Source organism: Ranitomeya imitator, chromosome 1 (genome assembly GCF_032444005.1).
Source record: "Ranitomeya imitator isolate aRanImi1 chromosome 1, aRanImi1.pri, whole genome shotgun sequence".
Taxonomy (NCBI): domain Eukaryota; kingdom Metazoa; phylum Chordata; class Amphibia; order Anura; family Dendrobatidae; genus Ranitomeya; species Ranitomeya imitator.
This window is the reverse complement of record NC_091282.1, coordinates 651,237,424-651,309,512: the sequence shown is the minus strand read 5'-3', so window position 1 is coordinate 651,309,512 and position 72,089 is coordinate 651,237,424. Positions and strand designations below refer to the sequence as shown.

The 72,089-nt window shown below is 43.6% G+C and overlaps 1 protein-coding gene across 1 annotated transcript; it reads left to right on the top strand.

The window, feature by feature from the left end:
- Window positions 1-18,422: 18,422 nt before the first annotated feature.
- Window positions 18,423-62,459, top strand: PLEKHO1 (pleckstrin homology domain containing O1). Its single transcript, XM_069728608.1, has 6 exons — window positions 18,423-18,679; window positions 24,928-25,074; window positions 50,385-50,525; window positions 52,248-52,352; window positions 52,586-52,687; window positions 53,592-62,459. The coding sequence occupies exons 1-6, from the start codon at window positions 18,653-18,655 to the stop codon at window positions 54,288-54,290; spliced, it is 1,221 nt and encodes a 406-aa protein (XP_069584709.1). The 5' UTR covers window positions 18,423-18,652; the 3' UTR covers window positions 54,291-62,459.
- The last annotated feature ends 9,630 nt before the right edge of the window (window positions 62,460-72,089 follow it).

Genomic DNA, 72,089 nt, shown 5'->3' with positions numbered 1-72,089 from the left:
GGAAGGCACATACACAGTATGAAAACAGATTCAGCAAAATGAGGCCCTCTAAAACTAGATAGCAGAGGATACAAAAGTAAACTGCGCGGTCAGCAAAAAACCCTTCAAAAAACCATCCTGTAATTACTTGAACTCATGTTCCAACTCATGGAACATGAGGAGCAATTACAGCCCGCTAGAGCAACCAGCAGCAAAGAAACACGTCAATGCAAGCTGGACAAGACAAAAATAAAGCAAACGAGGAACAAGAAAATCAAAAACTTAGCTTGTCCTGAAGATTACTGAGGCCAGAAGCTGAGGTAACAAAACACTCTGATAACCTTGATAGCCGGCCAGGAAATGACAAGAAGGCCCGGTTAAATAGGAAGCTCCCAAATCCTAATAGAACAGGTGGACACCAGAGACAGCAGAACACAAATCACCCAGTACCATCAGTAACCACCAGAGGGAGCCCAAAAACAGAACTCACAACAGTACCCCCCCCTTGAGGAGGGGTCACCGAACCCTCACGAGAACCACCAGGGCGACCAGGATGAGCCCTATGAAAAGCGCGGACCAAATCATCAGCATGAACATCAGAGGCAACCACCCAAGAATTATCCTCCTGACCATAACCCTTCCACTTGACCAAATATTGGAGTTTCCGTCTGGAAACACGAGAATCCAAGATCTTCTCCACAACATACTCCAATTCTCCCTCCACCAGCACCGGAGCAGGAGGCTCAAGCGAAGGAACAACAGGTACCTCATACCTCCGCAACAACGACCGATGGAACACATTATGAATAGCAAACGATGCCGGGAGATCCAAACGAAACGACACAGGGTTAAGAATTTCCAAGATCCTATAAGGACCGATGAACCGAGGCTTGAACTTAGGAGAAGAGACCTTCATAGGAACAAAACGAGAAGACAACCACACCAAGTCCCCAACACGAAGTCGAGGACCCATGCGGCGACGGCGATTAGCAAACTGCTGAGCCTTCTCCTGGGACAACTTCAAATTGTCCACCACATGACTCCAAATCTGATGCAACCTATCCACCACCATGTCCACTCCAGGACAATCAGAAGGCTCCACCTGACCAGAGGAAAAACGAGGATGAAACCCCGAATTACAAAAGAAAGGAGAAACCAAGGTAGCAGAACTAGCCCGATTATTAAGGGCAAACTCGGCCAGCGGCAAAAAGGTAACCCAGTCATCCTGATCAGCAGAAACAAAACACCTCAAATAAGTTTCCAAGGTCTGATTAGTTCGCTCCGTCTGGCCATTCGTCTGAGGGTGGAATGCAGACGAAAAGGACAAATCAATGCCCATCTTAGCACAGAACGTCCGCCAAAATCTAGACACAAACTGGGATCCCCTGTCAGAAACGATGTTCTCCGGAATCCCATGCAAACGAACCACGTTCTGAAAAAACAGAGGGACCAACTCAGAGGAGGAAGGCAACTTAGGCAAGGGTACAAGATGAACCATTTTAGAAAAGCGGTCACACACAACCCAGATGACGGACATTTTTTGAGAGACAGGGAGATCCGAAATAAAGTCCATGGAAATGTGCATCCAAGGCCTCTTCGGGATAGGCAAAGGTGACAACAATCCACTGGCTCGAGAACAGCAAGGCTTAGCCCGAGCACAAACCTCACAAGACTGCACAAAAGAACGCACATCCCTCGACAAGGAAGGCCACCAAAAAGACCTGGCCACCAAGTCTCTAGTACCAAATATTCCAGGATGACCTGCCAACGCAGAAGAATGGACCTCGGAGATGACTCTACTGGTCCAACTATCCGGAACAAACAGTCTCTCAGGCGGACAACGATCAGGTTTACCCGCCTGAAACTCCTGCAAAGCACGTCGCAAGTCTGGGAAGACAGCCGACAAAATCACCCCATCCCTAAGGATACCAGTGGGCTCAGAATTTCCAGGGGAGTCAGGCACAAAACTCCTAGAAAGAGCATCCGCCTTCACATTCTTTGAACCTGGCAGGTATGAAACCACAAAATTGAAACGAGAGAAAAACAGTGACCAACGAGCCTGTCTAGGATTCAGACGCCTGGCAGACTCAAGGTAAATCAGACTTTTGTGATCAGTCAAGACCACCACACGATGTCTAGCACCCTCCAGCCAATGACGCCACTCCTCAAATGCCCACTTCGTGGCCAAAAGTTCCCGATTACCCACATCATAATTCCGGTCAGCGGGCGAAAATTTTCTAGAGAAGAACGCACATGGCTTCATCACCGAGCAATCGGAGCTTCTCTGTGACAAAACCGCCCCCGCTCCAATCTCGGAAGCATCAACCTCAACTTGGAAAGGAAGCGAAACATCAGGCTGACGCAATACAGGAGCAGAAGAAAACCGGCGTTTAAGTTCCTGAAAGGCCTCCACAGCCGCAGGAGACCAATCAGCAACATCAGCACCCTTCTTAGTCAAATCCGTCAAAGGCTTAACAACACTAGAAAAATTAGTTATAAAACGACGATAGAAATTAGCAAAGCCCAAGACTCTGTAGACTCTTAAGAGATGTAGGCTGCGTCCAGTCACAAATAGCCTGAACCTTGACGGGATCCATCTCAATAGTAGAAGGGGAAAAAATATACCCCAAGAAAGAAATCTTCTGGACTCCAAAGAGACACTTTGAGCCCTTTACAAACAAGGAATTAGCCCGCAGGACCTGAAACACCTTCCTGACCTGCTGAACATGAGACTCCCAGTCATCAGAAAAAAAACAAAATATCATCCAAATACACAATCATAAATTTATCAAGATATTCACGGAAAATATCGTGCATAAAGGACTGGAAGACTGAAGGAGCATTAGAAAGTCCGAAAGGCATTACCAAATACTCAAAATGGCCCTCAGGCGTATTAAATGCGGTTTTCCACTCATCACCTTGCTTTATTCATATAAGATTATACGCACCCCGAAGATCAATCTTAGTGAACCATTTAGCCCCCTTAATGCGAGCAAACAAATCAGTCAACAAAGGCAAAGGATACTGATATTTTACGGTAATCTTATTCAAAAGACGATAATCTATACAAGGCCTCAAGGACCCATCTTTTTTGGCCACGAAAAAAAAACCTGCTCCCAAAGGGGACGAAGATGGACGGATATGTCCCTTTTCCAAGGACTCCTTAACAATCCCGCATAGCAGTATGCTCTGGCACTGACAGATTGAACAAACGACCTTTAGGAAATTTACTACCAGGAATTAAATCTATAGCACAATCGCAATCCCTGTGAGGAGGAAGCGAACTGAGCTTAGGCTCCTCAAAAACATCCTGATAATCAGACAAAAATACAGGAACCTCAGAAGGAGTAGATGAAGCGATAGAAATCGGAGGTGCATCATCATGAACCCCCTGACATCCCCAGCTTAACACAGACATTGTTTTCCAGTCAAGGACTGGATTATGAGTTTGTAACCATGGCAGACCAAGTACTAGAACATCATGTAAATTATACAATACCAGGAAGCGAATCACCTCCTGATGAATGGGAGTCATACGCATGGTCACTTGTGTCCAGTACTGAGGTTTATTCATAGCTAAAGGTATAGAGTCAATTCCCTTCAAAGGAATAGGGACTTCCAGAGGCTCAAGACTAAACCCACATCGCTTGGCAAATGACCAATCCATAAGACTCAGGGCAGCGCCTGAATCTACATAGGCATCAACGGAAATGGATGATAATGAACAAATCAGAGTCACAGACAGAATGAACTTAGACTGTAACGTACTAATGGCAACAGACTTATCAACCTTTTTTGTGCGTTTAGAGCATGCTGATATAACATGAGCTGAATCACCACAATAAAAGCACAACCCATTTTTCCGCCTATAGTTTTGCCGTTCACTTCTAGACTGAACTCTATCACATTGCATTGTCTCAAGTGCCTGTTCAGAAGACACCGCCAAATGGTGCACAGGTTTGCGCTCCCGTAAACGCCGATCAATCTGAATAGCCATAGTCATAGACTCATTCAGACCTGTAGGCGCAGGGAACCCCACCATAACATCTTTAATGGCCTCAGAAAGGCCATCTCTAAACTTTGCAGCCAGGGCGCACTCATTCCACTGAGTAAGCACTGACCATTTCCGAAATTTTTGACAATATATTTCTGCTTCATCTTGCCCCTGAGAGAGAGCTAATAAAGCTTTTTCAGCCTGAATCTCTTGGTTAGGTTCCTCATAGAGCAAACCCAATGCCAGAAAAAACGCATCCACATTAAGCAACGCAGGATCCCCTGGTGCCAATGCAAATGCCCAATTTTGAGGGTCACCCCGCAGGAAAGATATAATAATCTTAACCTGCTGAGCAGGGTCTCCAGAAGAGCGAGATTTCAAAGAAAGGAACAACTTGCAATTATTCCTAAAATTCAGAATACTAGATCTATCTCCAGCAAAGAACTCTGGAATAGGAATTCTAGGTTCAGACATAGGAGCATGTACAACAAATCTTGTATATTTTGAACCTTAGCAGCAAGATTATTCAGGGTGGAAGCTAAACTCTGGACGTCCATGACAAACAGCTAAGGTCAGAGCCATTCAAGGATTAAGAGGAGGGAAAAAAAAATCAGCCAGGCTGCAATTAAGGCTAGGCAGCAACCTCAGAGGAGAAAAAAAAAAAAAAAACTTCCTCAGACTACTTTTCCTCCTACTTCAGCCCAAACTTTGTGGCCGGCTATACTGTCATGATTCCAATGGCAGGGAATCACAAAAGGACAAGCACCAACGAGCTCTAGGGTGATGGAACCTGAGCTGACCGCGACCCTAAACCTGAACACACAAATAACAATAGCCGGGGAACGTGCCTACGTTGATCCTAGACGTCTCGCACCAGCCGAAGATCTAACTTCCCCTATTAGAAGAAACACAAACCTCTCTTGCCTCCAGAGAAACTCCCCACAGAAATAGCAGCCCCCCACATATAATGACGGTGAAATGAGAGGAAGGCACATACACAGTATGAAAACAGATTCAGCAAAATAAGGCCCGCTAAAACTAGATCGCAGAGGATACAAAAGTAAACTGCGCGGTCAGCAAAAAACCCTTCAAAAAACCATCCTGTAATTACTTGAACTCATGTTCCAACTCATGGAACATGAAGAGCAATTACAGCCCGCTAGAGCAACCAGCAGCAAAGAAACACGTCAATGCAAGCTGGACAAGACAAAAATAAAGCAAACGAGGAACAAGAAAATCAAAAACTTAGCTTGTCCTGAAGATTACTGAGGCCAGAAGCTGAGGTAACAAAACACTCTGATAACCTTGATAGCCGGCCAGGAAATGACAAGAAGGCCCGGTTAAATAGGAAACTCCCAAATCCTAATAGAACAGGTGGACACCAGAGACAGCAGAACACAAATCACCCAGTACCATCAGTAACCACCAGAGGGAGCCCAAAAACAGAACTCACAACAATCTCAGTCTCCTGACCTCAATATCATTGAGCCACTCTGGGGAGATCTCAAGCTCGCAGCTCATGCTAGACAGCCCAGGAATTTACAGGAACTGGAGGTTTTTTGCCAAGAAGAGTGGACAACTTTACCATCTGAGAAAATAAAGAACCTCATCCACAACTACCACAGAAGACTTCAAGCTGTCATTGATGTTAGAGGGGGCAATACACGGTATTAAGAAATGGGGTATGTGAACTTTTGATCAGGGTCATTTGGCTGTTTTGGGTTGTCATTATGATTTAAAAAGAGAAAACATGGTAGTTTGACAATAAATGGCTTCACCCAACCACTAACCATGAGTGAAGAAAAAGGTTTGGTGTTATCATTCATAACTGTACAACTAATGTTGCTGTGAATCTAGCACTGGTGAGAAAAGACAGTTACTAGTTACTAAACAACACCTACATTGATGATATTATACAGCCATACTGACCAGTGCATCTATGAATCCCTCTGTATGGTGAGATAAAACATTTGCTGGAAATCAGCAACATGGAGGTTATAACATAGCAGTACTGAGCAGTGCAGCTGTGAATACAGCAATAGGTAAGAGCAGCAAAAAATGTCTGCCTGTTACACTTTGCTCCTCTCTGACACTGTATTTACTGATATAAAGGAACCGAATAATGCAGTCATATTATGCAGTACACACAAACCGAATCCAGGGGTTTGTTCACACGTCCTGGAGGCTATCTGAAAGTACCACATTAGTGGTGATTATGCACTTGGCACTTTGTGTCACAGAGCTTTGTGCTGCAGTTTTCACCTTCAAGGCTTGTGCGGAATAAATATATTAAAACAATGTGTTCAACTTTTATGGTAGTTGGATCTGTTGCCTATAGCCTGAATTATATGAAGGCACACAGTGGGTATTTATCATGCACTTGTGCATAAGTTATTGGTCTTGTATTTGTGGCCACTTTCTACTTTATCCCCTGTGACTGAGTATCTTCTGAAGACATATCCACAGACAGCAAAGAAACACAACCCTCCCAGCCATTGTTTCCTAAGAAAACTTAGCATTGTGTTGCCGCCAGATTCCCAGGGTCTATTATCTTGGAAAACAGCAGGGCTGGTGTGGGGAGAGGCAACGTGCGAAACTCCCTCCTATTCCAATAATTAGTTAAAGGGACAGCCCCATCAAGAACATTGCCTTTTAGTGTTGACTTATCGTTATCTGTAGGTGTAGGTCATGTGAGGGGTATTCTGATTCTTCTTCGCATGTTTAGCTCATTGCTTTTCTTAACTTTTTTCTTATTATTGACATAAGTGTATGAGGCTTTGTTTTATGCAGGTGTCATTTATTATTTTTCTACTGTTTGGCGATGCACATACATATACAGTAGTATCATGGCAATGCATGTATGATGGTCTGTGGGGGTAATTAGAGAGGAGCGCATCGATTTACAGGACTCTCGTCCAGCGCCAATGTCAGTATTTTGGCTGTAATGTGAACTGCCTACTAAATGTTGGTATTCCCATCTCCTCTTTTTATTAGCTGGCCTTGCGTGACTTGTTACAGCATAGATCATCAATTGTGGAACCAGTGAAGCGGCCATTTCCCTAAAGTGTCCCAGAAGCTGTTTTTCCACATGATAACTCCAGGTCGCATGTTGCTGGTTCTACTATGAGCAGCCTGTGTGGCCTAAACCCGCTACCATGGCCTGCAGCCTCTCCAGACTTGTCTCCCATTGACCGGCAATTGTAGCGGCAGCTGCCAGCAGGGGATCTTGATGATTTGCCTAAATGCAGGACCTGCAGCTTATCCATCATAAAATCATTGAATGTTAGAGTTGGAAGGGACCTCAAGGGTCATCGTGTCCAACCCCCTGCTCAATGCAGGATTCACTAAACCATCTCAAGACAGATGTCTGTCCACCCTCTGAAGACTTCCATTGAAGGAGAACTCACCACCTCTCGTGGCAGCCTGCTCCACTCATTGATCACCCACACTGCCAAAATAGAATAAGCTATTTTGTACCTATGAAAAGGGCCATTTCAGACAAAGTGGGGACCTGGGCAAAAATTTAAAGTGGGGACCCAAATGCTCACATATTGCACCATCACACAGAAACATTTCGGTTGTATTTACATGCGCTGATCTCAGGCCGTTAAATGAGCGTGATCGACAATATTGAAGTCGTTTGATGCTTGTTTCCGAGTTTCTTTACACCGACTGAGGAAGAATGATGGGGACAGAGAGCCCTCGATACAGTATAATGCAGGTCCCATATAGTACATATAGTATAATGAAAACCCCATGGTACTTGATAGAGTATAATGCAGTCCTCATAGAGTATAATGCAGACCCACATACAGAGTATAATGCAGCCCCCCTCAGAGTATACTGCAGTCCCCCACACATAGTATAATGCAGCCCCATCAGAGTATACTTCAGCCCCCTCAGAGTATACTGCGCCCCCCTCAGAGTATAATGCGGCCTCAGTTAGAGTATAATACAGTCCTCCTCAAAGTATAATGCAGCCCACACACATAATATAATGCAAAGACACACAGACTATAATGAAGCCCCCTCAGACACACACTGCAAACCCCCCGCACACACAGGATAATGCAGCCGATCTACACAGCATAGTGCAGCCCCCCACAGTATTATGCAGCTCCACCTCTCACAGTATAATTCAGCCCCCCACACACCTAGTTTAATGCAGAGACACACATGCACACAGTCTATAATGCAGCCCACACACTATAATGCAGTCCACACACATAATATAATGCAGAGACACACAGACTATAATGCAGACACAAACACACACCGTGTAGTGCAGCCCACACAATACACACATATGCAGATGCACTCACACAATACTCACCTCCTTGTTCCCCCTGCTGCTGCAGGCTCTGCTCCAGTCTCAGCAGCTCCACTGCTGGCACAGTGTGGCGCATGATGATGTGACATAATCGTGCGCCTACTGAGTCACCAGCAGAGGGGGAGTGATGGGAGAGGGAGTGTCATGTGATACTCTCTCCTCCATCAGTACTTTCAACTGTATCAGCATCTATGATGCTGATAAGTTGAATGAGCAATGGGGGGGCGGTGCAGGGCCCCTCTTATGGGCCCCATAGGCTGGGGGCTGTTGTGAATTCTGTGGTCACAAGTGGTATTGCAGTCTCTGGGCGTCCTCCCTCAGGTGTTTTGGTGAGCTCGTTGGCTGCCTTGCTATTTAGCTCCACCTGAGTCTGTCTTCCTTGCTCCTTGTCAATGTTCCAGTGTTGGATCTGAGCTACTGCATCTTTCCTTGGGCCTGCTGCTCTGCTAGATAAGTGCTTCTAGTTTGTTTTCTGTTTTTTCTGTCCAGCTTGTTATTATCTTTTGCTGGAAGCTCTGAGAAGCAAAGGGGTGCACCGCCGTGCTGTTAGTTCGGCACGGTGGGTCTTTTTTGCCCCTTTGCGTGGTTTTCGTTTTAGGGTTTTTGTAGACTGCATAGTTCTCTTTGCTATCCTCGCTCTGTCTAGAATATCGGGCCTCACTTTGCTGAATCTATTTCATTCCTACGTTTGTCTTTTCATCTTGCTAACAGTCATTATATGTGGGGGCTGCCTATTCCTTTGGGGTATTTCTCTGAGGTAAGTCAGGCTTGTATTTCTATCTTCAGGCTAGTCAGCTCCTCAGGCAGTGCCGAGTTGCATAGGTAGTGATAGGCGCAATCCACTGCTGCTTCCAGTTGTGTGAGGACAGTTCAGGTACTGCAGTCTACAGAGATTCCACGTCTCAGAGCTCGTCCTATTGTTTTGGGTTTTTGCCAGATCTCTGTATGTGCGCTGATTACTGCACGCTGTGTTGCCTGATTGCCAGCCATAACAGTACAAGGAGCCAATTCAATGATTTCCAATAGAGGGAAAAAAGAAATCCTGACATCATTTTTTTTTCTTAGCTCTGTCTTCAGTCTTTTTTTTCCCCTAGACATTAGAGTGCTTCAGGACACAGCTGTGGACATGGATATTCAGGCTCTGTGCTCCTCAATGGATAATCTCGTTGTAAATGTACAAAAGATTCAAGATACTATTGATCAGAAATCGATGCTAGAACCAAGAATTCCGATTCCTGATTTGTTTTTTGGTGACAGAACTAAGTTCCTGAGCTTCAGAAATAATTGTAAGCTATTTTTGGCCTTGAAACCTCATTCTTCTGGTAATCCTATTCAACAGGTTTTGATTATTATTTCTTTTTTGCGCGGCGACCCACAGGACTGGGCGTTTTCTCTTGCACCAGGAGATTCTGCATTGAGTAATATTGATGCATTTTTCCAGGCGCTGGGATTGCTTTACGATGAGCCTAATTCAGTGGATCAAGCTGAGAAAAATCTGCTGGCTTTATGCCAGGGTCAGGATGATGTAGAACTATATTGTCAGAAATTTAGAAAATGGTCAATACTCACTCTGTGGAATGAATCTGCACTAGCGGCTTTGTTCAGAAAGGGTCTCTCTGAAGCTCTTAAGGATGTAATGGTGGGATTTCCTATACCTGCTGGTTTGAATGAGTCTATGTCCTTGGCCATTCAGATCGGTCGTCGCTTGCGCGAGCGTAAATCTGTGCACCATCTGGCGGTATTGTCTGAGAGTAAGCCTGAGCCTATGCAGTGCAACAGGACTATGACTAAAGTAGAACGGCACGAACACAGACGTCTGAACAGACTGTGTTTCTATTGTGGTGATTCTACTCATGCTATTTCTAATTGTCCTAAACGCACTAGGCGGTTCGATAGCTCTGCCGTTATTGGTACTGTACAGTCCAAATTCCTTTTGTCCATTACCTTAATGTGCTCTTTGTCATCATATTCTGTCATGGCGTTTGTGGATTCAGGCGCTGCCCTGAATCTGATGGATTTGGATTATGCTAAACGTTGTGGATTTTTCTTGGAGCCTTTGCGGTGTCCTATTCCGTTGAGAGGAATTGATGCTACACCTCTGGCCAAGAATAAGCCTCAGTACTGGGCCCAGCTGACCATGTGCATGGCTCCTGCACATCAGGAAGTTATTCGCTTTTTGGTACTGCATAATTTGCATGATGTGGTCGTGTTGGGGTTGCCATGGCTACAAACCCATAATCCAGTATTGGATTGGAACTCTATGTCGGTAACCAGCTGGGGTTGTCAGGGAGTACATGGTGATGTTCCATTTTTGTCTATTTCGTCATCCATTCCTTCTGACATCCCAGAGTTCTTGTCGGACTTTCAGGATGTATTTGAAGAGTCCAAGTCTGATGCCCTTCCTCCGCATAGGAATTGTGATTGTGCTATCGATTTGATTCCTGGTAGTAAATTCCCTAAGGGTCGTTTATTTAATTTGTCCGTACCTGAACACACCGCTATGCGCAGTTATGTGAAGGAGTCCCTGGAGAAGGGACATATTCGCCCATCGTCGTCACCATTGGGAGCAGGGTTCTTTTTTGTAGCCAAGAAGGATGGTTCGCTAAGACCGTGTATTGATTACCGCCTTCTTAATAAGATCACTGTTAAGTTTCAGTATCCCTTGCCATTGATTTCTGACTTGTTTGCTCGGATTAAGGGGGCTAGTTGGTTTACTAAGATTGATCTTCGTGGTGCGTATAATCTGGTGAGAATCAGGCAGGGAGATGAATGGAAAACGGCATTTAATACGCCCGAGGGTCATTTTGAGTATCTGGTGATGCCGTTCGGACTTGCCAATGCTCCATCTGTTTTTCAGTCTTTTATGCATGACATTTTTCGTGAGTATCTGGATAAATTCTTGATTGTTTACTTGGATGACATTTTGATCTTCTCAGATGATTGGGAGTCTCATGTAAAGCAAGTCAGAATGGTTTTCCAGGTACTGCGTGCTAATTCCTTGTTTGTGAAGGGATCAAAGTGTCTCTTCGGTGTGCAGAAAGTTTCATTTTTGGGGTTCATCTTTTCCCCTTCTACTATCGAGATGGATCCGGTTAAGGTTCAGGCCATCCAGGATTGGACTCAGCCGACATCTCTAAAAAGTTTGCAGAAATTCCTGGGCTTTGCTAATTTTTATCGTCGCTTCATCTGTAATTTTTCTAGCATTGCCAGACCATTGACCGATTTGACCAAGAAGGGTGCTGATTTGGTTAATTGGTCTTCTGCTGCCGTGGAAGCTTTTCAGGAGTTGAAGCGTCGTTTTTGCTGTGCCCCTGTGTTGTGTCAACCTGATGTTTCTCTTCCGTTCCAGGTCGAGGTTGATGCTTCTGAGATTGGTGCAGGGGCGGTTTTGTCACAGAGAGGTTCTGGTTGCTCAGTGTTCAAACCATGTGCTTTCTTTTCCAGGAAATTTTCTGCTGCTGAGCGTAATTATGATGTGGGCAACCGAGAGTTGCTGGCCATGAAGTGGACATTCGAGGAGTGGCGTCATTGGCTTGAGGGTGCTAAGCATCGCGTGGTGGTTTTGACTGATCATAAGAACCTTACTTATCTTGAGTCTGCCAAGCGCTTGAATCCTAGACAGGCCCGTTGGTCGTTATTTTTTGCTCGTTTTGATTTTGTGATTTCATACCTTCCGGGCTCTAAAAATGTGAAGGCGGATGCTCTGTCTAGGAGTTTTGTGCCCGACTCTCCGGGGTTATCTGAGCCGGCGAGTATCCTCAAGGAAGGAGTCATTGTGTCTGCCATCTCCCCTGATTTGCGGAGAGTGTTGCAGAAATTTCAGGCTAATAAACCTGATCGTTGTCCGGCCGAGAAACTGTTCGTCCCTGATAGGTGGACTAGTAAAGTTATCTCTGAACTTCATTGTTCGGTGCTGGCCGGTCATCCAGGAATCTTTGGTACCAGGGAGTTGGTTGCTAGATCCTTTTGGTGGCCGTCTCTGTCGCGGGATGTGCGTGCTTTTGTGCAGTCCTGTGGAATTTGTGCTAGGGCTAAGCCCTGCTGTTCACGTGCCAGTGGGTTGCTTTTGCCCTTGCCGGTCCCGAAGAGGCCTTGGACACATATTTCGATGGATTTCATTTCTGACCTTCCCGTTTCTCAAAAGATGTCTGTCATTTGGGTGGTCTGTGATCGCTTTTCTAAAATGGTCCATCTGGTGCCCTTGGTTAAATTGCCTTCCTCCTCTGATTTGGTGCCTTTGTTCTTCCAGCATGTGGTTCGTTTGCATGGCATTCCTGAGAATATTGTTTCTGACAGAGGTTCCCAGTTTGTCTCAAGGTTCTGGCGAGCCTTTTGTGGTAGGATGGGCATTGACCTATCTTTTTCCTCGGCCTTCCATCCTCAGACTAATGGCCAGACCGAACGAACCAATCAGACCTTGGAAACATATCTGAGATGTTTTGTTTCCGCTGACCAGGATGATTGGGTGTCATTTTTGCCGTTGGCTGAGTTCGCCCTTAATAATCGGGCCAGCTCGGCTACCTTGGTCTCTCCATTTTTCTGCAATTCTGGGTTCCATCCTCGTTTCTCTTCAGGACAGGTTGAGTCTTCGGACTGTCCTGGTGTGGATTATGTGGTGGACAGGTTGCAGCAGATCTGGACTCAGGTAGTGGACAATTTGACCTTGTCCCAGGAGAAGGCTCAGCTTTTCGCTAATCGCAGACGCCGTGTGGGACCCCGACTTCGTGTTGGGGATCTGGTTTGGTTATCTTCTCGTCATATACCTATGAAGGTTTCCTCTCCTAAATTTAAACCTCGTTTTATTGGTCCGTATAGGATTTCTGAGATTCTCAATCCGGTGTCTTTTCGTCTGACCCTCCCAGACTCCTTTTCCATACATAATGTATTCCATAGGTCGTTGTTGAGGAGATACGTGGCACCTATGGTTCCATCTGTGGAGCCTCCTGCCCCTGTTTTGGTGGAGGGGGAATTGGAGTATATTGTGGAGAAGATTTTGGATTCTCGTGTCTCTAGACGGAAACTCCAGTATCTGGTCAAATGGAAGGGTTATGCTCAGGAAGATAATTCCTGGGTTTTTGCCTCTGATGTCCATGCCCCAGATCTTGTTCGTGCCTTTCATGTGGCTCATCCTGGTCGGCCTGGGGGTTCTGGTGAGGGTTCGGTGACCCCTCCTCAAGGGGGGGGTACTGTTGTGAATTCTGTGGTCACAAGTGGTATTGCAGTCTCTGGGCGTCCTCCCTCAGGTGTTTTGGTGAGCTCGTTGGCTGCCTTGCTATTTAGCTCCACCTGAGTCTGTCTTCCTTGCTCCTTGTCAATGTTCCAGTGTTGGATCTGAGCTACTGCATCTTTCCTTGGGCCTGCTGCTCTGCTAGATAAGTGCTTCTAGTTTGTTTTCTGTTTTTTCTGTCCAGCTTGTTATTATCTTTTGCTGGAAGCTCTGAGAAGCAAAGGGGTGCACCGCCGTGCTGTTAGTTCGGCACGGTGGGTCTTTTTTGCCCCTTTGCGTGGTTTTCGTTTTAGGGTTTTTGTAGACTGCATAGTTCTCTTTGCTATCCTCGCTCTGTCTAGAATATCGGGCCTCACTTTGCTGAATCTATTTCATTCCTACGTTTGTCTTTTCATCTTGCTAACAGTCATTATATGTGGGGGCTGCCTATTCCTTTGGGGTATTTCTCTGAGGTAAGTCAGGCTTGTATTTCTATCTTCAGGCTAGTCAGCTCCTCAGGCAGTGCCGAGTTGCATAGGTAGTGATAGGCGCAATCCACTGCTGCTTCCAGTTGTGTGAGGACAGTTCAGGTACTGCAGTCTACAGAGATTCCACGTCTCAGAGCTCGTCCTATTGTTTTGGGTTTTTGCCAGATCTCTGTATGTGCGCTGATTACTGCACGCTGTGTTGCCTGATTGCCAGCCATAACAGGGGGCCCCTGAAGGAGCGGAGGCCCTAGGCAGCTAACGCTAGCCCTGTGTACCCTTGAAGGGGTCCATTCTTGAGGAAATGCACGTACCCATGAAGGGGTCAATTGTTGAAGACCTGCACGTACCTATGAAGGGGTCCATTCTCGAGGACCTGTACATACCTAGGAAGGGGTCAATTCTCGAAGACATGCATGTAGCTATGAAGAGGTCCATTCTTGAAGACCAGCATGTACCTATGAAAGGGTCTGTTCTCAAGGACCTGCTCATACCTACGAAGGTGTCCATTTTGAGGACTTGCACGAACCTATAAAGGGTCCATTCTCACGGACCTGCATGTACCTATGCAGAGTTCCATTCTCGAGGACCTGCACGTATCAATGAAGGGTCCATTCTCAAGGACTTGCTCATACCTATGAAGGTGTCCATTCTTGAGGACCTGCAAACACCTATGAAGGTGTCCATTATCGAGGACGTGCATGTGTCAATGAAGGGGTCCATTATCAAGGAACTGCACTTACTTATCAAAGGGTTCCATTAATGAGGAACTGCACGTACCTATGAAAGAGGCCTTTCTCAAGGAGCTGCACGTACCTATGAAGGGGTAAATTCTCGAAGACCTGCACCTACCTATGAAGGGGTCCATTCTCGTGGACGTTCAAGTACCTATGAAAAGGTCCATTCTCAAGGACCTGCACGTACCTATGAAGAAGTCTATTCTTGAGAACCTACATGTATCAATGAAGGGGTCCATTCTCAAGGAGCTGCATGTACCTATGAAGGGGTCCATTCTCGAGGACCTGTACATACCTAGGAAGGGGTCAATTCTCGAAGACATGCATGTAGCTATGAAGAGGTCCATTCTTGAAGACCAGCATGTACCTATGAAAGGGTCTGTTCTCAAGGACCTGCTCATACCTACGAAGGTGTCCATTTTGAGGACTTGCACGAACCTATAAAGGGTCCATTCTCACGGACCTGCATGTACCTATGCAGAGTTCCATTCTCGAGGACCTGCACGTATCAATGAAGGGTCCATTCTCAAGGACTTGCTCATACCTATGAAGGTGTCCATTCTTGAGGACCTGCAAACACCTATGAAGGTGTCCATTATCGAGGACGTGCATGTGTCAATGAAGGGGTCCATTATCAAGGAACTGCACGTACTTATCAAAGGGTTCCATTAATGAGGAACTGCACGTACCTATGAAAGAGGCCTTTCTCAAGGAGCTGCACGTACCTATGAAGGGGTAAATTCTCGAAGACCTGCACCTACCTATGAAGGGGTCCATTCTCGTGGACGTTCAAGTACCTATGAAAAGGTCCATTCTCAAGGACCTGCACGTACCTATGAAGAAGTCTATTCTTGAGAACCTACATGTATCAATGAAGGGGTCCATTCTCAAGGAGCTGCATGTACCTATGAAGGGGTCCATTCTCTAAGACCTGCCTGTACCAATGAAGAGGTCAATTCTGGAGAAGCTGCATGTACCTATGAAGGTGTCCATTCTCAAAGACCTGCACATAACTATGAAGGGGTCAATTCTTGATGACCTAGATGTAGCTATAAGGGGGTCCACTCTTGAGGACCTGCATGTACCTATGAAGTGGTCCGTTCTCAAGGACCTGCTCATACCTATGAAGGGGCCCATTCTCAAGGACCTGCATGTACCTAAGAAGAGTTCCATTCTCGAGGAACTGCATGTATCAATAAAGGGGCCCATTCTTGATGACCTGCATGTACCAATGAAAGGGTCCATTCTCGAGGACCTGCACGTACCTATAAAGGGGTCCATTCTCAAGGACCTGCACACACCTATGAAGGTGTTCATTATCGAGGACCTGCACGTAGTTACCAAAGGGTCCATTCTTGAGGACCCGCACGTACCTATAAAGGGGTCCATTATCGAGGAACTGCACGTACTATGAAGGGGTCCATTCTGGAGGACCTGCACATACCTATGAAAGGGGTCATTCTCAAGGAGCTGCACGTACCTATGAAAGAGTCCATTCTCGAAGACCTGCCCGTACCAATGTTGGTGTCCATTCTGGAGGAGCTGCATGTACCTATGAAGGTGTCCGTTCTCGAGGACCTGCATGTACTTATGAAGGGGTCAATTCTTGAAGACCTACACGTACCTATGAAGTGGTCAATTCTTGAGGACCTGCACGTAGCTATGAAGGGGTCCATTCTTGAAGACCTGCATGTATCTATGAAGGGGTCCGTTCTCAAGGACATGCTCATACCTATGAAGGGGTCCATTCTCGAGGACCTGCACATACCTATGAAGGGGTCCACTCTTGAGCACATGCATGTACTTATGCAAGGGAATATTCTCGAGGAGCTGCACCGACCTATGAAGGGGTCAATTCTTGAGGACCTGCACGTAGCTATGAAGGCTTCCATTCTCAAGGACCTGCACTTACCTATGAAGGGGTCCATTCGCGGGGACCTGCATGTACCTAAGAAGGGTTCCATTCTCAAGGACCTGCACGTACCTATAAAGGGGTCCATTCTCAAGGACCTGCACACACCTATGAAGGTGTTCATTATCGAGGACCTGCACGTACTTACCAAAGGGTCCAATCTTGAGGACCCGCACGTACCTACAAAGAGGTCCATTATCGAGGAACTGCACGTACTATGAAGGGGTCCATTCTGGAGGACCTGCACATACCTATGAAAGGGGTCATTCTCAAGGAGCTGCACGTACCTATGAAAGAGTCCATTCTCGAAGACCTGCCCGTACCAATGTTGGTGTCCATTCTGGAGGAGCTGCATGTACCTATGAAGGTGTCCGTTCTCGAGGACCTGCATGTACTTATGAAGGGGTCAATTCTTGAAGACCTGCACGTACCTATGAAGTGGTCAATTCTTGAGGACCTGCACGTAGCTATGAAGGGGTCCATTCTTGAAGACCTGCATGTATCTATGAAGGGGTCCGTTCTCAAGGACATGCTCATACCTATGAAGGGGTCCATTCTCGAGGACCTGCACATACCTATGAAGGGGTCCACTCTTGAGCACCTGCACGTACTTATGCAAGGGAATATTCTTGAGGAGCTGCACGGACCTATGAAGGGGTCAATTCTTGAGGACCTGCACGTAGCTATGAAGGGTTCCATTCTTGAGGACCTGCTTGTACCTATGAAGGCTTCCATTCTCAAGGACCTGCACTTACCTATGAAGGGGTCCATTCGCGGGGACCTGCATGTAGCTAAGAAGGGTTCCATTCTCAAGGACCTGCACACACCTATGAAGAGGTCCATTCTTGAGGACGTACATGTATCAATGAAGGGGTCCATTCTCAAGGACCTACACATACCTATGAAAGGGGCAATTCTCAAGGAGATGCAGGTACTTATGAAGTGGTCCATTCTCGAAGAGCTGCCCATACCAATAAATGGGTCCATTCTGGAGGAGCTGCACGTACCTATGAAGGTGTCCATTCTCGAGGACCTGCACGTATCTATGAAGTGGTCCATTCTTGAGGACCTGCTCGTACCTATTAAGGTGTCCATTCCCGAGCACCTGCACATACCTATGAAAGAGCCTATTCTCGAGGATCTGCACATACCTATGAAGGGGTCCATTCTCAAGGACTTGCACCTACATATGAAGGGGTCCATTCTCAAGGCTCCGCATGTATCCATGAAGGGGTCCTTTCTCGAGGAAGAACAATTGCATTTTCGATTATACTAATCCGAAATGTAAGGGATAAAGAGCTGATTGCTGGCATTATTTTGAGCAGTCTGAATATTTTGACCCTCAACCTGAGGTTATTTGGGGTATTCTTTCTCCCTAGTGTATTAGCTGGTCTTTGTCTAGGGTCAGGGTCGTATGTCTGTCAAGCAGGGAATTATTTGTTTGTCGTGATCACAGTGTCTTGGTGATCGATACATACATGCTAGCCACCTTAGGGAGAGACCCAAGTTGGGCTAAATGTAGCGGGACGAAAGAGACCGAAAAGCCCTGTACTTAAAGGAAATACATAGTGGATGCTTTCCTGAAACGGTGATCGATGGCATTCGTGGATGCTGAAGGGTTTCACGGGACAGGTTGGGGAGGGGGTTTCTTCTTGTGGTGGGGATGACTGAGAGTCTGAAGGCATGAGGGGGCCTCAGGATTACACAATCCCCCTCCAGTGTAAAGGGGAGGTTAAAATGAGAAACAAAGGAGGAAGCCTCCTCACTCTCTCACGTGTTGTAATGTGATGTGACATCAGAGCTACCTTCCATAGATGGAGCTACTGCAAAGCGGAGCAGAGAGGGGGCTGTGTGCTGGGGACAGCTCTGGATGCTGGAGAGGCTTGGCTGCACTCACTGAAACCAGATCCTCTGTCTGATCTGCACAATACCAGGAGCCAGGCTGCATTACACCCACTCTGCAGGAGCTCCTCACACCCTGCCCGCAGCCTGGCACTGAGAGCAGCAGCATGAAGAAGAACATCTCTGCAAAGAGGGTAAGAGGGGCGCACTGCTTCTAGGGGATGCACCATATTGTAGGGGGCTCTCTGGCCTGGCACCAAGAACTGAATACCTGCACCCAGTTGTGTATATTATGTAGCAGCAATGGAATCTATGTATCTGTGATCACTGCAAACAGCTGCACTGGGGAAGTCTGCAAATGATTGTGTGTAGGACTGGAGGAGCAGATTTACAGGGGTCTCTGGAGGAGCAGATCCGTGTACTATGGGGGTGTCTGTGTCTCTGGAGAAGCAGATCTTTGTATTATGGGGTCCCTATGTCTCTGGAGGAGTAGATCGTTATATTAAAGGGGTCTCTGGAGGAGCAGATGCTTGTATTATAGGGGTATCTGTGTCTCTAGAGGAGCAGATCCTTGTATTATGGGGTCCCCATGTCTCTGGAGGAGCAGATCCTTGTATTATGGGGTCCACATGTCTCTGGAGGAGCAGATCGTGATGTTACAGGGGTCTCTGGAGGCGCAGATGCTTGTATTATAGGGGTAACTGTGTCTCTGGAGGAGCAGATCCTTGTATTATAGGGGTCTCTGTGTCTCTGGAGAAGCAGATCTTTGTATTATGGGGTCCACATGTCTCTGGAGGAGCAGATCGTGATGTTACAGGGGTCTCTGGAGGCGCAGATGCTTGTATTATAGGGGTAACTGTGTCTCTGGAGGAGCAGATCCTTGTATTATAGGGGTCTCTGTGTCTCTGGAGAAGCAGATCTTTGTATTATGGGGTCCCTATGTCTCTGGAGGAGTAGATCGTTATATTAAAGGGGTCTCTGGAGGAGCAGATGCTTGTATTATAGGGGTATCTGTGTCTCTGGAGGAGCAGATCCTTGTATTATGGGGTCCCTATGTCTCTGGAGGAGCAGATTTTTGCATTACAGGGGTCTATGGAGAAGCAGATCCTTGTATTATAGGGGTATCTGTGTCTCTGGAGCAGCAGATCCTTGTATTATGGGGTCCCCATGTCTCTGGAGGAGCAGATCGTGATATTAAAGGGATTTCTGGAGGAGCAGATTCTTGTATTATAAGGGTACCTGTGTCTCTGGAGTAGAAGATTTACAGGGGTCTCTGAAGGAGCAGATCCTTGTATTATAGGGGTCTTTGCATCTCTGGAGAAGCAGATCCTTGTATTATGAGGTTCCCGTGTCTCTGGAGGAGCAGACACTTGCATTATGGGAGTCTCTGGAGGAGCAGGTGCTTGTATTATGGGGGTCCTGTGTTTCGGGATAGCAGATCATTGCATTATGGAAGTCTATATGTCTATGGAGTAGCAGATCCTTGTATTATAGGGGTACCTGTATCTCTGGAGGAGCCAATCCTTGTATTATACAGTCTGCTGTAGGAATATATTCTTGAATTAGGGGGTCCCTGTACCTCTGGAGGAACAGATCCTTGTATTATTGGGGTCCCCATATCTATGGAGGAGCAGATCCTGGTACTATGGGGCCCTGTGTCAATGGAAAAGCAGAGCCTTGTATTATAGGGGTCCTGTGTATGCGGAGGAGTATATCTTTGTATTATGGGGGTCCTGTGTCTCTGGAGGATCAGATCCTTATATTATGGGGATTATTGCTTTTCTAGAGGACAAGATCCTTATATCATGGGGGGTCTCTGGAAGAGCAAACCCGTATATGAGGGTCCTGATCTATGGAGCAGATTCTTGTATTATAGGTGTCCACCATCTCTGGAGGAACAGATCCTGGTATTATGTGGTCCCCTGCATCTCTGGTGGAGCATATGACTGCATTATGGGGGTCTTGTATCTCTGGAGGAGCCAATCCTTGTATTATACAGTCTGCTGTCTCTGGAGGAATATATTCTTGATTTAGGGGGTCCCTGTACCTCTGGAGGAACAGATCCTTGTATTATGGGGGTCCCTATATCTCTGGAGGAGCAGATCCTGGTACTATGGGGCCCTGTGTCAATGGAAAAGCGGAGCCTTGTATTATAGGGGTCCTGTGTATGCGGAGAAGTAGATCCCTGTATAATGGGGGTCCTGTGTCTCTGGAGGATCAGATCCTTATATTATGGGGATTATTGTTTTTCTAGAGGACAAGATCCTTCTATCATGGGAGGTCTCTGGAAGAGCTAACCCGTATATGAGGGTCCTCATCTATGGAGAGCAGATTCTTGTATTATAGGGGTCCACCATCTCTGGAGGAACAGATCCTGGTATTATGTGTTCCCCTGCATCTCTGGTGGAGCAAATGACTGCATTATGGGGGTCTTGTATCTCTGGAGGAGCGGATCCTTGCATTAGTAGGGCCCTGAGTCTCTGGAGGAGCAGATCCTTGTATTTTCGGGATCCACTGTGTCTGGATGAACAGATTCTTGCATTATGGGGATCCTGTGTCTTTGGAGAAGATCTTTGTATTAAAGGGGTCACTGGATCTCTCAAAGAACAGATTCTTGATTATGGAGGTTCCTGTGTCTCTGGAGGAGCAGATCCTTGTATTATGGGGTGCCTGTGTCTCTGGAGAAGCAGCTTCCTGTATTATGGGGGTCCCTGTGTCTCTGGAGTAGCAGAGCATTGTATTTATTTTGTGGGTCCTGTGTCTCTAGAGGAGCAGATCCATGTACTATGGGGTTTTTGTGTCTTGGGAGAGCAGAGCCTTATATTTTGTGGGTTCTTTGTCTTTGGAGGAGCAGACCCCTGTAATATAGGGATCCTGTGTCTCTGCAAGAGGAGAACATTGTATTTTGTGGGTCCTCTGTCTGTGGAGGAGCAGATTTCTGTATTATGGAGGTCTCTGGAGCAGCAGAGCCTTGTATTATGGGGTTCATGTGTCTCTGGAGGAGGCAATCATTGAAGTATGGGGTCACTGTGTCTCTAGAGGGGCAGATATCTGTATTATGGGGGTCCTGTGTCTGTGGAGAAAGAGAGAGTTGTATTTTGTGGGTCCTGTGGAAGAGCAGTTTTCTGTATTTTGGGGGTCTCTGGAGCAGCAGAGCCTGTATTATGGGGGTCCTGTGTCTCTTGAGGAGGAGAGTGTTGTGCTTTGTGGATCCTGTGGCTCAAGAGGAGCAAATCCTTGTACCTGTATTATGGGGTTCGATGTCTCTGGAGGAACAGATCACTATATTAAAGGGTCCCTGTGTCTCTGAAGGAACAAAACCTTGTATTCTGGGGGTCCTTTGTTTCTGGAGGCGCAGATCGTTGTATAATGGGGGTCCTGTGCCTCCTGAGGAGCTGATATTTGTATTATGTGTGTCCTGTGTCTCTGGAGGAGCAGATTCTTGTATTATGGTGGTCCTGTGCCTCCTGAGGAGCAGATACTTGTATTATGTGGGTCCTCTATCTCTGGACAAGCAGATCCTTGTACTATGGTGGTCCCTGTGTCTCTGGAGGAGCAAATCTTTGTATTATGGCGGTCTCTACCGGTGGAGGAGTAGATCCCTGTATTAAGGGGGTTCTTTGTCTCTAGAGGAGCAGATCCTTGTATTACTATTATTTATTATTATACAGTTATATAGCGCCATTTATTCCATGGCGCTTTACATGTGAGAAGGGGCAAATATAGATAAGCACAATAAACATGAGCAACACAAGGCACACACAAGTACAGAAGGAGAGAGAACCCTGCCCACAAGGGCTCACAGTCTACAGGGGATGGGTGAGGATACACTAGGAGAGGCTCCTGTGTCTCTGGAGGAGCAGCTGATTGTATTATGTTGGTCCTGTGTCTATAGAGAAAGAGAGAGTTGTATTTTGTGGGTCCTGTGTGGAGCAGATCCTTTTATAATGAGAGTCATGTGTCTCTGGAGAAGCAGAACCTTGTATTATGGAGGTCCCTGTGTCTCTGGAGGACCGGATCCTTGTACTATAAATATTCTGTGCCTTTGGACGAGCAGATCCTTGTACTATGGGTGTTTTGTGTCTCTGGAAGAGCAGATCACTGTATTAAAGGGTCCCTGTGTTTCTGAAGGAGCAGAACCTTGTACTATGGAGGTTCCTGTGTATTTGGAGGAGCAGATCCTTGTATTCTGGGGGTTCTGTGTTTTTGGAGGAGCAGATGACTGTATTAAGAGGGTCTCTGTGTCACTAGAGGAGCAGATTGTTATTTTATGGGGTCCTGTGTCCCTGGAGGAACAGATCCTTTTACAATGGAGGTCCCTGTGGGTTTAGAGGAGCAGATTCTTGTATTGTGGGGGTTCTGTGGTCTCTGTATCTCTGGAGCAGTAAATCACTGTATTATAGGGGGTTTTCTGATTCTAGATGAGCAGATCCTTGTATTTTCGATGTCCCTATGTCTCTGGAGAAGCAGATCCTTGTACTATGGAGGTCTCTGTGTGTTTGGAGGAGTAGATTCTTGTATTTTGGGGGTTCTGCGTCTTTGGAGGAGCAGATGACTGTATCAAGAGGGTCCCTGTGTCTCTAGAGGAGCAGATCCTTGTATTATGGGGATCATGTGTCTCTGCAGGAGCAGATCCTTGTACTATGGGGGGCCTGTGTCTTTGCAGAAGCAGATCCTTGTACTATGGATGTCTTGTGTTTCTGGGGGAGCTGATCACTTTATTAAAGGGTCCCTGTGTCTGAATGAGCAGATCCTTGTACAGTGATGGTCCTGTGTCCTCCAGAGATAATACACTTGTATTATGGGGTCCCTGTGTCTCTGGAGGAGCAGATTCTTGTATTATGGTGGTCCTGTGTCTCTGGAAGAGCAGATCCTTATATTATTGAGGTCTTTATCTCTGCCTGAGTAGATCCCTGTGTTATGGAGGTTCTATGTCTCTGGAGGACCAGATACTTGTATTATCAGTGTCATGCGTCTCTGAAGGAGCAGATCTTTGTACTCTTGGGGTCCTGTGTCTTTGGAGGAGCAGATCTTTGTTCTATGGGTGTCTTTTGTCTCTAGAGGATCGGATTCTTTACTGTAAGAGCAGTGAGACTATGGAACTCTCTGCCGTATGATGTTGTAATGAGTGATTCATAAGAAGGGACTGGATGCCTTTCTTGAAAAGTATAATGTTACAGGTTATATATACTAGATTCCTTGATAGAGCGTTGATCCAGGGAACTGATCTGATTGCCGTATGTGGAGTCGGGAAGGAATTTTTTTCCCGAATGTGGAGCTTAGTGTTTGCCGCATGGTCTTCTTTTGCCTTCCTCTGCCTTCCTCAGGATCAACATGTTAGGCTAGGGGTTGAACTAGATGGACTTAAAGTCTTCCTTCATGTTACTATGTACAGTAGATCACTGTATTAAAGGGTCCCAGTGTCTCTGGTGGAGCAGATCCTTGTATTATGGTGGTCATGTGTCTGGAGGAGCAGATCCTTGTATTATGGGGATCTTTGGGTCTCTGGAGAAGTATATCAATGTGGTATGGGGGTACTGGGTCTCTGTAGGAGGAGGTCCTTGTATAATAGGGGTCAGTGTCTCTGGAAGGCCAGGTCTTGCATTATGGGAGATTCTATGTCTCTGAATGAGCACATCCTTGTGTTATTGAGTTTTTTTGTCTCTGGAGGAGCAGATCCTTGTATGGGGGTCCTGTTTCTATGGAGGTAGATATTTGTATTATGGAAGTCCCTGTGTCTCTAGAGGAGCAAATGCTTTTATTACGGGTGCCTTTGTTTCTCTTGCGGAGTAGAACATTGTATAATGGGTGTCTCTGTGTTTCTGGAGAAGTAGATTATTGTATAATAGGGGTTCTGTGCCTCTTGCGCAGTAGATCCCTGTATTGTGGTATTGTGTCTCCTCTTCTTATTATGTGGGTCCTGCGTCTCTGGAAGAGCATGTCTTTGTATTATGTTGATCCTGTGTCTCAGAAGTAGAAGGTCTTGTTCTCTTGGGTCCTGTGTGTTCTGGAGGAGCAGATCCTTGTATTATGGGGATCATGTGTCTCTGGATGAGAAAATCCTTGTTCTATGGGGATTACGTGTCTGGAGGAACAGATTCTTGTGCTATTGGGGTCCTGTGTCTTTGGATGAGTAGATACTTGTATTTTGGGGGTCCTGTTTCTCTGGAGGAGCAGTCCCTTGTATTATGGAAATCCTGAGTCTCTGGAGGAGAAGGGCCTGTTATTATGGGGTTCTGGGCAAATCCTTGTAGTATGAGGGTATTGTGTCTCGACAGTAACAAAGCCTTGTATAAGTATATATAAGTATTAGGATCCTGGCCTAACGTCTTCATTATCTATCTGTCTATACACTTCTTCTCCCGTGTTATAATCTCATTTTGTCTCTCATTTTTGTATTAATAATCTCATTATGTCATCATTTTCTCTCTTCTATGTGTAGGGCCCTCTGGATGGGAATCAGGCCCCCAGCCAGCCGGAGAAAGTGGGCTGGATTCGGAAATATTGCGGGAAAGGTATCTTCAGGGAGATCTGGAAGAACAGATATGTGGTGATAAAGGGAGATCAGCTCTACATGTCTGAGAAGGAGGTAAAGACTTTATATGATCTTCAGAACCTAATGGACTGTCTATGTGCCATGGTAATGACTGATCGGTGGGCTGATGCAGGATTTGGATTATTCTATGTGTTCGGTGACATTTTATCTATCCTATAGATAGTAAATTATTTTTGACTATGTTGGTGGTCACTCAACTTTCCTAGAACCATATCATATTAGCATTGCAGCTGTTGAAATATGACTGATGGTTGCTATGACCTAGATACTCTGGTTATTATCGTGCCTTGTGATAATTTAGATATGGTTCAATGTGGCGTTGCTACTGCATTATGATAAAGTATAGGAACTAAATATGGCTCCGTGAGCTCGTCGTCTGTGATGTAATAGGGTTACGGATTTATATATTTGATGTTTATTTGAAGGGGATCAATGCTAATTGTGCTTATGCTGCTTTTTCTGGAAACTAAAATGAGATTAGATTACAGGATGAGAGACAGGGATGGGGAGGTTGACCACACATGGTAAAAAAAAGATACGATTAATTCTTTATGTCCATATTAGGTGGCTCTCTGTAGTTTAGTGACTGCCATCGAGGCTCACAATCAGTACAATAGAATATTGTGAATAGTACCTTGTTACTGGGGTGCAGTGGAAAACACAGAAAAGCGAGGACAAAATACAAACTCCTTGGAGATGTTGTCCATGGTAGGATTCGAAACCAAGACCCCAGTACTGCATAATCATGCTGAATGAGTGGGCTACAGTCCTGTGAGTGGTCTTTTGCTATCTTTAGGCCTCTCAGCTGGTAAGTACAGTCTACTTTTATCCCTAACAACTCCACCAGGCTTGTTTTTATTAAATATAAATCCCCCATTTGCATTAGAAAAAAAGTTGTCGATACTCACCAATTCCGGTGGGATTGTCTGCCAAATTTCTTTTGGGGTCTCCCGACTCTACCTCAATAGATGATTGGGTATGTTGAATTTTAATGCCCAATCTTTTTTGCTTTGCACTTCCCATGCAGAATACAAGGACTATTAACAGAACTCAGCGTTCATGTTTAGGTCAGGAGTGATAGCTACCTATGGAAAGAATGTTCATCGAACAACCATCTTAGGTTGATGTGCAACTTTAGTGTGCCATTCGTTGCGATGTATGAATATTCATAGTTGAATCCAAGTAGGTACCTTTGCCCTATTCATTTTCTTGTGACTGCCAAAAAAAGCTGAGTATATTGCTCTGCTAACACCAGTAGCACCATAGGGAATGAATCGAGTGGAGGTTCATATGCTCGTAGTTTGCACATTTACCATGATTGGCCCTTGTGAAATTTGCTCTAACTGACTTCCTATATTGTCGATCACTGCTTTTCTGACCTGTGTAGAAGAACCCTTTGCCTAGAAAATCGCTGCTATGCCTTTATTTAGAAACTTGATAGAATTTGACTAGTTAAGAACTTGGTGACAAATTTTGAGAGCTTTAAAATTTGTCCTACATGTCTGAGTTAGCACAAAAAGGAAGCAGTGAATGAAACCACTAATCTTGACCGTCTGATGAAATTTCAGACAAACGTATATCAGGGCAAATTGGGAAATCAATGTGGGAAGGATTTAATTGGATATCGATGTCCATATTGGTCAGCATTTTTAGGTAGAGCCTTCACTAGTCAATGATAGTCCAATATGTTGGTAGTTGTGAAGATTTCACTTGTGATCCAGTGTGGCGTAAAGGCAGTTTCCACTGACTGATTATATAACAAGCTGATCGACTTTTGGGTTGAAGACCCTTTTACATGGGCAGATCACTGAGAATGATGGATGCCAACTAGTTGTCAAAAATAAGATACAAAAATGTAGCTGGCGCACTACAATATAAACTAATCTATACAAGAATGACGGGGGTGCAAGAAAGTGGCTGATAACAATATCAAAGGGAAAGAAGAGAAAAAAGAAGCCACCAAAACCTCCGCACACCACCTATTGAACATATCAAAAAAGGAACAACTATATTGGTAACAAAGAATATTAAAACCAATTAAAACCAGTACACGAACAAACTCGCCCATGAGGCCTGTTCAGAAACAATTATTGCCCAAATAGCATAAATAATGCACAAGGTGCTACATGCAATAAAGAGTCACGAATCATAACACTGCTGGAATAATCAAGGTGCATATATACTAGTAGTACAGATATACAGACATTCATATATGAGAAAAATATACTAATCACCTCTAGTATGCACATATGGGTCCTGAATATGACAAGGCATCAATCCTAATGCCCATAATGACACACACTATCCATGATCAAAGACCACAGACAAGGAGACCCTGCTGAAAATATCCCCTCAGCAGTGTATGAGCAGCTACCCAATAATGCCTAAAATAAGGAGGGTAGCCCAGCGACCAATGTGTGGAACAAGACCGGATGGTGGGAGATCCCAACGCGTATCGCGGTTACAAAAGACCGCTTCGTCAGGGGAAGTAGATTACCGCAAAAAGTACCATCCTTTTATATTGAACGATGTGGTCATCAGTGGGCGCCACTGTGTGTGGTGCTCTGGACCGGATACCATGGGACCGGAAGTGGAAGGTGGAGGAGGTCAGGAACACAGGGATACTAGCGCCTGCGCAGAAGAAAGAGGACGCTAGAAGTGGGCAGACGTCTCTGCCCATACTGTTCCAATGCGCATGCGCTGATGGCAATGCCGGCGGTCCGCATGGAAACAAAGGGGGGAGGAGCCCAGGTAAGGAAAAAACCTCACCCGGAAAAGACAGTAGGTGACGCCTGGATTTTTGTAAACATATCTACATATGAAGGGAAGGGGGCGGAGGAGAGGGAATAAAAGAAGGGAGCAGATGGAACCAATAAAAGTGAACCTGGGGATACAGCCCCACTGTCTGGGAGAATAATCCTGGAAAGCAAAATGTCTGCATGGGTAACGACAACAGATAACAAAACAGAGTATAACCAAATGATAATGGAAATAAATACTAAACAATAAATATGAACATAAATGTAAACAAAAAAGAACAAAAATAATATTAATAACAAAAATATAAATATATGAAACATACATCACAACTGAACATATATAAATAAAAAAAAAAATCCACGCAGCAGAGCCTTCCGTCCCAAATAGGATTGCCAACCCCTCCATATCATATTCAATGTCCACAAGGGTCCACACAAGTCCATGTCTTTCCAATTTAGTCCAAATTCACCGGACAGAGGAACTACACGAAGCATCCAGTGCGTCCTGCGCTGAAAATGAATCCTCTCCTGTTAATCATATATACACGAGGTCCTGTCCAGAGTGCCGTCCCTCACGATGAACACAGAAACATGACCCATAGTCAGAGGGTTCAGCCCAGGAAACCTGTGAAGAGGGGATCCTCATTAATTCCCTGAGGTGCTGTAGAGTGGAGTAGATAGATCCATCGAGACTCCACTTGTAGAAGTCGCTTATATAGGGAGCCACCCCTACCCAAACTCTTGACCTGCTCCAAGCCAACAATCCTGGTATTGGCGCAGTTACCCCCATGATGAAGAAGGAAATGCGAAGCCACCGTGGTGAACGTCTTACCCTTCCGACTATCCGCAGCTGCTGTATTTATGGTGGAAAAGTGAGCCTGCATTCTCCGTCGCAGTTCTTGCGAAGTCTGGCCTACGTAGATACAAGGGCATGAACAGATCAAGGCATAAACTACCTGTTCAATAGGTGGTGTGCGGAGTTTTTGGTGGCTTCTTTTTTCTCTTCTTTCCCTTTGTTGTAGTTGTCAAAAATAGTCACTACCAGTAATACTGTAGTTGACTGGACATCCACTTTAAGTCTGTGAAAGTAGTAAACTTCCAAAACATAATACTGGCGGTGTTATCTTAGTGGTGGAAAGGGAACATGGAGTGATGACACAGGGTTGTTTGGGGTTGCCAAAATTGAATTCCAGCATACTGTATCATTACCCTTCCAACTAATAACTTCAGGCGACAGAGTGCCCGTGCTTTTTATTTGGACAAGGGATTGCCCTCTTGATGAAACCTCTCTTCTATAGTCAGCGTCTTTTTGTATGTGTAGGAGCGCCCACATTACTGGCTCCTGTAGTGCTCCCTTTCGCTTACGTTGAATATAAACTTCTCTTTCACTCGGTATTGTGCTTGTGAATGCATGGTGCCTTGGCACGGTAAGCCGTCTTTTATTTCAGGTACTTGGAAACCGCCCAGAGTATGTGCAGGTGTGTATAATAATCTGTGCAGGGTACCGGCCTTGTACAATGTGAATGTGAGAAAGTGGTACGAGTCGGCACTCGGCACATTTTGAGGGGCTTCATTTCTGGTGGTATTGGGTTATTGCACATAAATCTATTCATACAGTGGCATGTAAAAGTTTAGGCACCCCTGGTGAAAATTACTGTTATTGTGAATAGTTAAGCAAGTTGAAGATGAAATGATCTCTAAAATGCTGAAAGCTAAAGATGACACATTTACTTTGTATTTTAGGAAAAAAAAAAAAAATATATATATATATATATATTTTTTTTTTCTTCCATCTTTTACATTTTAAAAATTACAAAAAGGAAAATGTGCCAGTTCAAAAGTCTGGGCACCCTGCATGGTCAGTACCTAGTAACACCCACTTTTGCAAGTATCACAGCTTGTAAATGCTTTTTGTAGCCAAACAAGAGTCTTTTAAGTTTTGTTTGAGGGATTTTCATCCATTCCTGCTTGGAGAATTCCTCCAGTTCTGTGAGATTTTGAGGTCTAGCCACAGATTTTCAATGATGTTCAGATCAGGGGACTGTGAGGGCCATTGTGATACCTTCAGCTTGCCCCTTTTGAGGTGGTCATTTGTGGATTTTTATGTGTTTAGGATCATTATCCATTTGTAGAAGTCATCCTCTTTTCAACTTCAGCTTTTTTGCAGATGGTGTTATGTTTGCATCAAGAATTTGTTCACATTTCATTGAATCCATTCTTTCCTATATGCTTGAAATGTTCCCTTTGCCATTAGCTGCACCACAACCCCAATGCATGATTGATCTACCCCTATGCTTAATGGTTGGCTAGTTTTTGAATAGCAGAACAATGAACCACCACTCCAGATTCTGATAAATCTTTCTGAAGGTCTTTTGAAGACAAGCAAGGGTTCTGATGTGCCTCTGTAGCAATGATACAAGCAGCTCTCACTGAAATTTTGCTTGGTCTTCCAGACCTTATTTTGACCTCCACTGTTTCTGTTAACTGCCATTTCTTAATTACATTTCGAACTGAGGAAAGGGCAACTTTTTTTTTTATTTTGCGAGTGGTGCCCATGAGATATTGGCTTGTGGCACAATCACTTCATAGAAGCTTTGGCTCATTCATACTCATTCTCCATGTCCTCCTTGCCTGACATATGTGTGATTGGACAATGAGGTCCATCTTAGGACGAAGCATGATGTTATAAGAAACCCGGTCAAAGTCCTGGATCTTGATGATTTCAGCAGCGCCCATAAGAGTTGTCAACTTTTCTAGGAGTCTTGGACGTCTTCATTTTTTCCAGATGTCTTCGTTTTTGTTATAAATGGATTAGTTAAACCTTTGTGGTATTATTTCCTATTCTTAGAGGTTTGTTTGTTTTCTTATGTTGATATCAAGAGAAGTTAATTCCTTCCCAACGAAGTTGTCTGTACTGCTGCAAAAGAAAAATTGGTCACTATAAATGTTTTTGTGTTATTTTATTTCTTTCTTAATATAAAATGCTCAATCTAGACTGGTTGGTTGATGTGTTAGTGAGATTGATCTGCTGCCGTGTAGTCCTCCTTTGTGCACCATAATATAATCCAAGTCTTTGATTTTAACCTTCAAAGGCTGGTGTGCTTGTCTACGGCGTTTCTATAAATTCTCAAAACACTCCAGAATGCAAATCAGGGAATATGTAGGTGGGGAATTACTCACTGTGTAATTGAAAGAGGATTATGGGAAATCTGAAACCTCACTTGAAGCAAGAAAATTCCCAAGTGTCTATGTGAGTTTCCTTTTAATCTAGGGATTTGTGCAAATCAGTTGCTTACATAATCCTATTTCTTCACATTAGTATTATTGCAATCTATTATTTTGATATATCACCATATATAATTAAAAAAAGGCATGTCAGGGGTCCTATATGGAAATTCAAGATGTCTATCGAGACATTTAGCCAACCAGTCCTTGGGTAGATTCGCTCACTTCGATCAATAGTATTCACTTGATGTACCTGTTTATAGCCAGGTGACATCCTATATGGTCCCCATTATGGTCCCCCAAAGGCCATCACCAGCTATTACATGAAGAGTGCCAAATGAACATATGGCATAAAGCTTCTCCCCTACAGCCCTAAAAACAGCTTTTCGTAAGTAAATCTTAACCAAAAGCTTTTGTAGCAGTATCCATCTAATCCTGAAGAGCGCCTTAAAATTTTTGTTAAGCACCATAGTTTATATTTGTATAGTCATATTTTTCCTATCATGGAAGGGCAAGGCTAGTAATATCCTGCTTTGTGAATGAGATGTCCTGCTCGTTTACAAATCTACCAGCCGCCGCTGTTTTCTGAGTTCAGAGCTTCAGGCCTGAATGTTCCCACGTGTACCTCAGTTAATCCGTATGTGAAAGCTTCTTTGCACTGCGATGACATCACCTGTCACTCAGCTATAGATAGTTACTGCACGCTGTGACTTTCTCATGTGACCTAGTTACTAATGGATGTCTGCTTTTTGTCTTAATGCGTGACTGACAACAAATGCAACGTACTAGGTTTATTAACATATGAGTACTATATAAATCTACAGGACAATTAAAAATATACAAAAGTAAAAAACCCAATATGATAAAGATACAAAACATGGCACTAAAATAAAAAAATGAAAAAATCATTTACTTGAAAGCAATGATATTGGAATGGTCTTGACTTTTTTTTTCAGTATATGATAGTATTTATTGCTTTCTCTTTTCTTATACATAAATGATTTCCAAAAGTTTTAAAAAGATACATACATTTACAGTTTTAGTCTATGGGGTGAAATGCATTGTAAATCCGTAACACAATCCACAGCAAAGTATTTATTATTGAGTTGAGCAATTTTCTCTAGTAAGCCTGAGGAACACATTAGATTACATTTAATAATAATATAATAATAATAATAATCTCTTTATTTATATAGTGCCAACATATTCTACAGCGCTTTATAGACATTATCATTGTTGTCCCCGGTGGGGCTCACAATCTAAATTCCCTATCAGTATGTCTTTGGAATGTGGGAGGAAACCGGAGAACCCGGAGGAAACCCACGCAAACACGGGGAGAACATACAAACTCCTTGCAGATGTTGTCCTGGGTGGGATTTGAACCCAGGACCCCAGCTCTGCAGTGCTAACCACTGAGCCACCATGCTGCCCAATTTTAGATGTACTTTCCATTTTTGGTTGGACCATCCAACCTGATTGGCAAGAGAGGTCTCCTGAATCTCCCACAACAGATAAGGGGAGAGAAGATTTGGGCAGCTTAAAATGAAACATCTGATCCTTTTCAGGGAAATTAACCTGTCAACCAGAGGTATCTGGCAGCGACCTTCTTTTCTCTCCCCTTTGAAAACATATGAACGCTCGGCTGACCGTTCAGGTGTATGGAGGGATCAGGAGAATGTTCTTCTGATAGCTATCTCATAAGTATGGGCATCGTAAAGGGTTATTCCCCAAAAAAACAAGTTATCTGCTATCAATTGGAGAGTGGATAACTTGCGGATAGCTGGGGGTTGTCCGCTTGGAACTGCGGCGGTCCTGAGATCAGAGCTCTGCATCCCTTTCTTAAATGGAACATGTTCAACTTCTGCTCCATTTATTGTCTATGGGACTACCAGAGGTAGCCGAGCAATATATGAATTGATAAGAAACAAAACATCTGCACGCTTTCGTATAAAATTGGAGATATAGTATGGGGCCATAGATGTAATAAAGATGTGTGCATGAAGCCTTTCGGTCTGTCGCACTTTTGAGGAGCTTTGCTATAGTTTGTGACATCCGTGTAATGATGCTTAAATTTGGAACAGTAGATTTCTGCAATTGGAGCTTAACCGAGGGGCATTTCAATGTCATCCCGTCCTCCCTGTTATTGCAGATCATTGAGGATTGAGATTATGTAACATATACCCTGGAGCTAATCATGAGGGGACATGGCGAAAGGAGTTATCTTGTCCAGTCAAGAAGAGAGGGACAATTTTCAAATTGCTGTAGAGGTCTTCCTTTTGGTGTATGTTCCTGTCTAAACCCTTCCACGTATCATTGCACCTACGATTCCTGCTGATAGTTAATCTTATAATCTCAGAGTACAATACCGTATGAGATTTACTCTCTATAGAGGAGTAATGTGAAATGAAACCTTATCTTTATTTTTTTTATAATCTTTATTTTTTATATAGCGCTAACATATTCCGCAGCGCTTTACAGTTTTTGCACACATTATCATCACTGTCCCTGATGGGGCTCACAATCTAGAATAAAACCTTGCTTTTAAGTCTCTTTTCCTTCCCGTTCAGCAGCTTTGCTCCCTGTTGTGCAGGATGACTAGATCAGTTGAGTGGGCTCCGTAATGAAAATATATTCTCCCGTCAAACTGACTGTTGTATAAACTTCCCAGCCCCCTGATGGTGACTAATACGAGGGATTCTGTGCTCTCAACTGGGCATGGTTTACATTCATTCTTCATTAGAAAATAAGAAATTAAGAGGCTGCAAAACATGATGACTATTTCTCCCCAAATAATATGGTCATCAATCCTGGATACCACGAGAATCCATTATGTGGTCCAGAATTTAAGATCAAGATTAGTGTATTCAAGCCTACTCCTTTTTATCTCCTTAGAAACAAGACTCGCTGCTGTGAATGGTTAAAGACATGATCATACACTTCCTAGGCTAAGTTTTCTTGACTTGTTTAAAAATATTTCCACTGCATGGTGGCCCAAGGAGTGGTGTGAAGAATTTCAAACAGGTCACTTTTAGCATTTTTCGTGAAATGGAGTTTAGGAAGATAAAGTTCTATGGTCTTGGAAATTGACAGAGATCTGAGTTCAAAGACTCAACCACCATGATGTTTCAATAAGTTCCAACCTAAAAGATTTCACCACCCACATCCTTTGGTAAGATTCAAACACAAGAACTTCACTGCCACAATCTTTTAATAAGGTCCAACCTCAAGAATTTCACTACTCAGATCAGTTGATAAGATCCAAGCACAAGAACTTCACTGCCATGATCTTCTCATGAGTTCCAATCTAAAGCACTCCACCGATACCATCTTCTGAAAAGGTCCGACTTATGGATTTCACCACCATAATCTACAAGCACAAAAACTTCACTACCATAATCTTTCGATGAGGTCCAAACTCATGGTTTCTTCTTTATAAAGTAAATATCTCCACCACCCTCATAATCTTTTCAGAAGGTTTAAATACATACACTGCACCACTATGAGTTTGTGATAAGATCCAAGTCAATCATATTGACTTCAATTGTATAATCTTTTGATAAGTTCCAAGCTCAAGTATTTCACTGTCTTTTTCATCTGATAAGGTACAAGCACAATGACTCACTTGTTATTTTGGTAAGTCCCAAACTCAGGGACTGCACCTCTATGTTCTTCTGATTATGGCAGTGCTGTGGGTAGGACTGTTCATATACATGTGCTACTTTTTGGTGTGTTTGTAAATTAAGGATGGACATGTCCAAAGAAACAAATATCCAAAACACATAGTAATTGTCTAGCCTCATGGGTTGTTTTCTATAAGTTTCTATAAAAGTTCTTAATTGAGAACAACAAACAAATGTAAAGAAGCTACAGGAGTCAAACAATTATGTCTTGGAGTATGAGATATTAACCATTTGAAAAGTACTTTAACTACATGGTAGGTCAAACTATTAATATTTGTGAAGAAGTCCTAACAGGTCACTTCTGACAACTTTCCCGAAATAGAAATGGTGGATAGCAAAAAGAGCATTGGATGTTCTTTAGTTTTAGAAATCATTGACAGTTCAAGCATAAGGACTCCATCTCCATGATCTTCTGATAACATCTAAGCACAAGGACACCAATGTCATGAATTTCTTGTACTGTCCATTTGCAAAAACTCCACCACCATGATCTAATAAGGTCAAAACTCAAGGACTCCTCTGCTGTGATCTCTGGGTTCTAGCAGAAGTCCACTGTGGGTTCATCTGCCCTATGATGTGCTAGTTTTTGAGAAGTTTGTTGGCTAACTCTCCAAGTTGTTTACAGTTGGTGTCTATAAAATTGATGAACTACAAAAAAAGTTCAAAGGATCCTTAGGCTTAAGGTGCACTTGATTTTGGCCATCCTTGTTAGACATAATATTTATAAATGAGATTTTATATTCTTCAGTTCCTGAGTATGTAAAATATACATAGGAAGTTTTTGCTTTCGTTCCCATTAGCACTGAGTACCAGATGTGCATTCCTCCAGAATGTACACTTGTTGGATAATATTTTCTGATACTTTCTGAAGAGTTAAAACAAGCGGATGAAAGTGTCCCGGGGCTGGCGTAACTCCAGCGCTGTTACTATTTTTTTTTCAAAAATTACTCCCCAAGGCGAAAGAAGCTGCTCTGTGCCATATCAGATGGTTACACTTATTTTTCAGACATTTTACAATTCTTTAGCTCCAATCTGCCAGATTATTTTAGGAGAAGACATTTTTTCTTCAAACACGTTGAGTGTTTTAAAAAAAAAAAAAAAAAAAAAAAATACTGGCAAATGGTATCCCGGTAGCACTGCAGGGTCCTGACTGGGATCCCTGAATTTAGGCTCTAAACAGTCTCTTGGTGAATAAAGGAAACCAGAATCTGGAATTGCTTGCCTGAGGAGGTGGTGATGGCGAACTCAGTCGAGGGGTTCAAGAGAGGCCTGGATGTCTTCCTGGAGCAGAACAATATTGTATCATACAATTATTAGGTTCTGTAGAAGGACGTAGATCTGGGTATTTATTATGATGGAATATAGGCTGAACTGGATGGACAAATGTCTTTTTTCGGCCTTACTAACTATGTTACTATGTTACTATGTTAGATATTCATTAGACACCACTAGGATAGATCAGTATCATTTGGGCTTATAGGACATTATTGACCATTTCAAATAACTTTTTCCCTTCTAGGAGTCTACAGGGGTTCACCAAAGGTCATGAGCCTTAGCAGGCCTTTGGGTGAAACGTATCATTATTTTCATGATCAGTTGAACACATTGTGATTTGCCACTGTGCAAAGATAAAAACAATGGGGGGTTATCCAACTGAATATCCAGTTCAAGATACATTTGGTGAAGCTTTTGGAAAGGTTGTCTTTAACAAATACGTGTTTGCAAAAATGTTGGTAATTTAGAAGGTATCAACCACTGCTTTGAGGCTTAGTAGAAAAGTAGACGTTAAAAGAGGATGAAAACAGGTCCAGCATTTTGTGGGTTAAAGGCTATACAGTTCAAAATGGCCCCCCCAGGACTGTCTGCGTCTGGCTGGCAGGGTTGCAGACACTTTGAAAAGTCTGAGCTCCCAGAGGCCAATGAAGGGTTCCTACTGCCTTCCCAAAGGTCGAGCAGTCAGAGAGGCTTGTCAAGTCTGAAAGCATTTCCTACAACAGCTGTGGTCACAATGGCTGCATTGTATGGTGACCGAGACACCACATTGCTATCTCGCGGTACCCATCTTCATGATGTCATATAATTACTATCACTCTGATGATGTCAGGGGTATACCAACATGGATCCTTTTAATAAAAAATAAATACCCAAAGATTAGTCATTGTTCTATTATTCTATGTTAGACTTTTTCACCAGTTGGCGTACGGAGCCTTGTATTTTAGGCAATGCTCCCTCGGAAAATATTTGGAAAATTAGCTCTCACCCAGAGCTAGATACCCAACAAGGATATTAGCCGAGTTACATTTGCAGATGTCTGGCTTTTGGCTTAATTGTGCTGCAAAATCTTCCTTAAAAATTGCATCAATAGAAAATCACAGCAAAAACGTGAATTTACATGTGGAAAATAAGCCAAAGAATTTACAGGAACATTCTACACCTTCTCCTTGACTATGTAGCCTGAACATATATATGCAAAGCAAAGTGGTTTTACAATAGGATGATGATTAAGGTTTTTGAAAAAAAAAAATGTCCAGACCCATTTTTTTATGATGGCCCATTTAACCCTGCTGTTCTGTTCGGTCTGGGGAGACCTATTTTGAACTTTGGTATTTTTTGGGGTGTTCAAGATGCGGTTCTGAAACTTGTGGTTGATTGACTTAAATGAGGATGGGTCGGTCGGCCACGGGTTTCAGAGCCGCATCTTGAATATTTTAAAGAATATTGAAGTTCAAAGTCGGTCATTTTTGACCAACAGAACAGCAGGGTTAAAAAAAAAGAAAAACAACTCTGTGTGCAGGTACCCTAACTTAACCCTCAGCTGTGTGGAAGCTTTAGGTCTTCAGACCCTGGAGGTAGAAGTTACATTTGGAGGCTGCAGCATAGATGGAGCTGGAACTGAACCATGTTTTTCAGCCGTTCACTGCAGATTTTCTGAGATGCTCTGCGGATTTGTTGAATCCTAAAATGACTCGGAGCATTTTGTACCATCCCTGCCTGTAATGCAGCACTTTTATATAATACGCCGCGTCCTTCTTGCATTCTCCATTTGTAGAATACAGTTTTTATCTTTTGTTCCTCATTCGGGGGGCTTGCAAGGTCAGGGTAGCTGGATTTTTCCTTCTTTAATAGATGAACAGAACGGAGATGTGGGGGAGGGGTTACCTTCAGCTCATGTGAAATGAAGGGGGAAGGATGCTACCCCGATACCAGTGAATATGTTTTGTTCCAGAGGGGTCCTATGAATAAATGAGGGGTTGCAGTGACTTCTGCAGTCTATAGGCGACACGGCTATACTTCCAGGCTGTATTATGTTATTTAGGGGGCAGGGAGCCTGTGTAGACATGGTAGTAGCATTTAATGACATGCGGACCATACCCCACAATAACACTGTCAGATAGTGCCCCTTTAAAAAAGAGCCCAAGTATGTTCCTTACAAACTGTGTCCCCTATAAACAGTGTCAGACAGAAATATTCCCATATAAACAGTTTAAAAAAAAGAGTGCCCCTCTAAATGGCGCTAGAAAGTGGTTATTATCCCTATAAACAGTCATATAGTGACCCTATAAACATTGCCAATCACAGAGCGCACCAAGCACTGCCCTTATTAATAGTGGCAGCCACAGAGTACACCTATAAACAGTTCTAGCTAGATAGTAATCCTAAAAAAAGTGTGAGACAGATAATACCACTATACACCATGTTCCAAATTATTATGCAAATGACATTTTTCTCGGATTTTCCTAAATGGTCGGTCCAAATGACAGTCAGTCTAATAAAAGTCATCACCCGCTAGAGTATACATCGAATTTTATTGAAGGAACCGCCCAATGATAACAGTATAATCTCCAAAATGAATAAAAACTCAAAATGCACAGTTCCAAATTATTAGGCACAGTAGAATTTCTAAACATTTGATGTTTTAAAGAACTGAAAATGCTCATTAGGAGGTCACATTCACTGAACAAAAAAGCTATTTAACTCCAAAACCTCCTAACAGGCCAAGTTACATGTTAACATAGGACCGCTTCTTTGATATCACCTTCACAATTCTTGCATTTTTGAGTTTTTGGAGAGTTTCTGCTTGTATTTCTTTACATGAAGCTAGAATGGCCTCCCAGAGCTGCTGGTTTGATGTGAACTGCCTCCCACCCTCATAGATCTTGTGCTGGATGATACCCCAAAGGTTCTCTATAGGGTTGAGGTCAGGTGAAGATGGTGACCACATCATGTGTTTATCTCCTTTTATGCCCATAGAAGCCAATGACTCAGAGGTATTCTTTGCAGCATGAGATAGTGCATTGTCATGCATTGTCATGCATGAAGATGATTTTTCTCCTGAAGGCACGTTTCTGCTTTTAGACCATGGAAGAAAGTGGTCAGTCAGAAACGCTATATACTTTACAGAGGTCATTTTCACATCTTCAGGAACCTTAAAGGGCCCTACCAGCTGTTTACCCATGATTCCGGCCCAAAACATGACTCCTCCACGTCCTTGCTGACGTCACAGCCTTGTTGGGACATGATGGCCAATCCACCAACCATCCATCTGGACCATCCAGGGTTGCTCGACACTCATCAGTAAACAAGACTGTTTGAAAATTAGTCTTCATTTATGTCTGGGCCCACTGCAACCATTTCTGCTTCTGAACACTGTTCAGGGGTGGCCGAATAGAAGGTTTATGCACCACAGCAAGCCTTTGAAGGATCCTACACCTTGAGGTTTGAGGGACTCCAGAGGCACCAGCAGCTTCAAATAGCCATTTGCTAATTATCACATGTGTTTAAGATTGATTTCAGTGATCCATTGAGCCCTGAGACACAATACCATCCACGAGTTTATTTGAAAAACAAAACAATTAAATCCAATTTGAATAATAATTTGGAACACAGTGTAAACATTGGTATTCGGCAAGTGTATTATTAAATTATTGTTATTTATTTATATAGCACCATTAATTCCATGGTGCTGTACATGAGAAGGGGTTACATACAAAGTTATAGATATCATTTACAATAAACAAATTTACAATGACAGACTGGTACAGAGGGGAGAGGACCCTGTCCTTGCGAACTTACATTCTACGGGATAATGGGGAAGAGACAGAAGGTGGCAGCTCGGGTGGTGTTGAGGCAGCAGAATGGTTACTGCAGGCTGTAGGCTTTCCTGAAGAGATGGGTTTTCAGGTTACGTCTGAAGGATCCGAGTGTGGTGGATAATCGGACGTGTTGAGGCGTGGAATTCCAGAGGATGGTGGATATTCGGAGAAATCTTGGAGGCGGTTGTGTGAGGAACGAATATCTGTGGATGAGAGTAGGAGGTCTTGGGAGGATCGAAGATTGTGTGAGGGAAGATATTGGGAGATTAGTTCAGAGATATAGGGAGGGGACAGGTTGTGGATGGCTTTGTAGATAAGTGTTATTAGTTTTAACTGGATTAGTTGGGGAATTGGGAGCCAGTCGAGGGATATCAGAGGCTACGTTCACACTAGCGTTCGACTAGTGTGCGTCGCTCTAGCGTCGGGCGACGCAGCGGCGACGCACGCGTCATGCGCCCCTATGTTTAACATGGGGGACGCATGCGTTTTTGCTTGTTGCGTTTTCCGACATGTGCGTCTTTTTTGACGCTAGCGTCGGACCAAGAAAACGCAACAAGTTGCATTTTTCTTGCGTCCGATTTTCGTCAAAAAACGACGCACGCGTCGAAAAACGCAGCGGCGCACAACGCTAGTGTGAACGTAGCCAGACAGAGTTCCCCATTATCAGTGGCTCCCTATAAACAGTGACAGATAGAGAATGCCCTTATAAACAGTGCCAGAGTGCCCCATGAACGTTACTAGATGGAGAGTGACCTTATAAAAAGTGTCAGCGTTTCCCATAAATGCTGCAAGACAGTGAGTGCCCTTTTGAATAGTGTCAGAGAACCCTATAAACACTACCAGACATAGAGTGCCCTTACAAACAGTGTCAATGCTACATAAACAATACCAGAAAGTGTCCTTGTATACTGAGAGAGCGCGCCATAAACACTACAAGGCAGAAAGTGTCACATTCATACTAGCCTACCAGACATTGAGTGCCTTTATCAATAGTTTCAGAGTACCCCATAAACACTACCACATAGGGGTGCACTTATAAACAGTGTGCAAGTACCTCATAAAACGTACCAGATACTCAGTACCCTTCTAAATAGTGTCAAGTGTCCCAGAAACACACCTAGATAGAGAATGCCCTTATAAACAGTGCTAGACTGCCCCATAAACACTTATAGACAGAGGGAGTTTTTTTAAAAGATCTTAAGTATAAATGAACAACATATGCTAAACATTTTTTTCCCGTTAATGATTTGCAATTTTTCTTGAAAACCAAGTGTTTCCTCACTCCTGGAGTACGCTTTCTGATCTTGCTAAAATTTCTAGCTGAGGCGTACGTCTCGTGAGATGTACGGCTGCGAGAGTCTCCCCAGTGACGCGGGACTTCACAGGCCACTTTGATTATGTCTGGCGGGAGAGCTTTGTTCTGAGGTTCAGACCATGGAGAGAGATCACAATGTTCTGCATTTTAATCAGATGGATTGGGATGGTTATCATTTCGCTGCCCTACTTTACCAAAGAACAGTTCACTTCACTTGCTATAAGCAAACCACATTAAACGAAGTAAAAAGAAAATCACGGATGGTGCAGCTTCTATGGGTCCCTGGTGTGTAGAAACCTTACCGATCTCGTTCTACTAAGTGGCACTGAGGATTCACCTACCCATATTGTCATGGAAATCATGATGCGTGTTGAAATGCGAAGCACCAAAGCTACCAAAGCCAAGGACTCTAATCTTCAGGACAATCCCAGGGTCCAGACATGCCTGATTAACAAAGCTCTGTGGTCCCCTGAGGTGTATTACACATGGATATACCAGCTCCATGGGCTGTATCACACGTGAATGGCTACAAAAAATTTTTGGTATTAGAATTCTGCTAAAGATTGCAGTTTTTCCCCATTATTTGTAGTGGGTTTAGGGACTTCCATAGGTGGTTGAATGACGGATTTCATTGGCAGATGCCAGTGAAGCGCTGTTGATGCATAACGGTTTTCGAAAGAAAAGGATCAACTTTTGGAAAAAATAAAGAAGGGAATGTGGAACACCCATACAAATAGCCGTATGAATTAGACTATTTTTTCCATTCTTTATGTCTGATAGTTTGGTTGCTTTTTAATATTCTGCTGAACAGCTAGCCTTTCCCATACGCTTGTCAACCAGTAAGTCAATAGGAACAAATCAACACAATTTGTTCCGTACAGTGTCTGTCCAAAAATTATTTTATAAAGAGCTAAGACCCCCACTAAAAATAAAAGTAATAGAAACCTTCACCAGAGAGGCCGTACTGGGCCATCGGCCCCTTTAAGGGAGTTTGGCATGACAAGGAGACGTGGGAGTGAATTAGCTTAAAAAGTAAGTAAGGAGTTAATGGCAGTGTTGTGTTAGGTGGGGGGCGATGAGATCACGGAGTGGGCGGGGGCAGAGGCGGTCTAAATAGGGGGAATATAAATAGAGGAAGCCATATTAGTGGGGCAACCATTTTAGGTACCATACGGTTAGGTAAAAAGCTCCCACCCACCCTCCCTTTATTTTGATTATAGTTATCTTCATGCTTAGATGAAGTTATGAGTACAAAAGGTCATCGTGGTATTCGCTTAATCATTGAATGTAAGTTTATTTTGTTATTACGTCATGGCAGCGGGGCGTGGAGGGGAAGGTCCTCGAAGTTGGTGGAAATGGTAATGGTGGATTGGTAGGGGTGGGGGTCTCATGAGGTCCTGGACTCCCCTAAGTGAATTTCGGATGGACGGGGTCTGTTCAATCCCATGGAAGGGTTAATCAAGGGACCCGTCAATGGTTTAGTGGTTCGGCCAGGTTGGTTATTTTCTGCCCCCGAGCTGGTGTGTAGCGGCGGGGGGTAAGACTTGACCTGGGGCCTTGGTGGGCTGTGGATACTTCGGCTTAGGTGCTTTTTGGGGCTTCAAGGACCATCTCCTTTTGGACTTTATTGTTAAATTGTTTTATTAAATGTTAATAAAAGGCTGCTGTGGCCATTTAATCCAATTTCAGTGTAAAGTTTTTATTTGGAGATAGTCACCGTAACATGTCCTTGGGGGGTAGGAAGGGTTGTGTACGGGGAATGGTTAAGAAAATATTAAGTAGTATCCAAGCTACTTTGACTCACGGATACCCTTCTGTCATGTCCCCCATATCTTCGGTTTTGATATCTACCAAGTCCCCCTAGTTCTATGTCCCAGAAATGCACACTCAGCCGATCACAACCCACTTCAGTCACTGATTCAATGTGTGGAGATTAGCGTGGACCGAGTAAGCCTAAAAATTAGCGGTGCTTCGGATCGGGGAGGGTATTGTTTTTTTATTACTTTTTTTTCGATGTGAGCCCCTTTCAAAAGGTTTTCCAGTTTCATAAAACCATTCTTTCCCCACTCCCTGGTTCCAGTGCCGAGTCTCCACCGTTGCTCTCAAAAATTGGGTTCAGTGGATGAGCGCACTGATTGGCTGCAGTCTTGTGATATCAGCACTATACACAATAACAGATAATGGGAGCTCAGCGCTGGACCTGGAGAAACTAGAGTCGGGGGAGCAGTATTTTCTGAAAGTGGAAAAACCCTTTTATCCACTGGAAACCCCCTTTTAAAGCAATTTTTTTTGGCTGACCTCACTAATTGACTTAAGTCTTCTTATGTCTTGTTGAAGGGTTTATAAGATATTTCCTCAATTCTTACTTTACACACAGTTCAAAGAAGGAAGTGAGCTGTTGCACAAAGTTGTCCACAAATCACACTATTGTCCAAAAATAAACTGTTTGCACATTGCCTTTCTGAAATCTGACAAAAGAGACTTCCCGTTTCTATGCGTGTGTCAGTCAGTGAAACAAGATGTCACCATTGGCACCTGTTATTATGGTGTCTAGATGTGTAGGACGTCTATGATAAGAAAAAAAATATTCAATAAAATTAAGTCCCTCTGTCTTTGTTGTTTGTCAAATTTTTGAAAATGCAACTCGGTTATATTAGTGTTTGGAAAAGCTGAATGGGCAGGTAATGTTTTGGTGCCAGATATCACCTTTAGAGGTTTTGTAGAGTCAAAGCTTCGATGGGACAGAGCTGTTTTGATGGAAGGAAGGAGCTCTATACTGGTGGAAGTAGTGTAGTGAATGATTTGTCATCCCTCAATCTTCATCTCAGGAACAGTTTTTACTTATCTTTCCCACATCTTAATCTACTCATCTCCTTGCAGTGTTCATAAATAGCATCTGATAATCCTGCAGTCTTTAGAGAAGGAATGTAAAGGTACCGTCACACTGAACGATATCGCTAGCGATCCGTGACGTTGCAGCGTCCTGGGTAGCGATATCATTCAGTTTGACAGGCAGCAGCGATCAGGATCCTGCTGTGCCATCGTTGGTTGAAGCAGAAAGTCCAGAACTTTATTTCGTCGCTGGATCACCCGCAGACATCGCTGAATCGGCGTGTGTGACGCCGATTCAGCGATGTCTTCACTGGTAACCAAGGTAAACATCAGGTTACTAAGCGCAGGGCTGCGCTTAGTAACCCGATGTTTACCCTGGTTACCAGCGTTAACGTAAAAAAAAACAAACACTACATACTCACATTCCGGTGTCTGTCCCCCGGCGCTGTGCTTCTCTGCACTGTGTAAGCGCAGCGGGCGGAAAGCACAGCGGTGACGTCACCGCTGTGCTTTCCGACCGGCGCTTAGTGCAGAGAAGTACAGCGCCGGAGAGGACAGACACCGGAATGTAAGTATGTAGTGTTTTTTTTTTTTTACGTTTACGCTGGTAACCAGGGTAAACATCGGGTTACTAAGCGCGGCCCTGCGCTTTGTAACCCGATGTTTACCCTGGTTACCAGGGGACTGGCATCGTTGGTCGCTGGAGAGCTGTCTGTGTGACAGCTCTCCAGCGACCACACAGCGACGCTGTAGCGATCGGGATCGTTGTCTAGATCGCTGCAGCGTCGCTTAATGTGACGGTACCTTAACGCTCCTATAGCAGCTGACATGGGCTTATCACCACATTTACTGTTCAGGAGTGAGGCAGTATGTTTGTGACTGAAAAAAGTAAATCATCTATCACTTCACGATAAGACTATATAGTGGTCAACACATCCTGAGCCTTTCCAATTGGTGTTGATTGAAGACTATCTCTGAGTATGCACTCTGTGATCATGTAGTCTACTGTAATCCACTGTCTCGGAGTAACCTTTGTCTTTTAATCCATACATCCAAGCCCTTTTGCTTCTGATCCAAAAATACTTCTCTAATTTTGCTATTTCCTCAACTTTGAGTGACTGAACATTTTAGCACATGCCCTGATCATCTCCCTCAAAAACTACGGCAAAATCCTTCTTTGTGGTCTTCCTTATAAATCTCGTTCACCCCTCCAATTCATCCTCAACTCTCATCTACTACCAGTTATTCTAAAGGTACCGTCACATTAAGCGACGCTGCAGCGATATAGACAACGATGCCGATCGCTGCAGCGTCGCTGTTTAGTCGTTGTGTGGTCGCTGGAGAGCTGTCACACAGACAGCTCTCCAGCGACCAACGATGCCGAAGTCCTCGGGTAACCAGGGTAAACATCGGGTTACTAAGCGCAGGGCCGCGCTTAGTATCCCGATGTTTACCCTGGTTACCATTGTAAATGTAAAAAAAACAAAACACTACATACTTACATTCCGGTGTGCTGACACAGTGCAGGGAAGCTGACGCCGGGGGACGCGACAGACAGCGGAAGGTAAGTATGTAGTGTTTTTTTTTTACATTTACAATGGTAACCAGGGTAAATATCGGGTTACTAAGCGCGGCCCTGCGCTTAGTAACCCGATGTTTACCGTGGTTACAAGTGAAGACATCGCTGGATCGGCGTCACACACGCCGATTCAGCGATGTCAGCAGGTGATCCAGCAACAAAATAAAGTTCTGGCCTTCTAGCTCTGACCAGCGATATCACAGCGGGAACCTGATCGCTGCTGCGTGTCAAACACAACGATATCGCTATCCAGGACGCTGCAACGTCACGGATCGCTATCGTTATCATTCTAAAGTTGCTCAGTGTGAAGGTACCTTTAGGCTATGTGCACATGTTCAGGTTTTTTCGCGTTTTTTTTGCGTTTTTTCAAACGCTATAAAAACTCATTAAAAACGCATACATTATGCATTCTATCATTTAGAATGCATTCTGCATGTTTTGTGCACATGGATGCGTTTTTTTCCGCGAAAAAAATGCATCTCGGTAAAAAAATTAGCATGTTCATTATTTTTGCGGATTTTCTGCGTTTTTTCCGCAATTTTATGCAGTTGGGAAAAAACGCACAAAAAACGCACCGAAAACGCTTCAAAAACGTGGTAAAATCACGGTAAAAACGCATGCGGATTTCTGGCAGAAATGTCTGGTTTTTGTCAGGAAAATTTCTGCAAGAAATCCTGACGTGTGCACATACCGTCATGGTAGCTCCTCTTATTGTATTTTGCCATGTGATAATTAATTACTAGATTGTGTCCAGATTCTAACGCATCGGGTATTCTAGAATATGCATGTCCCCGTAGTATATGGACAATGATGATTCTAGAATTCGCGGAAGACTGTGCCCGTCGCTGATTGGTTGAGGCAACCTTTATGCCATCATCATCGCCATGGCAACCATTATGACATCTACGTCGATACTGTGCCCGTCGTTGATTGGTCGAGGCAAATTCGCGGCAGACTGTGCCCGTCGCTGATTGGTCGAGGCAACCTTTATGACATCATCATCGCCATGCTGTGCCCGTCTCTGATTGGTCGAGGCCTGGCGGCCTCGACCAATCAGAGGCGCGGGATTTCCAGGACAAACAGACAGACAGACAGAAAGACAGACAGACAGACGGAAAAACCCTTAGACAATTATATATATAGATTGTTTGCCCACACCTTTATTCCACCTTTATTAGTTTCTTTGGTGGCTTCACTTATCTTGGAGGAACCAAAATGATATCATAGATGAAGTTGAAACCTGTCACATTTCAGTTTTCACTTACAATTATCATAGAAATTTAGTCTGGGGCCAGCCAATAAAGTTCAATGGCTGTCTTTAAGCTACGTCTGTTCAAAATCAGTACTTTCGGGTGATGTTTGGACAATTGTTTAGCCTTTTTTGGAGATCTTATCTACAACAGTAAACTTGCCCATATACAGTACATTAGGTGAATGTTGGGGCGAAATGTGTCAAGACATGCTTATGTGAGTCCCAATTTTCTCCCAATATCAGATATCAGGGGAAAGTATGAGAATGCATGGATTTCAACATGGATTTTTGTTGTCAAACAGGCTGTTCAATGAGCAGCATTTATAACCTTTCCATGGGCTAGGTGGTAATTGAATGATTGACAGGGGTCACTTGCAATGGAGCAAAAGTGTGAATGCATGACTACCACTCAATTCACTGTCTTTAGGAATAGTTACTTTGCTGAAATGTGGGTATACAGGACCCCAGTGTGGATCCCAGTAGTTGAACCCCACTAATTATATGGCCAGGCCAACAGCTCTCTAAAGTGATTGGCCACCAGATAGAATAAATATACAGAAAGTAATCTATGTTGACATGGTGCAGTGAAGGGGTAAACCCCTGCAGTTGTTTTGATATCTATTAGGCATGGTTGACCCGTGGGCTGTAGGGATGAACTAATACCACTAACTAGGTAGCCAATGAACCCCAAAATTGGCCGATTTTGACCAAAGGTAACATCTACATGGAGGGTATATGATGTCTCTGTGTTTATGTGGCATTCTATGGTTTTTTCTTTCCCTGATAGATACATAGTGTATGTGGGTGATAGGGAAATTAGATTGTAAACCCCATGAGAGACAGGGACTGATAGGAATCATGAAGAAAATCTGTGTATCACTGCGGGATATACCTGCACTATACAAAAAACTTGAAAAACATACTTTTTGGTAATTAGGTTCTTCTAATGAGTATCATGTGGATTGTATTAAGGCTTTAACCTTCACCTACTCCATAATAGATTAGGCAGAATACTTTGATCCATTTAAAGCCATAGCATCTCCAAGTAAAACCGTCTCCGACTAATATTTGTAGCTGGAAGAGAAGAGGTTAACATGACATGTGCTTTCTGGGAAGCTCCATTTGGAAACAAATGCTTTATTGATGGACTATTGACTGGTACCCCAGACATACAGCTGTGCTACCTATCATGGGATCAACAAGGGGAGGGTAAAGTTTCCCAGGATGCTCTGCTTCCTCTTATCCCAGAACACTAATTATCTAGCAAAGCTTGTTTATAGAAGAGACTGCGTCCCGCAATCAAGGAGGCAAACTGATGATTACCTTGTCAGGTCCTGTCATTTTTCATTTTGTCTTCTACATTAGTAGCAGGAATAAGAATTATCTTGAAGGGCATTGCATGGCAACCGTTGGTGGGTAGATAGCGTGCAAGCGTTCATGACTACAACTGACAATGGTTTTCTTAGATATATTATTGATGTCTAGGATAAGTTATTTACGTGTGACCTATAGGGGAACACGTCACTGCCATACCAGTCAACGTCACATAGAATACAGAGGAATTGTATTAGCTGATCTGTGGGGTAACAGGGGTTGGCCCTCCTCAAACTTAGATCTCAAAAATCCTTTTAAAATGCCTGGACTTATGACTCTATACAAAGGCATGCTCAGGTTGACATGTTATCTCAATAGACCGCCAATCTCTGTGTGGTTAAAATGAGGGCTAAATTCAGGTTTCCTCAGGCCGACCATGGACTCATTAGTCATTTGACTATGTCCACGTCTGTTGCAAGATATGCTGGAAGTGAAAAGGCTAAAGAACCTTGTACACATGAAATGAAAGTCGGTTGAAATTTCCGATTTCGGGAAGATGGAGCACTGACTATCTACTGTGTAAGAGGGCCTCTCAACTCAATTGGCAAAGGGGAGAAAGGGAAGAATCTTGAAAGCAAAAGGATTGGGAGTTTATAGTTCAACTTTGATCCTTTTGGTTTCACAGGAGATAAGCCTCTAATAGAGAAGTTTGGCAGTCACTTTCTCCTTTCTGTCTATTGAAAACACTTGAATGCTCAGCTGGATCAGGAGTCAATTTGTATTGGGAAATATTGGCCAAAAAATGCAATTTCAGTAGGACGGTCCACTGACCAACGAATGTGTATAGGGGCCCTCCAAATCAGTGGGTAGGGAGGAAAAAGCTGCCAGTGGCTATGTGCACACAAAGTTTTTTGAAGAGTTTTTGGAGTAGAAACTGAGCAGGAACTCTCAGTAACCTTCTCAGAACTCCTCAAAAATGTGGAGTTTCTGCTCCAAAGAAATAAAAAGTCTCCCTTCGTGAAGGGGTTTGCATCTGTTCGTGTTAACTTAAATGGGTCTGGCTGCAGCCTTCCTGCACAGTGGGTAGTCAGGGCAATCTCTGTGACATGTAAAAACAATGAAAAGAGCTCAGTGATACACTAGGTTGCAGTCCTTTCATTTGCAGGATTGCTCGGGGTCTCAGTTGTTGGATCCCTATCGATCATATCCTACATGACACAACTTTAAAGATGGAAATAATAATTTGAGTTGCAGTTGGAGACAAAGAGTGTAAGTAAAACATGTGGTCTATTGTAAAAAAGTACTTTTTAATTTCTCCCCAGTGAATTGTATAGAATTTAGTCTTCTACAACAAAAAAAGTACAGATTTAACCCAAACTCCTGTTTGGTGATTCTTGCCAGGCCACACAAGGAATAGAAGCATGGGCGTCGTACAGATGGGCCACACACCACCCTGTAATGAGAATTCCTGTGGCTGACTACCAAGACATTCAGGGAGATAGAACCCGGAATACGCCGATATAGTCACAAATTACAGGGAAACCTTCATTGTGGCCAGTGGGATCTAAATACACGATGGGAACCCTGAATGAAAACAAGTATAGATCAAGAATGGAGTAGATGTCTGTAGCCATTCTATAATTGTGATCTTTTCTTGCTGGCCCCCCCCCCCCATACACATGGACACTCAGTCCAGTCAATCATGCATGTGTTCACAATAAGAAGAGGGTGAGAAAGTTGCTATCAGAACTTTCTGTCAAATACTTCCTACTGTAAGGCCAAAAGGATGAGGAACGTAGAAATCCATAGGACAGGAGAAAAATGTCTGATGGCCGAGCACTGGGCAGCTTTCTCCACTATGTGGGTCCTCTCGTAGGATTGAAGAGAGAGAGAGAGAGATGCGCATGCATCAGGTGCGTATGCTGAGCTCTGTATACAGTATATATATATTTTTTTTTTTTAGAAAATTTGCAACTCCAGTAGAAAATTGTTAAGAGAGACGCACATGCATAGGCATCTCCATGTAGTAAACAGCAAAAGATAGTGCCAGCTCACCGTTGAAGTTTATAGGAGATCAGCGTGCATGGAACCACGAGCTGACCACTCATGTATAGCAATTACAGGAAGAAGAAGAAATGTTCCAGCTTCTGGTAAAATTTCCAGAGTAATCTTTATTCCATCAAAAAAAACAATTCAAATAATAGTGGACAGGAACAGGAGCAAGCGACACGTTTCGAACACTGTTGTTGTTTATCAAGCTTCCCTTTGTAATGCCTACTGTGATGTCTCCTTAGGTAAAGGATGAAAAAAACGGGCAAGAAATTTTTGATCTGAGTGATTACGAGAAGTGTGAGGAACTACGGAAATCAAGGAGCCGATCTAAGAAGAATCACAGTCGGTTTTCTCTTGTTCGATCGAAACAACCGGGAAACACGGTACGTAAAGTCGCTATATAACTCATTGCAACTTTTCAATATGTTTTTCAATTGCTCACCGACATGAGTCTGGAAAAAACTGCATCCGAGTGCAGTCTAATTTTTTCATTCACCCATTGACTTTCATTTCCAAGTTTGATCCGACACTGCGACTTGGCATGGATCTCTGTGTCCTAAATAAATCACGGACGTGTGAACAACATAATAGACAACCATAAAAATAGTGTCACATGCTCTCCTATGGATGATGCTCAAGTAGGATCCTATCCAGTAAAAATCAAAAACAGTTCAGTGTACGGCTCACCCCGCAGTGTACACTGCTTTACTACAGCATTGTCGTGCACATTTAACCTTTTACAATCTGTGTTACTGATGAAGGTCAAAACAACCGAAATGTTTATTGGTTTGGATTGTCTGCACTAAATAAAAAATTGTTTACTGCATTTACTATCTGAGTGGCAAGTTATCTACATTACTATAGATTACCATCGGCACAATGAAAAACACGGATATCTCTTGTACACAAAAAAACGAACACATGAATGAGCCCTTAATAGGGCTGCAGTTTGATTGCAGCTCTTGTGAAGGCAGCACTGCAGGACGTGCATTCCACAATCGGCACCGTTCTCTCTGTTTTGCTGGTGGTTATTCTCCGCTGTGGGAGGAACACTCCCATCTCTGTATTGTCCTTTTTTCTAATTAATTTGCTGGATAATATCTGCCGTAGTCAGCACACGAGACAGAACGGGCAGCTGTTGTTATTGGATCATTTCTTCAGTCGGGAGCTCTTATCCCTTTTGGCTCTCATCTTGTTGCCATTATTTAACCCCTTTACCGCTGACTGACGGTGTCCATCTGGTTCTCCATGGTTCTTTGCAGGATAATGTACTGTAGATATTTTACATGTGATGTTTTCAGGGACGCCAAGTGTGTTGTTTGCGAAATAAGATATCCACCTTGTAGATTATGAACTTTAATGGAGAGTGAACCAATGCGAGTTCCCTTTTCGAGACTGGTACTGGGAAACACCATTCCCTATCCCAGTAGTCAACCTTGATACTGCTGTTGAATCCTCCCCGATTTATAGGCGCCATGAAGTACAAACTGGCTCCTTCATTACAGAAAGCCATGTTTACTCTGAAATGCTATGCTGAAAAAACCCTTAAAACTGAACCAGGAATGAGGAGTAGAGTCCAGTGGGACTTTGTCTTGCCAAGCTTAGCTCCATCAACAGGTCTCTCCCTTTTCACAAACAAGGAGCGACCTGTCAATTAAGCCAAGCTGGATAGGAAAGATCTTGGAAGGAGCTGCCCACTAAACTCCTTTCTCTGTTCCTACCTTGTTTTTCTGCAGCATTTTAGAGAAAATTAGGCTTTTTTTGTAATAAGGGAGCTGGTTAGCATTTCATGCTGTCGGTAGGTCACTTTAAAGAGGTTGTAGCTCAAGTCCCCTAGAAAAAAAGAAGAGCTTAGTCAGGACCGTTATATAGAATGGCTTCTACTAAATACATTGGGGATTGTCTGTTCATAAGGGGAACCTCAAGCGGGCACTTGGCTTTATGATGTTCATGTGGCCTGGAAGGGCAAACGGATGTGGAAATCCTTTTAAGACAATGTCTTTATCTTCTCCCTAATTCATTAGCTGATGTTGTATCGGGTCTGCCCTCTTGCATTAAACCACCGATATTTCAAGTAAAATAACAGAAGCCCTTATTTTTGTCAGGCACCAAACCTGATCTTCCTTGCTGTCAGCCCCGAGGAAAAAGAATCTTGGATCAATGCCTTGAACTCTGCGATCACACGAGCCAAGAACCGCATCTTAGATGAGGTAAGCAGTATCCACCTGGGCTGGGTCCATGCAGATGGCTCCTTTTTGTACTCAGTGTTAACAATCCCTGCATCTGCTCTGGACCCCACACATGGAAAATAGGATTAAAAAAGGCAAGATTTTCCATTATTTCTTTAACCCTTAGGTATACTTTATATCCACCTTTTGCCATTTTGGGGTTTGGTATTATCGGGGATTGTATCCTAAAGGAATTTTTCATATTGTTACAATAGGTCACAGTAGAAGAAGATAGTTATCTGGCCCATCCAACCAGAGACCGAGCGAAGATACAACACACCAGACGTCCGCCGACCAGGGGTCACCTCATGGCTGTGGTATGTATTAAGATTGAGGATGTGACTATTTAAGGGTAACGGAAATTCTGTGATACAGAGACCCCCACCGATTGCTAGAATAGGGGGATCTAAGTCACCTTTTTGAATGGAGGAGTAGTCAAGCATGAGACTGATGAAGAAAGCCAAGCACCGTACTTATCTCCATCAGTTGTTGGATTGAAATGGTGAACATGAGACCTCTATGTTTGTGATGGGTGAACGTCCCAGATTTATGTAAGTGATATGATATCAGGTTGGGGGACAGAGATAACCTTATTAATAATAGGCAACATGGTCTCTGTGAACGGTCCCCTCGTATATCTTGGTGTGTAACCATAAAAGATTATGGTTATTAGTCTCGGTCTACTAGGAAAGAAGAAGAACCTCATTACTGGCATTATGACTGCAAATAACTTTCCAGCTTGTCACCAGGAAATCAGAACTTATTATTAATAATGAGGCGACTACTAGGACTTATTTCCTGCATGTTTTTCTCTATGCTTGATATTCTGACTGTGTTTGAGTTTTGCACATTCTGCATTTCTCTTTGAGCTGTCCACATGGCATAATCAAACATCCCAGGTCTGAAGGGTCAAGTGGTATTAATGCTTTATCTAAAACAAGTGGCCTGCTTGGTCAACATGTGTACAAATTGGGGTCATTAAGGCTTACAGTGACCTCTAACCTGTCAATTGGCCTTTGATGCAGACGCCCACTCAGCTGTAAACACAGAAGTCTCCACTTTTCATGTAATTATTTCCATTGTACATGACAGGTGTCTGATATGTGTAATGCATGGACAAGCCAAACCACCCTATTCTAAGGAAATCAGCAACATGCAAGTCTAGGTATAAATAAGTAAGGACCACCATTGCGCTGATGATGTCTGTACGTTTTTTTGCAGGCATCTACCTCAACGTCAGATGGAATGCTGACCTTAGACCTCATCCAGGAAGAAGATGCCTCTCCAGAAGATCAAAGCTGTGATCAGAGCTTCAGAGTGGATCTAGATAAGTCTGTGGCACAGCTGGCTTCAGTTCGCCGCAGATCAGACTCTGAAAACCTCAAGTGCCCAGAAAAAGGAAGGTCAGAAAACCTTCAGCAGGGGAGAGACCAAATACCCTGGGATAAATGGGCTTCACACCGTGATTCATTTGGAAAGGGCACAACCTACACACCTCAGGTTCCCAAAAAATTGTCCTATTCCGAGAAGAACAAATGTGCCTCTATGGAGGAGATCTTGTCCCGTTCGGACTCTTCTGGACAGCGACCGATACCAAAAAAGGTACCAGAGTCAGATAAACTGACACGAATACAAGAAATGATTGCTCAGAAGATTGATAAAACTCAGGAACTTCTTAACGAGGTGACAGAATGTGGGGAAGGGAAAAAAAAGGGAAAGGAATCTTCTGGGAAGGTGGACTCTGAAAATGCTCTCCAAGAGGCGGAGAGGCTATTAGAAGAAGCCTCTTCTAATTGGAAGCAGGCTAGGAAGGTTCTGCAGGAAATTAAGGAGCTGAGGGACCTATATAAACAAGCAGACATTCAGTCCTCAGACCCGAAACAAAAACTGAGCAGTCTTTACAGAAAAAGCCTCATGTGAAGGGTGTAAGCGTCTTTTTAATGTCCTCATCTCCAAAAAGGAATATTTCCTGCTTTCTGGCCTCACGATGCAAAGCGATAGACCATGAAGAGCCGAGGTGTCCAGAAGAATAGAGAAGTTGGTCTGTCTCTGGGAGGGTCCCTTGGCTTTGCAATTTCTTCACCAACCCACTCAACTTGGGGTGGCTGTACATGCTGTAGAACGCAGCAAGCTGTTGATATATATGCAGGGAGCCCCATGGAGGGGCTTGGGATCCAATAACATTTGCTTGCAACCTGTACATCCTGAATCATTAGGCTCTGCATTGTTAACAGTGAGCGCTGTCTAGGAGGTTGCAAGAGTCGTGGGACAACTAGACCAGGCACGTTTCAAACTGTATAGTCTTGTAGAATGTGCTATCCAATACAAGTTATCCCATATCCATTGTTCCATGTGTTTACATCTGCTTAGTCATAGTGCATTTTACCTTCTTTTTTCTGTAGGCGGCACCATAACAGTCAAGGGCAATCACTCTCTAACCACTTCAAACCACCAGCTGCATTAATCTGTAGCATAAATAGGTACGGAGTATGACTATGCACTTTTGTATCCAGGTGTGTTTACCCTCTTTGACAATTTGATATGCGCTTTCCTTTTGGCTGAACCAGTAGTGATTGTTATGTCATCCCTCAGTTGGTGTGATACTCTTGACATCATTTTGGCAGGAGGCGCCTTGATGATGTCACTAGATGTTAACGAATCATTAGCCCTGATCCTCCTTTTTTACGGCCTCATTCCAGTCTGTCCAACAATTAAATATAGACGATCATAGACACCTCTACCCAAAGATCGGACTTCTGGGGTTGCTTGGACATCACATAGGCAGGAGGCACCTTGATGATGTCACTAGATGTTAAGTTGACTATGGGGATGAATCTGTTACCCCTCAGTAATACTTATATTCCATTTAGTCTCACAGACAAATCAGTCATGGATCAGACAGACCCAAAGATCAGACAGACGGGGTGCTTTGACATCATGTTGGAAGGAAGTATTTTGATGATGAAACTAAATTTTAAATTGACTACAAAGAAAATTTTTTTATCCTTAATTTCCCTTTAAACCTCTTTCCAGTTGTACTAAAAGACTTGAAAATCAAATATGGATCATCATACCTTTGTTCCCACACAAGGATGGGATAACTTGGGGGTGATATGACATTACTTTGACAGGAGGCATCTTGATGATGTCACTAAATTTTGGATTGACTACAACGATGATCTATTAGCCCTAAAGTCCTTACCCCATTAACATTCTCATTCCATTGAAGTATGGTTGATCAAAGACCTTCACCACACAAACAGTTGACATCTAGGCCTACTTTGACATCTCATTAGCAGGAGGCACCTTGATTTATCTAGATGTTAAGTTGATTATAGAGATGACTTTTTATCCTGACCCCCCCCTTTTAACTTTCTTTCCAGTTGGTCTAAAAAGCTTGAAAATTAAACATGGGTGATCATACCTCTACCTTCCCTCTCAAGAATGGTATAATATGGGGTGATTTAACATCACATAGGCAAGAAGCACCGTGGTGATGTCACCAAATATTAAGATGACTATTAGCATGATCTATTGCTCCTTGTCTCTTATCCCATTAATCTCATGCTAGTAGTCCTTACAATCAAATTTGGTTGATCATAGACCCCCTCCCACCCAAAGATCAGTTAGCTTGGGTTCCTTTAGCATCACATGGGCAGGAAGCACTTTGGTGATGTCTCTAGATGTTAAGTTGACTATAAGGATGATCCATTAGCTCTTGTCCTCTAGCACATTAACAACCTCATTCAAGTTGATCTGACCCAAATAGTTAATCGTAGACCCCCACCAACCAAATATCAGACAGTTAGGTTTGCTTTGACATCATGCAGGCAGACATAACTTTGATGATGTCACTAGATGTTAAGTTGACTATAAGGATGCAGTTGTCTCCTACTCCATTAACATCTTCATTCCAGTTTGACTTACTATCATATATAGTTGATCACAAACCACAACTACCCAAAAATTGGACAGCGGGGGTTGCTTTAACATCATGTAGGCAGGAAACACTTTGGTGATGTCAATAGATGTTAAATTGACCATGAGGCTTATTAGAGTTGATCCCCACATTAATACTCTCAATTATATTATTGTAACAGGGATCAGAATCAAATATAGATGATGATACTCTCAATTATCATACTACAGGTCATCACAGTATCTGACTTACAAAATCGTTTCATATTAACTTTTCTTTTGAGAATTTTTTTTTACCATATTCACCAAATTTTCAGATTGGGGCTGTCAGGTGAAGGTAGGATTGTTTACCGCTTTGCTTCTACTGCGAACAGTTTTCATCTCAAAGTCAGGAATTACAATATGGAGTTCATCAGTCTCCTACCTTAAAATTAGCTAAAGTGAAACATGTTAAGTTAAACTTGCGATATCTGGCAATTATTTTCATTATTTTTGACCTCCCGTCCCTTGCTTGGGAAGAATGCCAGTCTTGCATGTAAACGGTAGCTGGCTCCTAGTAGGCAGAAATGATAACATTGCTGCTTTAAGATTTCTGCTGGAAATTTCCTGTGACAGGTGATTCAGTATCATGTGCTGTGTGGAGATGTACTTGATGTATTGTAGCATAACGTTTCGCTCAAGGACATCTACCCACAGTGCTGTGAGCAAGCCTTGCAAGAATAATATTAATCAGCATCTGCATTGCAGGAACTGGGCTGAAAAGACTAAAACTACAACCCCCATAAATCTGAGGCAGACAGTGTGTTACTAAGAATGTGGGATATATGGTTCAGCTTTTGCTGATGAGCCCTCAAATGATTTCATCCCCCGGTAATATATGGATTTGCATAGGGAGATTACGTGTAAAATCCACAGCCAATTAGGGCAAGAGTGCTGCCATTGACCAATTATCAGGGTCCGGTTATCAGGAACCCACAATATAAGGGAAGGTGCTGAGATTTACTCATGGCCCTCTTTACTATAACTAGGCTTATTGATCATGTGGCAATATAGAGCCTGAATTGTTGTAAAATATGACAACTCAGATTATATAAAAAATTGGATAATTGTTTAATCCTTTTTAATTAATTATCCTGTACTGATACTGAGTTACATCCTGTATTATACCCCAGAGCTGCACTCACTATTCTGCTGGTGCAGTCACTGTGTACATACATTACTGATCCTGCACTGATCCTCAGTTACATCCTGTATTATACTTCAGAGCTGCACTCACTATTCTGCTGGTGCAGTCACTGTGTACATACATTACAGTTACATCCTGTATTATATTATATTATCTAGTCAAACAACATTACATTACTGATCCTATACTGATCCTGAGTTACACCCTGTATTATACTCCAGAGCTGCACTCACTATTCTGCTGGTGCAGTCACTGTGTACATACATTACATTAATGATCCTGTACTGATCCTGAGTTACATCCTGTATTATACCCCAGAGCTGCACTCACTATTCTGCTGGTGGAGTCACTGTGTACATACATTACATTACTGATCCTGCACTGATCCTCAGTTACATCCTGTATTATACTTCAGACTCACTATACTTCAGACTCACTCAATACTCACTATTCTGCTGGTGCAGTCACTGTGTACATACATTACATTACTGATCCTGTACTGATCCCGAATTACATCCTGTATTATACTCCAGAGCTGTACTCACGATTCTGCTGGTGGAGTCACTGTGTACATACATTACATTAATGATCCTGTACTGATCCTGAGTTACATCCTGTGTTATACCCCAGAGCTGCACTCACTATTCTGCTGGTGGAGTCACTGTGTACATACATTACAGTTACATCCTGTATTATATTATATTATCTAGTCAAACAACATTACATTACTGATCCTATACTGATCCTGAGTTACACCCTGTATTATACTCCAGAGCTGCACTCACTATTCTGCGGGTGCAGTCACTATGTACATACATTACATTACTGATCCTGAGTTACATCCTGTATTATACCCCAGAGCTGCACTCACTATTCTGCGGGTGCAGTCACTGTGTACATACATTACATTACAGTTACATCCTGTATTATATTATATTATCTAGTCAAACAACATTACATTACTGATCCTATACTGATCCTGAGTTACACCCTGTATTGTACTCCAGAGCTGCACTCACTATTCTGCGGGTGCAGTCACTGTGTACATACATTACATTACTGATCCTGAGTTACATCCTGTATTATACCCCAGAGCTGCACTCACTATTCTGCGGGTGCAGTCACTGTGTACATACATTACATTACTGATCCTGAGTTACATCCTGTATTATACCCCAGAGCTGCACTCACGATTCTGCTGGTGCAGTCACTGTGTACATACATTACATTACTGATCCTCAGTTACATCCTGTATTATACCCCAGAGCTGCACTCGCTATACTGCTGGTGCAGTCACTGTGTACATACATTACATTACTGATCCTGTACTGATCCTGAGTTACATCCTGTATTATATGCCAGAGCTGCACTCACCATTCTGCTGGTGCAATCACTGTGTACATACATTACATTACTGATCCTGTACTGCTCCTGAGTTACATCCTGTATTATATTCCAGAGCTGCACTCACTATTCTGCTGGTGCAGTCACTGTGTACATACATTACATTACTGATCCTGAGTTACATCCTGTATTATATTCCAGAGCTGCACTCACTATTCTGCTGGTGCAGTCACTGTGTACATACATTACATCACTGATCCTGTACTGATCCTGAGTTACATCCTGTATTATACTCCAGAGCTGCATTCACTATTCTGCTGGTGCAGTCACTGTGTACATACATTACATTACTGATCCTGTATTGATCTTGAGTTACATCCTGCATTATACTCCAGAGCTGCACTCACTATTCTGCTTTCTCTGATAATTGTAGTTTTTCTTGATGCACAGTACAGTAATCTGATGTTGGGAACTCTACTTGCTCCCCCCATCCCTCAGCATAATATAAGCTCATCTAGTCAAACAAATATATGTCAACAAGGTTTTGTCCTGTTTCCATTAACAACCAGCAGAATCATGAATAGAGCTCTGCATTATTGAACAGGATGTAATTCAGGATCAGTATGATAAATGATGTAAGGCATTTTTATAGTTACTCAACTTTTTAAGTAGCTTATAAAGGATGAAGTAATTTTCAAAAGCGAGCCTGCTTTAAAGTAATCCTCCAGGCCGATATCCGTTATTCTTCTGAGCTGTAATAGAAATCTGTCCATGCACTGACTTCCTCATGAGGAGGCAGTTCTGCAGGGGAGGGATCAGCAGTCTGACCCAATAAAGCGACAGGGGGTGGAGTTTAGACTACTACAGACTTCTATTAGGCATCGGAGGTGAACTGTAATCACAGCTCTGTGCTAACTGAACTAAGCTAATAAACAAGCTGGGGGAAACAAAGGAAAACATATAACTTTAACAGACAGTGAAATGGTGGTCCTGTCACTGGCATGTTAGCAGTCTCTAATTGTGTGGATATTTATGCTGTAAGTTTCCGAGGAACCCAGATTTTCAAGGAAAAATGGCAGGGGAGATACTTCGAGCCATGGGGTATCGAACTGTAGCTGGCAGAATTGTGTTCCTTTAATTTAGATGGTCAGCTTTGAAATTGGCAACCATGTTTCTGACACAGAAATAAGCTGAAAGTAGTTGTCAGGTTCTCATTTCTCCTCCCCAGATAATTATGAGTTGATGGCGCCTTCTCATCCATAATGGTAGGGAAGATTAATGTACAAAACGTTATTTGTGTAAAACGATTACGATATCTTTGGTCTTTGTATCGACTGTGGCTGAAATCGCTCTTTAATTGGCATGTACAGTAGGAGACAGATTGTTTCGGCCACCGATCCGTGACCTGCAAGAGGGTAATGGGTCATGTTATGGCCTCAGCTCTTTCTTCACACGCTCTGGGTAAATCATACACTTGGCACATTGTCTCGCCTTTCCCTAAGCCCTATATTTGCAGGACGGGGAAAAGCAGCTCTGGAAAACAGCTGCAGCGGGCGTAATGTCGAGAGGTTTCCTCATTTTGGCTTTGTGAGTCCCGACAGCTGCACAACCTCATACGTGATTCACAGGGAGAAAGGTGTTACTGGCTTCCTGTGGTGAAGAACTGGAACTTTTTTCATTTTCTGCCATCATTTTCTTAGATCTTTTTATATATGGATTATATTTTATCCTGGAAGAACTGTATTAGGGTAGGAGATACCAAATTTGAAGTTCTGCTGCCCTTTTATTCCACTTTTTGACCCTAACTAGGACCTTCACCAATGACCTCTCCAAAGCACAGGCCTTCAATATTATGATTAGTACAATATGGTGACGCCGTACCCGAGTTAACACCTGACAGATATTGACTAACCCTATTGTCCGAGAAGACAGGCACTGTTTTATTCTTTATCCCGAAAATGACCTGAATTACGGCGGCAAGAAGGGGAAAGCTCCCATCTCATATTTTTGCGTTGGTGACACGACCTCCTTACTATAGATGTTGATTCATCGTCAGCAAATAACAAGCCTCCATTTACCGATCTGTCACATAATTACTATTTTTAAGCCCTCAGGGTAAAAGAAAAAAAAAGTTCTGTTGTCATGGAAACAGTAAAAAAAAAATCATAAAATTGGGCCTAATGAGTTTCATTTAAAGGGTTCTTACATTTTTATCTCACTTTTGCAACTCCAAACATCTAAAGGGTAACTAAAGTTTATCAAAAAGTTTTCATTTAATCTTGGCCATGATAAAGGATATTTTTTGTTTAGTTGAGGGCTTCGCAGTAGCCCCATGGGCGATCACTGGCATTTCCGGCCGGGCTTGTAACCACAGTACCGTCTCATTTATCGCTCTTGTTTTTACGGAATTTGTTAGGCAAAACCACAGACACGTGTAAGCTCCGGGCTTATTTTAGCTCTCATTTGGTTGATCTTACAACTCGCTGCACTGAACTTTTCGGCTGTTTCCAGTCATGACTGGATGTGTACATACATATATTGGTATCTTTTCTATTAATTTTCCTATGTTGCTACTCCCCTATGCAAAACCTTTTATTGGCAGCCTTGTAGGTCTTATTACGGGAGTGACAAAAAGACCGACTAATGTATTGGCCCCTTTTGTTGTTTGTTTATTTTTTTGTGTGGCTGGTTAGCCAAAAAAGCATCAAAAATAGGTAAAAAAAAACAAACTTCCATGGTTGCTGTTTTAATTTTGGAAAACGCCTATGAGAGTTAAAAACTGGCCACTAGAGAAATTGGGCAAAAAGGATCGATATTGGCCTCAGTCTCTCGGGAGATCCAGCTGGTGTAGAGATGTTCTGTGGGGAAAAAAACATGCAAATTAGCTCTACTCTAGAGGAAAACTGACTCTGTAGTGCCACCTAGCTGTAACTCCATGTGGTGGTGGGTGTCTCATATTTCTTCCTTATGGAAAAGAGCTAATTTGAATAGGCCCCAATGAATAGGCAACCAATCGGTCCATTCCACATGGGATCAGCTTTCTGATTGGTCAGTGTGTCAAACAATGTCGACACGTGATACATGAGGCCCTTGTGTCGTTGCACAGACATACAGGTGTGTGATATACTATGCCTTGTTTTATATCAGATGGTGATTTTTTGTACAATTCCCCACATGGTGTGTAAAGGATATGATTATTTTCAATAAGATATAAGCTGATTTGTGCTTTTGGCATCTTTTGCCGCCTCTGACACTGTCCTGATGCTCTGAGACTTGACCCTTGTGACTGTTTTATGGTGCTTACAATGGACCCATCTCCTTTATCTAGCGGAAGCAACCTTTCCTATATCAGTGCCTCGCGCCTCCCATTGCGATGCTAGGTTGTGTGGCTTTCACTGGATCTAGGCGATGGGTTGATTTTTATGGTATTTTTGCAACTGGACAAAATGATATAAGTTGTTTTTTTTTTCCTTCTGTTTAAAAGTTTGTACTATGTGTCAAACTTTCTCTTCTTCCGCTGGGGAAGATATCTGCACTGATATTTTTGGGCTCTTGGTCTTTCCCTGGCCAGCCGCCGATAGCAGAAATGTTACAGATTAAGCTGTGATTCTAAATAAACGATATGAAGATTTTACAGAAAACTTTCTTGTCTGTGGTTACTCTATTTTTTTGCCCTTTGGAACTTAACAGGGGCCTTCCTTTCTTTTCAACATCTCACTAACCCTAAAATGGAAAATGAAGCAACTTTACAATGGGTGTCCCTTAAAAAAGTTGTACTGTTTTGTTTCCTCTTCAAAAGCTACAGCATGTGTCTCCATGGTAACAGACTACAAGCAATCACTTTGTAGTCTAACCCTGCAATCAGATTTCCTTGGAATTCAGCAGTTGAGCTATAAGCAGGTTGCGGGATGCAGTGACGGAGAGAAGGCAGATCAAGGGTTAACAAGGGGTTTAATAAACAACAGTTACTCCTCACAGGGAGATATGTACACAGGGAGCAAGATTATACCTAATACAGAGAGAACTAATAGGGGGGGAAGGTTTTTTTAACGAACAGGGGAGAATAATATAAGTAATACTCACTTTGGGCATCAGCCACGGGAGTGCTCCTGCCGGTGACTGAGGACATTTAGATTACATGACAAAAAGGGATCTGTCACAGTTTCGTGAAAAAATGGGCAAAACTTCCCTGGCGCTAACGGTGTCCTCCTGTGGTCCTGATGATGGCGGTATCCTCTGGTGGTCCTGGCGGTGGTAATGTCCTCTGGTGAACCTGGCGATGGCGGTGATAGTCTGTGGTATTATCACAGGCACTGACACCAACGGATGAAGGGAGGAAGGAGGAATAGTCTCTTCCCTCAGCGGTGAGAGTCCCTACACTGCCGGACCCTGTGACACTGTCCAGACACACTCTATAATGGCCAGCTCAGTCCACTGTGCCGTACCGATGAGCGCCTGTATCCCGTACACCGACCTTGCCTCTCACAGTCAGTACTCCCGGCCAGGGCGTTCTTGTCAGTGTCATCGGCTGAGTCAGCAGTCTCTTAAAGGTCCGCGATGTAAGGGGGGACAGCGGTGTTAGCGAGGACAGCGTTATCTGTGGTGATCTTCTCTTGACTCTCGCACGCTGTTCCCGCCTGAACTGTTTGTTGAATTTCTGCACGCGAATTAACTGCTTAGCCACGCCCCCTTCTCTCGAGCTCAGGGAACACTCTTGACACCCCAAGCTGTCCCCCCTGTAACCTAGATGACAGACCCGACGGTTCCGGACCCATTATGGATGAGGCAAACCTGGTTAGTTTCTCCCCTTTACAGGGCCTTATCTTACAAATACATTTCTCACATTTTCTGTGGATAGTTGATAAATAATGTTATGGTAGGTCACTTGATACAACCATTAGGGAATTTTTTTTAGTTTTCTGACTGGAATAAATCTACTCTGGCCTCAGGCACAGCATCCACCGCCCTGTGAAATCTTCCTCGTTTAGCTAATGAAGACGAGTGAGGAACTATTAATAGGCCCAGTAAAAAGGAATGAAGAGGCAGGTTTTCGGTCCACTGATGAAGCGCTCTCAAGGTTATCTGCTCTATTAAATCACGGTTATGGCCCTTCTGAAGGAGCCAGAATAGAAACATTGTCCCCATTCAGCCCTATGTAAGTATGAAGATAAGCTGCGGGGAATTACTGGTGAGAGAAACAATTTGAGAGAAAGAAAGAGGAATTCCTTCACAATAAAGTGATGCTACACCTGTGGTGTTTAATGGTCACCAATACACAGATATTATCTATCTATCATCTACTGTAGAGAAAGAATATTAGAGCAGCACAAAAAATACAAAAAGAGCAGAAAAAAGGAAGGTTGGGTGCAAAGCCCCCAGGCATAGACCAAACGTCAATTGCAGGAATCCAAAAAATCATCTACTGTATCTATTATCTATTATGATTGTGGATACTTCACACTGAACCTTGGAAATCAAGGTCCCAGAGTCTGGAGGAAGAGTGGAGAGGCCACAATCCAAGCTGCTTGAGGTCTAGTGTGAAGTTTCCACAATCAGTGATGGTTTGGGGAGCCATGTCATCTGCTGGTGTAGGTCCACTGTGTTTTATCAAGACCAAAGTCAGCGCAACCATCTACCAGGAAATTTTAGAGCACTTTATGCTTCCCTCTGCAGACAAGCTTTTTGGAGATGGAAATTTCATTCTCCAGCAGGACTTGGCCCCTGTCCACACTGCCAAAAGTACCAATACCTGGTTTATAAACAACAGTATCACTGTGCTTGATTGGCCAGCAAACTCGCCTGACCTTAGAGAATCTATGGGGTATTGTCAAGAGGAAGATGAGATACATCAGACTCAACAATGCGGACGACCTGAATGCTGCTATCAAAGCAACCTGGGCTTTCATAACACTCCAGCAGTGCCACAGGCTGATTGCCTCCATGCCACGCCGCATTGATGCAGTAACTGATGCAAAAGGAGCCCCGACCAAGTATTGAGTGCATTTACTGAACATCCATTTCAGTTTAACAAAGGGCTGTTAAATCATAGAATGGTAGAGTTGGAAGGGACCTCCTGGGTCATCTGGTCCAACCCCCTGCTCAAAGGAGGATTCACTAAATTATCCCAGACAGATGTCTGTCCAGCCTCTGTTTGAAGACTTCCATGGAAGGAGAACTCACCACCTCTCCTGGCAGCCTGTTCCACTCTAATATCTAATCTGTGTCTCCTCCCATTCAGTTTCATCCCATTGCTTCTAGTCTTCCCTTGTACAAATGAGAATAAAGATGATCCTTCTACAGTGTGACAGCCCTTGAGATATTTGTAGACAGCTATTAAGTCTTCTCTCAGTCTTCTTTTTTGCAAGCTAAACATTCCCAAATCATGTAACCGTTCCTCATAGGACATGGTTTGAAGGTTTGCTTAGCTTATTTTTTCTAAAGCAAGTCTCTGCACACTTTTGTCTGACTGTACATCACTTATTGGCTTGAAACTATTTTTTGTTGCAAAGTTTTAAAACCCACTTCTGTCACTCTTTTCCCACAATGCCACATTCATGTGCCTGAAAAAGTGTCTAAAACATGTTGCCAGTGTGCCTCAAATGTGGTGCAAGACAGCGTCCGAAATATGGTGCACTTGTCTTACTAAACCACATCGCTCCACTTTGGGATTGGAGATCACTGTACAAGTGACAATTCTCAAATATATATGGCTAAGACCAGAACGGTTCCCTTTAGGGGTTAGGGTGGGTTTTTCAAAATCGTAGTGCCCTTATATTTTTTTCCGCACTCTACAGACCATTGTATACATCAGAATGCGGCCTGGAGCTGTAGTTGTATATTTGGGGCAGCCTGAGGTCCCTGAATCCCCCTCCCGCAGTGATGGACTGGGGAGTAATTGTTTTGCCCTTTTTTTTGCAGATAGTACATGATTATGACATGAACCAGAGAAGTCTCCTGCTATAAGTAGAGCATTAATACATGTAGACAGATTTCCCAGGCTGTGCTCATTCATCCCGCCACCCTGCTCTGCCTCCCCATGTAGCCTTCCTTCCCCAGCTCCGCCAATCCCCGGCCGCCGTTTGCTTCTTTCCATATAAGGCCAGGAAGCAGCGAGGCAGTCCTGGCCTCCAGATTGTGAGCTGATGTCAGGGATTGCATTACCTGGCCTCATTACCAGGCTTCGAGGCAGTCCTGGCCTCCAGATTGTGAGCTGATGTCAGGGATTGCATTACCTGGCCTCATTACCAGGCTTCCCTGTGCCACCACTCAGTGTCACCTACACCTTGCAGGATCACAGGGAACCCTTAACCCCCTCACAACCAGGACACGTAGCCTAATCTACTAGCTCACCATATATTAGATTATAAATACATTTTAGCTATGTTATCATAAAGTACACCAGCCTCATTAGGTTTAATCTTTTATACAATTTGTATTGTATAAATCCGGTGACCACATAACACGAGCAGGACGGATATTTAACGTCGATTTCAGTCTAATGCTTTAATGGTCGAGACCTGCATGACAAGTTGTAATCCTCAGAAAATAGGAATTTCCCCTTGTTTGTGCCAGTGTGAATTGCCTGCCTAGCTGCCCATGTCGTTGAGGCGGGTCGTTGCCCCGCTAAGTGTAACATTCGTAGCCGAACACTCGCTGCCGACTTACACAAAGCTTTATTTAGGTTTTTCACTCCTCTGCCGCTGCAACAAAAAAAGTCAGGAAGCCCTTAATTATAGCACTTCATCCTTCATCCTGTGTCACACCTACACCCCGCCATGCTATGGGATCCAGAACTGAACCTCAAAAGAGGATCTGGGCGTAGAGATCCAGCCTGGATGTTATAGGCCCATTGTTCCTGACACTACAAAAGCCCCATGTGTGTTTTCAAGGGGAATTACTAGGATTACCTTGCTTTAAAGAGAAGCTCCCAAAAGGGCAAGGCCTGAAGACACTTTTATTAGGCCAGGTGTTATTACGTCTGTTCCCAAAAGTGCGAGTCCTGTTGAGTTTTAACCCTTTTCTCTACTTTCAATTAGTGATGAACGAATATACTCGTTACCCGAGATTTCCCGAGCTTACTCAGGTGTCCTCCAAGTATTTTTTAGTGCTTGGAAATTTCGTTTTCCTCACCTCAGCTGAATGATTTCCATTTCTTAGCCAGCTTGATTACATGTGGGGATTCCCTAGCAACCAGGCAACCCCCACATGTACTTATGCTGGTTAACAGATGTAAATCATTCAGCTGCGGTGATGAAAACTAAATCTACGAGCACTAAAAAATACTCGGAGGACCCCCGAGCATGCTCGAGAAATCTCGAGTAACGAGTATATTCGCTCATCACTACTTTCAATGTATTTATACACCAGGTCAGGGTATGAGCTAACGAAAAAAAGAAAAAAAATTACTTTATGCATGTTCACAAAATATCCTCGGCTTTCAGGACAGCAGGGTATGTGCACTCAGAATATTTTGAAGATTTTTTTTGCTAGCGAGTCCACTCCAGAAAACATCTAAAAAAAAAAAAATCGCTTACAAAAGGTTTGAAAATTTTTTTCCTGTTCATAAGTATTCTAAAGAGTTTTTCCCAGTTCAGGTCTCGAAAAACGCCTGGTAAGAAAAAGCATTTCACTTCATTGAAGTGAATGCTGATTGAATCCCCTCCAAACCAAGTCTTCAAAAATTCTTCAAAAAACTGGAGCTGAAGCTTTTTTTCATAGAAAAAAAACAATTTTTTTACTGCCTTTAAACACTTAAAAAACTTGAAAAGTGATTTGTCTATTGTTATGAATAGGACGAGAGTTCAAAGATTATGTGAAGTGGATTTCAAAGTAGATCCGTTTCAATGTCCTCCTTGAAAACCTTCTTGTCAACCTAGCGTAAGGAAACGTTGACATTAGGCGAATAATCTGTACATTTCTCATTCATATTTTTCTGAATATCTAGTGCATGTTACAGTAGCAGGAAAGAAGTCAGATGTCCTTCACACACAAATTCTTGCCTAAATTTTCTGCAGTAATTTTGTAGTATGGGTATTCCCTAACAGCAGGTGCAATGTATACACAGCTCACAAGTTTCCCTCTGCCTGATTACGTGACTGAAAAATACGTTCAAAGTCGGAGCGATTTTGGAGATCAAAAGGTTAAAAGGGTCGAAATCTATGGTTCCTTAAATCCTGATAACTCTTGGGCGGCATGAGACAGGGATTATTCTTCCTCACCTTCAGAAAATGACACTTGAGAATAAGGTATGTTAATAACGGAATTAGAAAGGTGAATTAACGGTCATTTAGGGTTTTTAGAGAAAATACATTGTAACCTATTTCCCTTGTGATTCATCCATGGAGCTCAAAGCTATGTTCGTATGAGGGGGATGGGTTGCAGAAATATCCATTGAAAATTTGCAGGTACTCAACAATAATTTTTGACTGACTTGAAATCTTAGATCTTGATGTAGGTTTGACTTTGGCTATCTCTCTTTGTAATGGTAAAGGATTACAACATTGTGCAGACTTTGAAAATCCACAAAAAGGCCTAAAATCTGTGCAGATTTGTTCCGATTTGCGCAAATGCAGTTTTAGAAGCTCCATAGACCTACTGAGGATTGTCAGAAAATCTGCAGTTAGGCTACATTCACATTTGCGTTGTGCGGAGCTGCGTCGTTGACGCAACGCACAACGCAAACAAAAATACATGCAAAACGCATTGTTTTGTGACGCATGCGTCCTTTTTTGGCATGATTTTGGACGCAAAAAAAATGCAACTTGCTGCGTCCTCTGTGCCCTGACGCTTGCGCCAAAAAAGACGCATGCGTCACAAAACGCAAGACAACGCATGTCCATGCGCCCCCATGTTAAATATAGTGGCGCATGACGCATGTGTCGCCGCGGCTGCGCCCGACGCAGCCCCGCAAAACGCAAATGTGAACGTACCATAAGTCTCATATGTGAATAAATCAAGCCGGTCAGACACATCGTAGAAAGCTCCACTGATGATCTTATGTGTAGGATAGAAGCCTCATCGCACCCCATACCAAAGACAGATCTCAGGGAAGAGGCAGGAAAAATAGCTTCCATCAGAACAAGTGAGGCTAGGCTCATAGGAACCAGATCTGCAACCATTGGGCACCACATTGGTCATAGCTTTGGATGCATCAGATGCAAAATACAATGTATGCTATCACCCTATTCCTGGTGTCTGGGGTAAACGGTTGAAATGTCAGATGCGTTAGGCTGAGCTAGCTGTCAATCAATATGAAATCAGCAGTGACGAGTACGACTCATCGAGAGAGCAGATTGGAAGAGAAGGAGCTGCTTTGTCGACATGAGTCAAAAGAGATTGTCGCAGGGCAGAACAGAAGGTTGTTAGCAACTACCTGCCAAAAACTGCTTTGAAAAAATAATAAAGTAAGCCCTGTCCTGTGTCACAATAGGTCCACGAACCCAGACTGCGAGACAGATGTCATAATCAATAGTAACCTAGAATCTAAAGAGTTTAACAGAGGTAGAGGACGCATTCTGTCAACCCAACCGCAACACGCTCAATAGGGCCCAATGCTTCAGGAATAAAAGTACTACACATGCTTTCAAAAAGGAGTGCCCATAATGTTACTTCATTGGAAAAGTTAAAGGGAACCTGTCACCTGAATTTGGCGTGACCGGTTTTCGGTCATATGGGCGGAGTTTTTGGGTGTTTGATTCACCCTTTCCTTACCTGCTGGCTGCATGCTGGCCGCAATATTGGATTGAAGTTCATTCTATGTCCTCCGTAGTACACGCCTGCGCAAGGCAAGATTGCCAAATTGAGGTGACAGGTTCCCTTTAAAATGATGTCTATCTCTGAAAGTGGCTGTTACCGCTCCTGTCCCTGCGCGCTGCCGTCGCTCCACCGCTCCTGTCCCTGCACGCCGCCGTCGCTCCAACTCCGGACTTCAGCATTCCAGTCTCTCCAGTGCGGTGTCTCGTCCTCCTCCCGCTGCGCGTTCCCGCCGCTCCTCTTCCTGGTCGCGGCGCACTCGTGCCCAGACGGCTCCTGCACTTCCGGTTCCTCGCTCTGCTAGGGGCGTCCGGTGCTGGCGCAGGCACCCTGGGATCGTCAAAGGGCGCATGCGTTCCTCTGTTTCTCCGCCTTACCCGGAACTCCCGAGTGACAGCCAATCTGAGTAGATCTTCCTGTATTTAAGGTTGGTCTTCCTGCTATGCTATGCCTGACTGTCATTTTGCTTTTGCAAGTGCTTCTGGCCTGTTCGCTCTGCCTGTGCTCGCTGTCTTCTGCGTTCCTCGTAGTCCGAGCTTGTTATCTTTGTCCTGCTGAGTTTTCTCTCTGTGTTGTAGTCAGTCCTGTTTGTTTAGCACCTCTCTGTTTTCCGTTTCTCCTACAGGTTCCTCCTGCCTGGGCTTCCCGGTTTGGCTTCCATCTCCCTGGTCCTGAGCTCAAGTCCTGTCTTTCAGTTTTCCTTTGTTCGCCTCTCTCCTTTCTCCCGTTCTCCTAAGTTCCTGTTTTTCTCTCTCTAGAGCCGCCCCTCTATGTACGGTCACTGTTGGTTTGACTCCTCTGGGTCTGCGCCTGACGATCCCTGTATAGGGGTCGGTTCCATTAGGTTAGCTCGCCCGGAGGGTTTGTCTCTCCCACGGTCCAGAGGGTCCACTCTCTTTCTCGCTCTGATCGCGTCACAGTGGCATTTTATTATTATTTTTCTTAAATAGGTGGAAACAAAAGGGGTTAAACATTAAAGATAAATGCCATTTTCTAAGCACGCGGGAGACACATGAGAATGAGCAGGCGCTGTGTGTGCCGTCTACAACACTGTAATCCTGACTGACCCCTAGCAGAGTCCCCATCTGGTGTAATAACTCTAACGTACGTGCACAATTAGTAACCTCCAGACTCCTGGAGACCCCAATCTCCATATGAATTATTGACCTAGCAATTTATTACCTCCTTACACATGCTCTGCTGCACTCAGTCCGCCGCAGGCCACAGAGTGACACCGGATAATATTTGCTATCACAGGATGCCACATGTTCTACAGTATGGATCGCAGCTGACATCTTCATAACCACACACAGAATACATCAAGAGGCTGCAATGCCCAAGACTTTTCCATTACAGTCATCTTTGCTTCATCTGTCTGGATGATGAGTAACTCTATATCATCCCATGCCACACTGGTATCCTCTTAATGTGCACATAACCCTTCATTTCGGTGATCAGCATGGCAGGCAGAAACCAGACTTCCGCCACCGTCGGTCCATGTAAACGAAGCCTAACATGTCCACTTGATACCAGGTGGTGTCCTCCCTGGATATTACCTCTCTTTTCAGCAGGATAATAACCTTCTATGATTGGAGCACTACAATCTATGACTGCAAAGAGAGTCATACGAGGCCTGGATGTCTTTCTGCAGCGTAACAATATTGTATCTTACAGTTATTACCGTAGGTTCTTTAGAAGGTCGTAGAACTGGAGATTTATTCTGATGGAATATAGGCTAAACAGGATGGACAAATGTCTTTTTTTGGCCTTGCTAACTATGTTACTATGTAACAAATGCCGTTACAATGGTATGAACCCATCTGCCGGAGTTTCACATCCCATGTAAATAAAAGAGCTTTATTCCCATCAGACGGATAAGGGTGACTTCTCCCTTTTATTCACACCACCCTTTGGTCTGAATGAGATTTAATGCACTTGGGCATCTAACCCACAGTGAGAAGTTTTCATCCATCTGAAAGGCTGATTAGAAGGTTAGAGTATGATTCTCTTGGATATTAACAAAGCTAAACTGTGGCCCCATGCAGCTGCCCAAAAAATGCATCAGGTCTTGTGGGGTATTCTTGGTATACCGCAGGCCTTGTGGGGTGTTCCTGTATGCGACAGGTCTTGTGGAGTGTTTCCCGGTATATGGCCGGTCTTTTGCAGTGTTCCGGTATACGGCAGGTCATATGGGGTGTTCCCGGTATACGGCGGGTCTTGTGGGGTGTTCACGATATATAGCGGGTCTTGTGCGATGTTTCCGGTACACAGCAGGTTTTATGGGATGTTCCCAGTAGACGACAGGTCTTGTGGGATGTTCACGGTATACGACGGTTCTTCTGGGATGTTCCTGGTATACGGTATGCCTTGTGGGGTTATCTCTTATACAGCGGGTCTTGTGGAGTGTTCCCGGTATACGGTAGGTCTTGTGGGGTGTTCCAGTTAAAGAGAACCTGTCACCCCCCAAAATCGACGATGAGCTAAGCCCACCAGCATCAGGTATTCTGTAATGCTGTAGA

Excerpts from the sequence above, each read along its gene's own strand:
- PLEKHO1 (XM_069728608.1), top strand. The coding sequence starts at position 18,653 with ATGAAGAAGAACATCTCTGCAAAGAGG. Across the intron at positions 18,680-24,927 it reads AGAACATCTCTGCAAAGAGG|GGCCCTCTGGATGGGAATCA; the intron begins GTAAGAGGGGCG and ends TTCTATGTGTAG. Across the intron at positions 52,353-52,585 it reads AGAACCGCATCTTAGATGAG|GTCACAGTAGAAGAAGATAG; the intron begins GTAAGCAGTATC and ends TTGTTACAATAG.